Raw genomic sequence first — 72089 nt, 5'->3', positions numbered from 1 at the left:
TCCCGGAGGTTAAAAAAATGTAAAATTAGGTTCTGTCTACGTTCTGTCTATATTTAGTCAGATGGTACAGGCTACAGTAACATCTTTTAATCTTTCCTCGATAAGAAAAATGAAACCTTCATTTTTCCGTGTATATTCCGTCGGATGGCGCAAGCTATTAGAGTTCAGAAAATACTAGGAAAAGTTATTAGAAAAAAGCTTTTCAGTAAATTATTAATACAATTTTACATATATATATAATATATATGAATAATTAAATTGTAATGAATGATTAATTAATTATTAACTAAAATAATAATAAAAGTGTTTATATTTTTTGTGTATTATTATGTTGAAGGTAATCACAGTAAAATTACAGGTGAATTACAATCGGCTGGTTTACGATAATGTACTCGTATTTTCTAAATAAAATTCTATATGCGTAATTTTTTATTACTAAAAACAACGTTGTCACTTTTAATCTGATTGGGAAAAATCTTTGGATCCGAGGTAAAATTTTAATTTACCGTTAACATTTTTTTGTTATAATTCCAATGAGAAACTTTTTAATTTACAAGCTGAAAGAGTGGATTTACCGTAAAATACGGGTTTGAGATGCCCCCCAAAATTACAACAAATAATCAACAATCAAATGAAGTTTGAACCTGAGGGTCTCTTTTCACGGGTTTATTCGATACATTGAAGAACGGCTACTCACAATGATGAATGTGTGGTCACGCTAAATTTACATGTTAAAACAGTTGATTTATTGAAAAATTCATAGTAAATATATGTTTAAGGTGTTTTATTCATTGAATAGTTTGATGCTGTCATGGGGATCCCCCCGACACAATTAATAATGATTTTTCAACTACAAAGGGAACCGCTGTTTTACTATTATATTCTCATCGAATCCGATCTTGCATCGTGAAATTTAACTGCAATCACCATTATAAGTGTACATTTTATTATGATATTTGGTCATCATTACTTTCAGCGATAGTGTAATATATAATTGATTATTTTTTTAATGTAAACAATAATCATTATTAAATGTCTATAATGTCAGTTTAAACTTCAAAATCATTGTTAGTTCTTTATTAACTATTCATCACATCGTAAATAAAAAAAAGGGCGTATCTCGAAAACGGTGCGTCCTAGGCCAATTATAACGCAATTTTGAAAGGCGATTTTGAAAGGGAACTTTGCAATTCCCTGGAACGATAGCCGTTAGTTTCATGCATCTAGGTCCATTATTAGAATCATTACTTTCATAGAAAGCAAAGTGAAGTTTGAACCCAAGGTTTTTGTACTACTTGAAAATTACTAAAAGATTATCGTTAAAATAAATGTAATAATTTTTTATTATAGAAACCACCAAAGTAGAATAAATTACAGTATAATAAATTAAAATGCGCCTCGAATCTATCGGATGCTGAAAATTGATTATTTCTTAAAACATTAAAATAAATATATTCCTACACATACACAACTTTCTTAAAATAAATTACGTATTAAGGACCGGATAATCGAGTGTAACGTAGACATTAATCTCAAAGATACTGCTCCTATTTCGATGTAAATATTGAACTGTTATTTTGGTTAAAATAAGTAAAGTATATTCATTAACCGAGTTTTTTAATTATAGAGCCTAGAATCGCTGAAGATATTCTGAAAATATTCAATGCAATACAATACAAGGTTCCACGACTCTATCGAACAATCGGATATTAAAAATGAAATATGTGAAATAAAAATATTAATATGTACGTAATGGCTTTAAAAAATAAATTTAATAACAATTACCGGATAATCGACTGTTACGTACATATTAATTTCAAAATATATACATTTTGATTGAAATATTTAATCGTTATTTTCGTTAATGTAAATTAAATATCTTTTCAGCAAGTAAATTATTGCAACATACACTTTTAATAAAAAGCTTGGAATCACTGAAGAGGAGCTTACTTCAGTGTAATGTACTACAAGATATTACAACTATATCGGATAAAATACGATAAAAATAAATTATTTTCGTTAAATTTGTAATATATATATATATATATATATACAATATATATACAACAATCCTAAATCCAAAAGTTAGACGTGCTACGGCTAATCGTTTTTTAGTTATGCGAGATACGTACGTACAGACGTCAAGCCGAAACTAGCCAATTTTAAATCGTGTGATCTGTCAGGAAATTTGATTAAAATTCTATAACATAAAAAGTTCATTAAAGTTAAAATAATAATATTGAACAACTTTTTGGAATTAAAAAAAAATGGTTATTGTCATTTTGTAGACATCCCAACACCGTAGGGGAAGACACCCGCACACACCACCACCCATTCTCAGCCTTGATGGGCTTTAACGGGAGCATTTTTTGGATAGTATAGTTGTAACGATTTATACAATGAGAATGTCATTTTTAACCCAACCTGATTTACGTGTGGGAAAAAGGGGAAAAAGAAGAAAGGGAAAAAGTGAAAAGTTAAATTTTGTGAAGTTCTGTAACATTCATTTTGTTAATGTTTTATCAAACTTTCAATTGTGTATTTCCTTGAGATGTAACTGTTTTTTCTTTTACAGAATGGATGAGGGTGCGCGCGCAACGCACACGCAGTCATCGCGCACTCTGATTGGTTGACAGAATGGTGGGAATCTTAAAAAAAAATCACAATCGTCGCCTTCCGGTGCAAACGCCACGACGACCACGGTCATCCTCGAGGTACGTCCGCGACGGCCGGTCGATTCTTCGGTCGAACGCTAAACATATCCGTGCCACTCCGTCAACGCACGCACGCGAACACATGCGCACACGCCACCTCCTGGTGCACGAGCCCCGTCGGAGTCCTGGAGTGGCGGGTGGCACCTCCCGTTGCAAACGCCACGACGACCAGAAACATCCTCGAGGTACGTCTAAATTTTTATTCACACACACACACAATGACATTCAAATATATATATAAATATTGTATTGTAGGTGTGCCGTCACATACTAACAGTGGGACTATAATAATTAGAGAAAAAAATTTTTAATTCACACACACACAATCACATATATGTAATTGTAAAACGTCACAAGATGGTCGAAGTATACTAATATATATTTCATTTTTCTCCCGCGCATCTTTATACAACATTTTTTACGCAATATACCGGAGAGCTGCTGTAGCCGATTGGCCTAAGGCTTTAATCAGTTGCTTTAATCAAATTCGTCATGGCACATAAAGTACATAAAATTTTGTTTCTTTTTTTTATTGTTATTATTGAATTTACTATTTATTGTAATTTTTTTTACAATCGGAGGTTATTAATTATTAATAAATCAATATATTTAAATTAAAATAAAATTCGATGTACTTTTCATTTAAAAAAATCTGTATATGTAATTTAATAGGCGTACAAGGAAGTCATGTGGTGTCCACATCAGATTTTTTAATTAAGTATTTCCAGCCGATTTGTTTCATTTTACAAATATCAGCTGATTATTAGCAGAGGAAGTTAATTTTTAATTTGAAAATAATATCAGTCGATATAATTTGTCGTTTCGTTGTTTATTATTAGTTATTTTATTATTACCAATAATACAGCTTTGCTATTGTCTGCATTATGAATGGAAAATGCAATAAAATTATTTGTGCATCGCGTTTTATTATTAACACGATTTTTCCATCGTTCCAAATTTGAATACTTAAAACTAGATAACGAAGGCGTTAACAGAAAAACGGCGTTCACCACTGTTTTTCTTGTAAAATTTTAAACCGAAATCATGCATCATACGTCAACCTTCCTATTTAAAAGTTAAGTTTGATTCAATATGGCGGAAAAAATTAAAAACCCAACATAATGCAGATTTTTTAACCGGGGGTGAACCTCATTTCTTTCTCCCTCCAAAGATCTTTCAGGTATGCAGTATAAAGCAGTTTCCATTCTTAAATATCACTCTGTATATAACACTTATAACCGCATTTCAAATGCTTTATCAATCTTGTACAGAAACTGTAATATTGATTTAAAAATGTGTGCGTGCGCGCGAACACGCTTTTTTCGAAGTACACTTTTTTTTTAAGAAGGATTCGGTGATTATATATCTTCTTCGCTTCCGTCGCCCCAATTTAGCGAATACACTAGCTGCAGAGGCATGCCTATGGCACACTCTCCGCATCTAGCCCTTCCAAACGGGTTGCCCTGGCGGGTGGCGCCTCGAAATTGGATTATTTGGTGTCCAAAACTGATTACCTCTTGTGTAAAAATATTTTTTTGAATGATAAATATTGATATAATGAAAGTTAAATAAGAAATTTAATTCTAGAGATTGATACTAACGAATCGGGATTTTCCGACAGTGATCGGTACATTCAAGCGCCTTCTTTTTGGTTATAATTTTATCATCATTTTATCATTTTGGTTATAACTTTATCATTACTTTATGAACAAAAACAATCGCATAAATAAATAAAAAATATCTAAAAAAAATGTTTAAAACACCACTCTTAAATTAAACGCACTAACATTAAAAAATAATTTTAGGACGGTATCTCAGAATGGATTTGACAAGCTTTGACGGTTATATGTACCATTATGTGAAAGTCATAGCTTCAAATTAAATATTTGATGTTTTTGCCGATTTTTTCTTATGCGTATTTGAACCCCCACTCTTTAGGCCATTCATCACGCATAAGAAAAAATTGTCAAAAACATCAAATTTTGATTAGGAAGCTATGACTTTCACATAATGGTACATATGACCGTTAAAGCTTGTCAAATCCATTCTGAGATACCGTCCTAAAATTATTTTTTAATGTTAGTTCGTTTAATTTAATTAAACGGTGTTTTAAAATAATTTTATTTTCCACTTTTCAGTCTTGATAAGTATATAGTTTACAGCTTCGCTAGCGCACAGGTTTGAGCGTATTCAGCGAAAGATCGGATCGGTACGTTTTACGTCGGGCGAGTGCAATCAAAACATAGGGCTAAACGAATTAATTTCCGGATAACCAAGATCCGGTCGATCAAGTGTGTACCAGATTCGTTAAACATTTAGCGCTCGACCTACCGATACTTGCGCCGTTTGAATCGTAAAAATCAGACGAACGGTTGCCGAGATATTACGGAGGCACCCCATCGCACCCCCTCCCCAATTTCCGAACGGCGCCACGGGGGCGCTTGCAAATATTAACTTCTGATGGGAGCCACTGGGAGCGGATGGGGTTATCGTCCAGGGGGGTTGAGAAAATTTTTCAGAGCGCTAGGACCGACCGTTTTCGAGATATTTGAAATTTTCTTCCAAAAATTCGGATCCTGTTAAAAAGTACTGAATTTTTCCAAAACTTCGATATATATATATATATATATATATATATAATTAATATAACAAGTATACACCTGACCACAAAGAGACATGTACTGACGAATCGGGATTTTTCATGAAAAATGAAGTATATATTAGTATACTTTGACCATCTTGTGACGTTTTACAAATATATATATGTGTTTGTGTGTGTGTGAATAAAAATTTAGACGTATCTCGAGGATGTTTCTGGTTGTCGTGGCGTTTGCACCGGGAGGCGACGATAGCGAAATTTTTTTTTAAGATTCCCACCATTCTGTCAACCAATCAGAGTGCGCGATGACTCCGTGTGCATTGCGCGCGCACCCTCATCCATTCTGTAAAATAAAAAAAACCGTTACATTTTACGGGCAAAAACTACCACACCCAAATAAATGCATTTATGTGTTAAACACTCTCCGCACCGTTCGCGAATGTAATTCGACAACAGATGGTGAATCTGACGTCGGATTAGAAATAATGAAGATGGACAACTGAATATAAAAATAGGAAAAGATTATGGAGGTAGAAGAATTCTGTTATTTGGGAAGTAAAATTACTGAAGATGGACGAAGCAGGAGCGATATAAAATGCCGAATAGCACAAGCGAAACGAGCTTTTAGTCAGAAATGACAGTTGAGTCATTTTAGAATCTGTTGTTGTCAGGTCAAAGTGCATCAGAAATGTAAAAGGCCTCGAGTCATTGTCTATGATAGGCAGTAACCTCACTGCCAAATACGGATCAGAGCAGAGAGAAGGGTATGTTTTTATTAGAGGCTTACTAACTTTGTAAATGTGCTTCTTGATTTTTAAGTAAATCAAGACTTTAAGTAAATTGAACTGTAGGACAAAACTGTCGTTGTTGCAGTCAACACTTGTTTTGTTAGCAGGAGGATAGTATTTTTGGCGTTTAGAGACACGATCAAAAATGATTTGAGTACATCGTCTAATTGAAGTTAGATATAGGGAGAATTTTTGTGTGAAACCTTCGGTGTTAGCAAAGACCGGACCTAATATATACCATTTAATAAAAAACATCATGTCTCGAAATTAATTTATAACAAAATTCATTTTATATTTAGCAATTGTCATTGATATTAATTAACAAATTAATACCTTATTCTGTCTTAGAGAACATAATACTACCAAATTTTTTTTCTTAACTGAAAAAAATAAATATCGGTGCAAAAAACAAAAGTTCAGTTCTGTTAATTATTATTGCAAAAAACAAAAGTTCAGTTCTGTTAATTATTATTGCAAAAAAAATTCTGTTAATTTTCGACTACATCGGCAATTCTGAAGACGTAATTTTTTTTATAAAATAATATTTTAATATGGGTAAAGGCAAAAAAAAAAAAAAAATTGTTTTTAAATTAGTTCCTTCTTTTTATTTTAAATGTATTATATTTTAAAGTGACTATTTATTGAAAATTACTGAGAAGTTATGTCAGGAGGGATTCATTAGAAAGATTAAACAACTGTAATAACATTGACCAATCAGAAACACGAAATGTAATTAACTTGTTTTTCAATTCTTATGTCTATTGTCTGTAGTTGTTTGTTTTAACTGTGTACGGATAAGATACGTCATGAGGGAGCGCTTGAGTCTAGCGACTACACAACTCCGATATGATTGACCAATCAGAGACACAGAACGGAAATTTAGTTGTTTCTGAACGTCATACGCAGTAAAAGACCGTCGTATCCTTTTAGTTGCGTCGTATACGTTGCTGTGTGCATGTCGTTCGTGTGGAATGGAACTTTGAACAATCTACTAGAAAAGAAAACCACACAATTTAGGACATTATTTTAAGTGAGGGACATTTATTTTATTGTATGCAACATAGATTTATTATTTTTTTTAATATATCGGTTTTAAATTAAACATTTCTTTTTTAATTTACAGTTTAATGAAAAGGAAAATTTAACGTAGTTTTTTAAAGCACGTTGTTACAGTTTATTTATTGAACTATCCTAATTTTGTTTTTAATATCTAAAAAATTTAAATTTAAATTTAATATCTATTATATATAAATAATAATCGTACATTTTACAAAATCTGTTTTATTGAAAAAAAACAGGGGTGATGTAATCTTTATTTTTGAAATGGATACATCAACATGGAAAAATTTTTATAAAATTAATTACTGATGAATTTTATGTAGGAACTAAAATTAATTTTATTCAACAAAATGCTATAAAATGTATTAATATTTTCAATAATTTTATAGGAATTGCCAATTTTTATATTGCATCTGGATACATTATCTGTATAAATAGTAAATGTAATTTATCTGTACTGAATAGACATGTTTTATCTTGCGCTTCACGACCTTTGTCTACTGAAAATAAGTACAAATACGTTAGTACAATGAATATCTCCCAGGAAATATTTTTTTGAAACTGTATTAAGAGAATAGGAAAAAACAATGTGCAGTTTTATATCATATTTAAAATATAGTTATTCCTTTTTAGTTTTTTCAGATCATAATTGTGTTATCCTCCCCACTAGAACAATTAGAATCTTCTTTCATACAAAATCATTGAACTAAATCTTATTGGACATCCACACATTTTCACATCTGTGTTGTTTAATTTCTTTTTTCTGTAATTCTCTAGAAAATTCTAGAAATAAAAGCCAATTATCACTTTTACAAATATTTTCCATTATTGAAGATATATTCTTCATTTATTTCTCAAGAGTTTATAATAATAAGAAATTATCTTTTATTTATTAAAGTTAATTTAAAATTTATTTTTGTTTCCTATGTTTCTAAATTTTTCCTGGACGTCAGTTGTAGTTAACTGCATTCATTTCTGGGTCTCTCAATTGTAACCTGATAAAGAAATCTTTTGTAAAGCTGTTGTATTGTGTAATCAACCAATCCTGTTTCAAATCTTTTGCCTAAATTTATTTTAATGTTGTTCAGTTCACTGATAAATACCAACAGAATATTCTAATTCAAATAAAACTTGTTCTAATCCATTTTTAATATTTTCATTAGATCCATTACCATGTTTAGTGAATTGCCAACCGGCACACAAATTTCTGAATACTGTAATACAATCAAAAAAGTTTAATCATATTTTTTAATTATTTTCAAGCAGGTGCAAATTTTTTTTCTGATTTTACAGGAAACTAGGTAGAAATAAAAATAAGGGCATAATTTTTTTAATTACTCATTATTCTTCTAAATGAATTATAGTCTACGCTTTAATATATTTTTTATGTAATTCTTAACTTTGTTAGGTTAGGGTACGGATGTCCTATACCTCCCTTGTCGCTACATTCATATAAAAAAGTTAGCCAATTATTTCAAATAATTTCTTCATTGAAAACATTTACAATTTTTTACTCTGCTTTTACTTTTCAGTTACGATTATTTTACTGAATTTATTTTATTATGTATAGCCGTTTGTAAAACTTCATACAGGAAGAAAAATACAATCCCATTTTATATTTATGCCTTTAAGCAAGTAGTCAAATGACCATATACTGTAAAGGTTCCATATATTTTCATAATAACAAGTAGTACACTGTAATTTTGTTCTTTATATGAATTTTTAATGGTTTTTTATGTAATCTAATAATAATACAATTTTTAATAAAATATTAATAAGCATTATTTCCCTAACCTTTTAATTAAACATTTAACTTTAACCTCTTTGGAGAGAGATAAATGTTTTTACTGTGCATATTTCATATACAAATTATGTTAACGTGGTTTTGTTGGCTCATACACAGTTATTTTATGATATACATAAAATAATTAGGTAGTTTGTAATTGCATGTACTTGTTATGTGGCTAGTAATTTCATGCATTTTTATGTAGCTTGTAATTGCATGTTCTTTTTATGTAGCTTAGATATATAACTAACCTTTTTATCATAAAAAATTGTTTTACTAACATTAACTTACTAACATTAATTATACTAATTTAAGTTTTGTTGATGGGTATTTTATGTATATCATTCATTCTGCTGTATTTGAGTTGAATATCTAAATTTAAATTGAATATAAATCGATTTTCAAGTATTAAATTAGAACTGTGTCTTCAAAGAGGTTAAACTATAATATAATTGATTTTAAGAAACCATTTAACAGGCTGTTTATACAATTTCTGCTGTTTCATTCAATTTATTATTTTTACTACAATTTTTTTTTAAATAAGCAGAATTTTTTGATTTGCTAATTCATAGTAATGGCTTTTTTCAATCGTATTTGATCTGTTTATGTAAAACAGTCTTGCATCTTATTTTCTTTGTGAATTCGCTTTTATTTTATAATTACACTAAGTAAATAACCATATTTAACAACAAAATTAATTCTAAAATGTCCCTTTGATTATCTACATATAAACAAATTTATGAATATAACACATCATCAGATTTTTTAGCTTTCATTTAAAAAGATCTTCTATCTAACCATAACCATCTAATGATACATAAATCTGTTTTTGACACAATCAAACAGTATTTGAAAGTATACTGGTCTTCTGCAGAGAACCATCAAGGAACTAATTACAGTATATCCGTCAGGAATCATTTCAGTTGTATTTAAAAGGCCCATCACTATTACCGTTGATAATTTTTACAGGAATGCTAAACCTAAAAATACACTACATTAAACCTTTCGTATGAGCAAACTATATATATAAACCCCCTGGTTTTAGTTTTCTACAGTATATGCCATATCTTGCCTGGTGGTTATCCACTGAAATTATTGGTTTATTTCTATAAGTGTATATTTTTTATAAACCATTTTCCAAAACCATGTAAAACTGAAATCGAGCACATTCTCTTTTCTTATATGAGATTAGAATTTGTGATTTAATTGGTACCAGTCACCTGTTATTAATCATTTTGCACCTCCCAGTGTTCACGTATAAAATTTGATTGTAATTATATTTCATATAGTTGATGAAAAAAGACTTCCTTATGGATTACTGAATAATAAGATTTAGTTTTTTTCTATAATTCTACAGATAAAGGGAACTCAATATTACATTTAGTATTTGCATTATTTAATAACCACTTTTCACTTGGATTGTCATCAATCACAACTTGGTTCCATTTGGTATTCATTAGTAACTTTACCTTTTTTTCTGTAATATAAATTATAGACTTTTGTTTTGTTTAATTCCAACTGGGATTGGCCATATTATGCTGTGAAAATGCCTTCTTAAGAGAATCTTAAAAGGGGTAGTTAAGTGGTCTGGATGGTAATGCATACATCTGCACAAGTGCAAAAGGGAAAAAAAGAAATATGGAAAATGAAAGTAAATTCATTATGATTAAAAACTCTCAGAGTAATTGATTTCTTTGAAAAATCTTCTATTTTAATATTGAAAATAATAGAAAAATCCCATAAGTTATATTTCTTCAAATCAATAACATTTTTCTGTTTCGTTTTTAGAAATACAGTTTCAAATTAAGTAATTGTAAAAATACACATATTAGAGTATTATTATACAGATAGCAAATTTGCAGATATACTTTGGCACAGTTCAGAGTATATTATTTTAGATTGTTACTCAACAGCTAGCAAATCTGATATACTCTGACAGTTCAGGGTGTATTATTTTAGTTCTTGCTTCACACGAAGCAAATCTTATATGCTGTGACAGTTCTGGGTATATTATTTCAACTTTTTCCTTAACGGGTAGGAGATTCGATGTGCTCTTGCACAGTTCAGGGTGTTTTATTCACATCATGGCTTATTAGGTACCAAATATGAAACAATTATTTTTAATTATAATTCTTGATTACATATAGACAATGTAAATATCTATGTTGTATGCAATGAATAGTTCTCGCGAGTTTGGGTACATAAAGCATTCGTACCGCGTCGCGACCGTATTTCATCATCCCGATATCGTTCATCGGGTTTCGGTTTGGGGGGTGCTGTGTATATATATTGGGGGGTGATATATAAATATGTTAATGTTAGAAATAGTTTATTCATAATATTTATAATTATTCTATGTTTGTTATGTTTCTTTGTCTTTTCAGCTCATCACTTCACTTCACTACCAGTGGCTGAAGTCCTCCCTATAAATCAATTTACATTTTTTTTTTTTTTTTTTTTTATTACATCATGTAAAAATTCCTTTTGTAGTTTAAATTGCTTTATATAATTTTATTTGAAATATTAATGAGTAGGTTTTTAAATGACCTTTTTTACAAATTATTTAAATTTTATTCATTTCATTGACAAAATTAATCATTTAAATAAGTTCAAGAAATTTAAAAAATAAGTAAAGATGTAGAGGCAATTTCTTAATTAACTGTAGCTTTTAAATCTGGTTCACGTAGGATATAATATATATTTATTTATATATATATATTTTATATTTATTATATTACATAAGCTTTTACTTACATTTTTTGATAGGTGTTAATCAAATTAAGGTTAGAGCATATTTATACCTATTTACAATTTTAAGAATTTTTTATTTTATTTGAAGTATTTTAAATTTTGAATACCCCTTTGCTTTCCCCAATCAGCGTTCAGCCAGCCACCTGCTTCAAAGAAGATGCATGCTTGCATGTTAGTTTAATTTTTTCAAACCAGGGTCAGTTGATTTTAGAGGTGCCATAATAAATTATTTCATTTTATTTGCTAATTTTTTTATTAAAATAATTAACTTGCTTGTAAAATTTACCAATTTTTTGTGGTAAATCCTAAGTAGAATGATTATTTGAAAAAAATCCATCTAGCATAACACAGTAATTCAAATTACTTCAAAATTTAATCATTTTTATATGTAATATATTTGCCTTGCATATTAAAAAGGCATGAACTGATTCTGGTTTTTAGTATGTAATTATTTTATATTTTACATATTTTTAAATTGTTGGGGAAATAAGTGATTGGTGTAAATAAAGTGTGAAATTGAAGTGCAATCAAGATCAAAGTGTGAAATTAACGTTATCTTCCTCACTACAAAAATTTACAGACTATAAATAAAAATGAGACTTGAAATAATGCAGATTACCAGGTTATATTCAACATCTCGTCAACTTTTCACTTCCTCCTGCAACCTATATCTTCAGAGTACCAGATCAATCAATTCTTTCAGCTGCTCGATGGATTTGATCCTTGGATTAGCCGTGGTGCTGAATGTAAAGCTGTGTAGCCAAATGGTAAAATATTAAGGTACCACTAATTCTTTACTACATCATATATATTTCACAATAATACTAGTATTTATTAAAAGACTCCATCCATTTATATAATGTTTAGCTTCAGTTAGAGCAACCAAGTAATGGAGCTACTCACTCTGTGGCTTCAACCAGCCACTATCACTTACCTTGTACCAGGGGCCAGGGCCAGGGTCAGAGCTTTACCCCACCCGGTCTAGTCTAGTGGTTAACTCATCATTGCAAATCAAATAATTTCAAAGTCAAGAGTTCTAAGGTTCATATCCTAGTAAAGACTTTTAAATGGATTTGAATACTAGATTGTGGATATCAGTGTTCTTTCATGGTAGGGTTTCAATTAACCACACATTTCAGGAATGGTCGACCTGAAACTGAACAAAACTACACTTAATTTGCATTCATACATATCATCATCCTCAGAAGTAATACCTTATGCTGGTTCGAGGCTAAACAGAAAAAGAGAGGGTCAGGGCAATGTTTTAGACCCCAGTTTATATCATCGATAGGTAACTTTCTCTTTTGATACTGAATTACTTTTATTTCTAACTTTTTTTAATAATTTTATGTAGATCTGGCATTAAATGTCATACGAAACACAGAAATTTTGTGTGGCAAATTACAATATAAATGCAATAAAAAAAAAACATAAGTATAATAAAGAGCAGAAACTTTGAATACATATCAACAAATGCCAGTATCTGGTCAATGGCTAATTTGTTTCTGATATACATATTTTATTTGAAATATAAACCACCAAAACACACATTTAGATAAGTTAAACTTGCCATATTAATTTACATTGATTGTTTTTCACAGTACCTTGCATCTTCAGTTTGTATTAAATTCTATTTTTATTACATTAGAACTTATTCTTTTTAATGAGTTCTCTTTTTTAACATAAATTATAATGTTATCTATTGTGACATTTTAAATGATATTATGAACATAAATGTAGTTGTGAAAATATTTATAATAAAAAAAAAAATACATATCAATTAAAAAGAATAAGTTATAATTTAATACAAACTGAAGGTGCAAGGTACTGACTGCACAAACCGGTTATTGGAAATAAATAAGGTAAGTATAACTAATCTAATTACTGTGTTTAGGTGGTTTATATTTCATATAATGTTAAATTTTATATATATATATATATATATATACATACAAATTTTATGAATTTTGTTAGTTACTGCAATGAAACTTCATAAGATTATCTTAATTTGTTGGCTTATATTTCAAGAAGACTGTTATTCATATTTTAAACCTTTCTTATAATATTTTGAGTATTTATCAGTTAACAGTATACAGTAACAGATTTTGAGATTTCATCGTGTAAAATGAAATAAGAATCAAACTATTGTCGTGACAGTCATCTTCACTTAGATATCCCCAAACTTTTAATTATATTTGAATTTTATCTCCATTTACAGATCGAGAACGGGTTTTGATAGATGAAACAACGCGATATCTTCATTTAACATATTATTTTAATAGAAGATATACTGTGTGAAAATTTTTGCGTAAGTGGTTTCACGAGTTTTTTCTTTTTTGACATGGAAATTCTGTTTAGTCCTTTATTGTTTTGCTTGCTTTGGCAATGAATGGCCTGACAGCGGTTTGAAAATTTAATGAAACCATGCTCGCACCTCTTTGTCAAAACTTGTTGTAGAATATACTTACAAAGTAGATGGTATATAAATAAATATTTCATGAATCTTAAATACCAGAGCAATCAAAGCAAGTGGAAACCTATATAAAATTGTAAAAATAATAAGAAAATAAATGATGCAGTTCATTCTACAAAAAAATTAAGTATGATTTTTAAAAAAATAATATAAAAATTATCAGGTGGTGTACCGAACCGACATCCTGTATCGATTTTTGTTACCATTCAACATTATTCTTAGGTGAAAATTTTAGCTCGGCCAAATAGATCCATATAACACACATTCCTAGATGCGATATAGATCTGTTACCATCTATCTATATCAGTGAACCTTAATTCAGAATAATTTTTTGCTTCTATTCTTGGTAAAAGCGCTCTGATCTTGTACGACAGGAATCCCTGCTCCCTTAAAAGAGGCTTAGAATTTCTTTGAGCGAGTTGTCTTGTTTAGCTATCCTTTTGTGGATTACTCCTTTCTAACCTCCACTTGTTCCTTTATTTTCTTCCACCTTGATCTATTAAAATTGTGCTTTTCAATGATTTCTCACTGGATATCTAACGATGTTGGGGATGTAAAAAATTCAGTGTTCTAGGTATTAATCTAGTCTACAGCTTTTCTTATGTACCTAGCTAGCTAGCAATTCTATTTCTGTAAAAAATCTTTAAATAAATAGTTCTACCTCAGGTTAAATATTTATGGAGTAAAAAGGGACCACCTAATCATTGCTAATAAGTATTTTTATTAGAAAATGGTCAGTGCTATCATAAATGAAATGAATTTTAATAACTAAAATAAAACTAATTTCACAACTGCTAATTGAATTTGTCTTATTTTCTTTTGTTTCAGGTAACTCAACGGTTCATTTAATATTCTAAGGGAGAGCTGCCATGTAAGTGGCCCTCCTTACATTGTTGTACTCCCTTTTACTGTAGAATAATTTTCTATTAAAGGTACTTACTTTTGTTATTATTCTTTAATATTATAAATTTGCTTGTTAAAAATAAGTTGTTTAGCTTTTAAGTTGATAGTATAATATTCTGATAAAATCGAGGTAGGTCCCAAGTCCCAGTAGGGTCCCCTGATAGGAACTTTCCTGTAGGAAATTTTTATATGTACTTTTGTGTGTTTTTGTTTCAGGTTCAACATAAATTTTACATTTTGTTATTATTGTTTAATATTATAAATTTGCATGTTAAAAATAAGTTGTTTAGCTTTTAAGTTGATAGTATAATATTCTGATAAAATCGAGGTAGGTCCCGTCCCAGTAGGGTCCCCTGATAGGAACTTTCCTGTAGGCATTTTTTATGTGTACTTTTGTGTATGTTTCTGTTTCAGGTTCAACATAAATATTATATTAGAATTATTTAGACAAGTAGTGTAAATTAAGTTTTATGAAAATAGATGTAAAATTTTGTATATGCTGTGTATGTTTTTTCAGGTTCAACGTAGATATTACTTTATTATTACTAGGTTAAGTTGTGTCTGCGATCCCAATCCCTAATAGGGTCCCAGTAGGTTTCCCCATTGATAGGATATGATTTTTTCAATGTTTTTGTGTCGTGTGGGAACCATGTTCATGCCTTGTGGTTAGGTCCAGTTCCTATGTCATAAAGGGGGAGGTTTTTTAGTCGGTGAGAGCCCGACACTACCTCTGTTGCGGGCGCAGAGGGTGGCTGGTAGAGCTTTTTCCTCCTCCTACGCAAAACAAAAAAAAAAAAAAAAAAAAATTAACAATTCATATTATGTACATTACTAATCTTTTTGCCAAGTGATTTTGAGTTGTAGGTGCTGTACAAAGGGAGTATTTTAATTCACGGAAGCTGTGGCAAAAAAAAATGGTTACCAATTCTCAAATGTAATATTGAAAGTGGAAAATGGTTTTGGAAGATAAAGAAAATTTTAATTAAAGTGACTATCAACCGTAGTTTCAAATATGGATTGAATAAAAAGTAAGTACCGTAAATGTCTAATAGAATTTTTAAAACTCAGCAAAAAATAAAAAAAAATTATGTATATCTAGAATTGTACATGATGATTTTAACAAATTGTAGGTGCTGAATTCAAAATTTTGTGTAATACATCAAATTTTTAGATACATACGATTTATTTACCAATAAATGCATAATCAGTGTGATAACAATATTTCAAAAAAGTATTATCAAATATTAATTGCAATGAATCATATATTCATTTTCCTGTTTAGCCTTCAGGAATCATCTTCAGGTATTACTTCAGGGGATGATATGTATTAGTGTAAATGAAGTGTAGTCTTGTACAGTCTCAGGTCAACCGTTACTGAGATGTCTGGTTAATTGAAACCCAACCATCAAAGAGCACCGGTATCCACTATCTAGTATTGAAATCCGTGTAAAAATAACTGAAACTCAGGCTTGAACCTCTCAAATTCTAAATCAAAGCTTGCCAAATCCATTCTGATACCGTCCTAAAATTATTTTTTTATATTTTAGTGCGTTTAATTTAAGAGTGGTGTTTTAAACATTTATTTTACATATTTTTTATTTATTTATGCGATTGTTTTTGTTCATATACTAATGAACTATGGATACTACCAGGACTAAGGCGATTAGTCCAGCAGATGGTCTTTTCAGAGCCTTTTTTTCAAAATTGCTTGCTCTTGGGTACACTATTCAGCAGCCGCTAAGAGGTGCAAAATGTGACATGAGGACAATCAGGCTTCCGGCTGCTCGTATCTCACTGCGTACCGTTATCACATTTAAGGCTTGCCTGACAAGGAATTAGATGTCAGAGCTAATTAGATAGATTAGTTTAGTTTATTCTAATTAGTTAGGGATGCACTGGCGAAGAGCTCGGTTTTATAATCTGAAGAGTCTTATGGGAAAACTCAGGTGAGTTAGAAATGAAGAGGATGTAGCATAATTTCAGTAACAATGTGAACAGTTGTAGGATTTCTTGAAGGCAATCGAAGCGCCTCTCCAGCGGTTCGCAGACGAGTGATATCAAGGCTTAATGAGTTTATGTTCTCTGCTTTCCCGAACGGATTTAAGAAGCTTGCCTCTAAACCAACTGAAATCAAAGCAAAAACTCAACGCTGCCTTACAGGCAGCGAGAGGTCAGCTTTGAAGAAATTCACCAAATTTCTTCATAACAAAAAGCAAATGATAAATTTTATAATTTATTTGTGGATTGGATTATGTGTGAACTGTATATCAGTAAACAAAAAATTATGCTAATATAACTTGTAGACGTGTTTGTTATTTATTTTTAATAATTTAATACTAACTAAACTGGTTTTCTTTTTCAGCAATGTCAGATGGAGGACTTTTATCCCAGAATTTAATCGTGAATAGAATCTTCATTTTCATCAAATTAGATTGGAAAGGAAACTGTAACCTGTGAGTTTTTAATTTAATTATTACAATATATAAAATGTGCAATACAATAAGTAAAAAATTAATGCAGAAAAGTGGTAACATCAATGTACATTTAAGAGTGTCCAGCAGTTCTTAGGAATGTGAAGACATTTGTATCAAAAGATTAGAAGGTATCTAAGTAAATAAAATTCCATAGTTTTTTTTAAGTTCAGAGAAAACATTTAAAAGGATTAGGAAAACTTGGGATTAGCTCATTGCTTCTTGATTCTACAAATCTTTGTTTATAATATTTAAAGGCTTAGCTCTATATTATAGCTTAAATAATTTGTCTTGAAGATCAATACAATATTAGTAATGAAGTGATAAATTTGGATAACATCAAAAGTTCCAGGTTAACTTCAAATCTTATATTCGAATAAGAAAAGAAGCATATCTGGATTTTAATGTATCTACCAAAGAGAGAATCTGCTAAATTTTCAAGAGAAATTTTTTAAGTTTTTTGGACTAAGAGTGACATCTCAACTTTCACTGTTGGGGAAATGATTTTTATAACCACCAATATTCTTATGCAGAATTTACAAAATTTTCTGGAGTATTATAATTTTCAAACAATATTTTTTTTTTTTTGAATAAGTGAAGAGAATAAAGCTCATCAAATGAAAATACCTTTAAATCATAAATTTTAATTGCAACTTGCCTGTAAATTATGGTAATAAATAATTTACTTTGTTATTCACTAAAAGTTTCTTTACCTGCATCTGCATGTAGTTCCGCCTTAACTTAGTTTAAAATTATATTTTAATAAATGATGTCATTTTGTCATAATAAAATTCTTAACAGTTAAGCCAAAAAATGTAATTTTAATAGAACATATGAGATGAAGAGGTAATAATGATTTGAAAATTAACTAATCATCACAGTTTACTTATTAACTAGTAAAGAAAAATTCTATTTTAAACCAAACTTTTGGCATTTTACAATGTTGTTCAGGAGAGGTACAGTGGTGGAAAAGTATCAAACCATAATTTCTAATAAAAATGAACTCGCCTTCCAGCTGCTGTTGATGTAGCCTATCATTGATATAATGTGTCACTTCCAATCAATTCTCGGCAATATCATATAAAATACACTTTCATGATTTATTATGCCTTCAAATCTAACACTTGTCTCAGAGATCATTCTGTTATTATGTAGCATTACTTTGTTCTTAGTAGTATGTTAAATTCTTAATTTTACAAATTTATTATTTTTCATTTTACCTTCAAATAACTTTTGTGAACAAAAAAAAAACAAAAACACAAAAAAAATGGGGATGTGGTGGTTGAACTTTTAAAATATTGTTACCATAAGTTTATATGTAAATTACAGTATAATACTATTGCAAACAATAATTCCATTTTATAATTTAATTTAATATTCACTGTAGTTATTTTCTCTTTTTAGAGCTTAATTTATTGTTAAATTTATTACAAAATTAAGCTTTATTTGTCACACAACTACTAGTATATCCGAAAATGTAATAACTATATCAAATATTATCAAGATATCTCAAAACTTACTGAGAAATAGATTTTTAAAAAAACAAAAATGGGATAGTTAATATAGATAAATACATAGAACTTTTGATGGTAATAAATGAACTTTTATTCTGTTTTTCATATACTGAATCGCTTCTTAAAGTATGTTCTGCATTACCTATCCAAATGCTACTTGATCAGAGTAAGATGTGTATTATTACGTACTTAAAATATCATACTCAAATGCGTGATAACTAAAAGAAAGTTGCCAGCTTAACAATAAGTGCACCATTATATTGATAAGGTAATCTAATTTTTATATTTCCATTAGCAAACACTTCTAACAAGACGTAGCCATTTCTCAATTAAGGAAAATATTTTAAATTCTTTAAGATAAAGCTAAATTTGTTTTTCAGTTTTCTGCAATATTTATAAAACATTTATTTATACCAATAAAACAATTTAGTAGCTGTGGTATCAGTATCAGAGGAAAAACTTGCTTTTTTAAGTTGTACCACACAAATTGTGAAATAGTAGAAACTTCATCATTATTTATTGAATTCACAAGTAAATTTAGGTCCTCGCTTCAAGATGTGGAATGCCTCAAGGAAAAATTTTTTGTTTTCTTTAAAATCTAGAGCCGTTCATTACAACTCTTTTCACAGATGATACAACTGTATCTATTTCTAAGGATAGTTTTTAAAATGGAATTAAAAATTGCACAATTGCAGCTTTAAAAAATTATTCACTGGGTGGATTGTAACCGTCTAACTTAGAATATGTATAAAACAGTCACATTGTGATTCTTGGGTAGACGTAGTGTTGCATGGCCAGAATTCCATTAATGATATTGATGGTATTTTTGTTGTCCGCAAAGCAAAATCTCTGGGTTTTTATTTTATAAATTCTTGCGGGATGATCAAACTGATTTTGTTTGTAACAAAACTGACTGAACTGTTTTACTCTGAACAAGCATCTTTATAAAACACTAACTGTGTAATCGTTATTGAATATTTATTATGCTTAAATATTTTCTCGTATAATGTGTAATGTCCAATTTTTGGGCTTTTTAACAACATTAGCTTTTAACAGAAAAAAAAATGGGCTATCAGATCATTACTGATGCATAATTTATGAAAAGGTAACTGTATAATCATCAGTTACTCATCAATTTATTTTACAATTAACAGATTTAATTTTACAGAAACAATATTGTTCTATTGATGAATTAAAAAAAAAGACAATTATATGATTTATCTGCGACCACTTCTACATGTACAGATATTTGTATATGCTCAAAATTTTGTTTTCAGTAGCGATTTCTTTACTTTATTATTTTGTAGTAATATTTCATAATTAATTTATTTACCTTAACGTCATTCCATGTGTTTTATTACATAATTAATATGAACATAAATACACATCTACTTTGTTTTTCAAATTTTATAATTTGTTCCGATCAGAAAAACGAATTATAAAAATAAAGTAGCAAGTTAGGTTAAATAATTTGTTATAAAAATCTACCTTACCAACAGTTTATATTATATCCCAAACGCTTTGGGTCATTTGATCATCCACAGTATAGAGATTGTTTGTAATTTAAAACATTAAAATTAAAAACGTAAGTAAAAAATTATATATTAACTCAACAGGTCTTCTTGGCAGTACAGAGATAATCAAGTTAGACAACTTGATAATGATTAATTTGAATAGGAAATCATTTTGATATCTTCCTTTATTAATTTATTGTTAAAACAATATATATTTTTTTTTGTTGAGATTCCTGGTTTTATAAAATTTGTTGGAAAATCTAATATGTAAATAAAATTATCCAGGCTATAATTATGTTTATTTTATAAAATGTGTTTAGCATAAATGGATTTATCAAAACAGCCTTTCTTTATACAGTTAATATGTTGTTCAGCTCTAATAGGAAAAAACCGTTGGTCATAATAGTATATTGTAGACGGCAGTTTACACATTTTGAACTACACCCATCTTGTCTATCTAACATATTTATTTCATTATTGTAGTAAAATTCCTATTGTGTATAAAATTTATATGTTTTTAAAAACTTAACCAGTTTATAATAAATATTCAAAAACAAACCCGCCAGTTTCAAAACATTTCTGGGCTCGCTTCTGTACTGCTTTTGTTGCTCTTTTTAGTTCTTCAGGACTGTCCATAAGTTTCTCTGTAGCATCCATAATCCGAACAATTAATTCCTCGTGAGAATGTATTTTTGTTTTATATAAGATATTTTTCACCTGTACCCAGATGCAAAAATCTAGAAGGTGTTATATCAAGTGTTCTTGGTGCCCAGAAAGGTTGACCTCCATGACTGATCCATTTCTCAGTGAAATGATTGATACATTATCCATTAGGTTTGTTTATTTTATATATATTTTTTTTTTTAATGCAAGTATTTGAATGAGTATTTATATATATATTTGCAGATTTCATCACATGTAGGATCATCAAAACAGAGGGAGTACAACACTTATAATTTAACATCTCATCATATGATCATCGGGTTTAGAAATTAAGGAGCCAAATCGTCCAATAACATCCATTTAGTTGTTTCGTATGGCAGTCATAAACTTCATCAAATTATAATTATTTTATTACCTTTATCGATTTGTAAATATCAAAGGTCTTAATGGTTAACTAAAAAGCTGTTTACATGGTATTTAATGTAAAAACAATTTACAAATTAACAAAAAGATGTATTAATCTAAAAATATAGTAAATGCATGTGTATCATGTTACAATAATATTTTTTGTATTTAAATTTTGATTCTTTTGAATACTGTTGTTGATGTATTGAAAATCACTTCTTTAGATTTGATGGATGTTCAAATCCACTGAAATTGATGAGACATACTTAAAGACTTGCTAGAATAGTCTACATTCCAAATACTATCAATTAGACATTTTGTAACTGAGATTTACCATTTTCAAAAATATTTATTCAGCTAATGAAATTACTAAAAGCTCATTTACCAGTGTAAAAAGGTTCCGTACATTAAGTTAAATTAATTTTTATTCAAGTGACAGGCAGTGCTAATATCTAAATGTTTTATGTATTACAGAGATCATGATCATAAACTTTGAACAGAGTTGAACATTTTGAGGTTGTAGAAGAATATACCTTCAAACTGATTTCATAATCGACCATAGTCTACGTAATTCTTTCATCCAAGAGTTAACTGTAATCCAGGTAAAATTCAATTTCTCAATTATGGAAGATTTTGTACGACTGTGCTTAGGAGGTCGGGTTGATTACATTAGAAAGCTAAATTTTATAATGGCTGTGCCATTATATTGATTGATATTACTGTGAAGTCAACTAACAAACTTTTTTTTTTTTTTTTTTTATATTCCACCTACTCCTCTGGAACGGATCTACAATCAAGTTTGACTTGCGCCAGAGGAGTGTCCTTCACTCTAGCTCGCCTCCTCGCCCGCCGGCTGTATGTCCGGCACGAGGCAGGTCAGTTCACTGGTTAGCTCTTTTATAACAAACTTTAAAAACTAACAAACTTTTAACTAACAAACTTTAAAAATTAAAAGCGTCAAGTACCAAAAAACAATAAAAATAAATGAAGTACAGTCAAACTAAAAGAGAATGATGTGAAGTTGAAGCCAAATTAAGTAGGAACAAGTTATTACAAAAGTAGATTCTAAGGAAGATCAATTGAAAGATACTGAGATATAGGAATGACAATAATTAAAGGAAACAGGTATAACCAAAAGTAAGCGAAAATTTTAGAGAAAACAAAGCTGAAATGAAATAGCAAAAGTGCATACGATTGCGTTTAGGGTGGAAAAAACATAGCAACAGAGTGTAAAGTTATAATGCTGGTAGAGGAAATGAACCGATTTTGAAATATCAAAATTTTATTAAGCATCGAGAGACTTGAACAAGGAGCAAGAACTGAAATGTACTGTCACAGTAACTATATTGTGTATGCAAAAGACATGAGACCTGTGTTGACTGTAAGATGAGTCTGGTGAAGCACCATCAAGCATTTCAATAAATTTTTTTTTTTTTTTTTTTATATAAAAGTAAAGAAACTCCTGGTTTCTTGTACAAAGAACAAGAAATCAGGAGCATCAGGATGTATAACAGTTTTAATGATTAGATATTTTAAATATCTAATTAATATATAATTCTTATCATCTGTATTTCTGTTTTTTTTAACTCTTCTATCTGTTTGAATTTTTATACAGTTTCATTCCTGATGACTTAATATAATCGTATGGAAAATCATTAGGAAATTATTTAAATATAAAATTATTAGTAAATAATTATAAAATGAATACAGAAAATCAATGTTTCAAGTAAAATGAAAAAACATAATAATATATGATTTTGAATCATGTTTTGTTTCATTATTAAATGTATTGTAATGTTTTAAATTCTTATTTGGAAATATTGTGGAGAAATGATTCATTAAGGTTATAATACTTAGTTTTATATTATGTAAAATTAATTTTTCTTTCGCCATTGAAAGTAATACGGTATTAACTTGCAATTACTATTGCAAGTTAATATTTTTTTTTATATTTATTTGAATAATATCTTTAGGATTTTGTTGTATATTAAATTTATATTAAGAAATATTTTTAAAATATTTTATTACTGAAAAACATCTATTAACTTTTATACTCTTTATTTATGTAAATATGTTAATTGTTATTTCTTCTACAAAAGAAAAACTAAAAATATTTAAAGTGTTAATTACAAATATTTTGAAGAAAAACTTTTACGTTGCCCAACAAATATATTTAAAGGTACTAAAATTTAATTTCTTATATATCAAAACAAGGGTTTGTTCTTATTTGTATTTATAAACATAAATGTGTAAAGACAATTGTAAATGTTTGATGGTCACTAATGTAGGGCTCCTTCCTGACAAGAATATGTTCAAAAAATATGAGATTTTTCTTTCTTAATTGATTTTATTTCAGAACATAATATAATTGGAAGAACTTAAATTATTTCTGATTGTAACATTTATTTTTTTTTGTACTATGAATGTTTTAAAATATTTTTGATGTTTTGACCAAGGTTTTATCATGGTTTCCCTTGGTTGTAAGGCAAATGCCAGAACAGTTCATTTTGCTTTCATGGTTTGTGCTTACATTTTTTTGTGAGTGCATATTATAATTTAATCAGAATAATAAAAAATTATATGTTTTGTTATAACACAAATTTGTTCAAAAATATTTAATAATAATAATGAACATGTTATAAAACCATACAGGTAATAATTTAAGTCTATTTATTCAACTTCACCTTGTATACCTTTATTTATTTACTGTTTTTCTATTTGAGTAGGTACTCAAAGTATAATATAGCTCAAATAATTATACCTATCTCCTATCTACTACATTTAAAAGTAAATGAGGGGCAGAGCTTTCATCATTTCAGCACTGTTGTGAGAACACCAAACAACTTTGTTCGACATTGCCATTGCATGTATAGTACAGTAGCACCATATGAAACATTAATGACTGTGTTGTTTACTTACTTCTAATTTCTAATTTTAAAACAAAAATTTTATTTTAATTTTTAATGTAAGTAACCTGAGGCAGGTTCTGCCAGTGACGTCGCCATACAGTAACAGTGGTAGTGGCTGTGGCTAAGTTGGTTGATCCACTGCCCCGTACACCATCGCATTCCTAATTAAAGTGAAATACAGAAAAAAACGAAAATGGTTTTTAATTGTCTGAAGAGTATTTTCACTCCCAAATAGAGTGAATATCTGGTTTAGTATATTTGGAAATGAACAGCCATTGAACAAAATGTTTTACTCTTCTTCACTCGTCAAGGTTGAATTTTGAAAAATCTATAAAGACTTCACACACAAAAAATCAAGTTGATATCGATATTTGTATCCCAGAAATTAAAAAAAAATTATTAAATTGTATATTTCATTGTTACTTCATTTTAACCCTTTAAACTCGGAATTTCAAAAAAATCCTTTCTTAGTGCAAAATCCTTTCTTAGCACATATACCATATGAATGTGTATACAAGTTTTCATCAATTTATCTTCAGTAATTTTTACTGCGCCTGGCTCACACCCGAGCAAAGATTCCACGTAAAAAAGAACCCGGCGGACCCGACCCACACTGAGTACGATTTATATTCCATTAACAATTTCTGCTTATCTTTTAACATTGTATATATCTTTAAATTTCATTTTTTTTTAAGAATTTTAACTTAATATCCGTACTCTTTAACTTTATAGATTATACATATATAACTGAAAGAAATCTGGTGAAAAATAGGCTTTTTTAATTTTTACAAACATTTTTAATACAAAAAATATCTTATCTCTAATCTTAGATAACGTTTTTAGGGGAATTGTTTTTAGTTTCTTTTCGTTTAACATAGTAAACATACACAAATAAAAGACACTTCATAGGACGTGATTTTGCGGGTGATGGAGCAGAAGAAATTAAGAAAATATCGATTTTTCGATTTAAAAAAAAAATGTTTTAAACTTTTTTCATTTATCATATTTCCACCAAATGTAATAATAACCAATTCCATGAAAGTATAAAAAATGTGGTCAGCTTTTTTAATTTTATTTATTTATTTTTTACAATTCTAATTATGTAATGGTATTTAAGTCCAAATATACAGAGAATTAAATATAAAATTTATGTAAATCTTCCATAAATATGCTATAATATTTACAGTCTATGGGACGGAAGATAGCAGTGGTGGTGGCTCGCGTATAGGCACTGTGAAACTGCAGCACCTCCTATTTCCACTTGATATTATCGATAACATTTAATATAATACGTCCTTTTTTTCTTTAATTCTTTCTTAATACTTGTACAATATATAATCCTTAAACTTAACATCAATAACCATCCCCCAGTTTATGAAAAGGATACAAACGTCTTTTCATGGAACTGTGCGCTTAATAGTTCCAGCAGGGTGGTATTAGGCTATTTTGCGCATGCGCACATAGGAAGCTGTACGCGAGGCTGCGACGGAGAGAGAGCACTGTCGCTCCCGTAGTGTCGACATTGGCGTGCTGGTGGAAGGTAGTTTTTTTTAACTCCGCGCGTGTATGGAACGTATCTTGATTGTTCTCTTTTCCAGTTCAGTCGGTGGAAGGAATATAAAAGCAGTTCAGTAGTGATCAGAAGATAGCGGAAAGCAAGTGCTCTTGATCGCCAAATCTGTCCAAAAGCACGCTGGAAGGATGAAAGAGAAAAAATTAGTAAAAACTAATTATGTATTTTTTGCTGTGTACATAGAAATTTAAATTAAGCACCGTTGGACTAAAGTGTTTTTAAGCGGTCATTTTATTATGTTGTCTAATAGTACTAATACATATTACCTGTTTTGACATTTTAACGGTTTTTTATGCCTAAGCGCTTAAAAACCGTGTACCATATTCCTGAATGTGATAAAGTGTCGAATTAGGTTATTATCCTGCTTCCAGCTATTCTATTTGATTCATTTTTTTCAGTTCTTTTATTTTACATCAAATTTTAACCATGGCCTCGAAAAGGCCTAGATAAATATTTTCTGGAGCAGCACCCTCAGTAATTTTAGCTACGAACTGCCACTGGAAGGAAGTTCGTATTAAAATACAGAATCCGACTGAAATAATTCCGGGGAATTATTTTAGTCGGATTTCAGTCGGATTTCAGTCGGAAAATTGGGATTTTCCACCGCTGCTGGTGGAGCGCTAATAGTACAGGACATAGTGTCACACGTCATTTTGTAGCGGACGTCTTGTCATTTTAGTTACCATCGCAAATGGTGATTCTTTTATCAGCATACAGCGATTATTTCGTTCACACTTTCGGCTAGGTTGACACGCTGCAGTACCCGATAAGAAGAAAATACAGTTACTGGTGTCCAATTTTAGAGCTACCGGCTCAGCTTTGAAGAAGAAATCACCAGGTAGACCACCAAGCGTTCGAATACATGAAAATATTGAAACATTGAGACGCAGTTATACAATCTCCAGTCGCTCAGTTGTTAAACATGCTGCTGCGTTACAAATATCTGATCGGACTGAAGGAGAATTTTACACGTCTTTCATCCTTACAAAATGATGGTCGTACAGCAGGTAAACGTACGTGACTGGATTAGCCGTATTGCTACTTGCCAGGCCATTCGAACATTTTTTCGGTGATCTCGATTTCGGATGAGGCACCTTGACCAGGTTGTTAATGAACAAAACTTGCGTTTTTGGGCTTGGCTCCATCCTGTATGTACCATTCGTTTTATAATGGAAACCCTTTTGCAAGAAGCCGAGAAACAAAATTATAACGCAGCACGTTTAGATAACGTTCACTGTTCACCGTCTAAAAAAGAATGTCCCTATTACCCCATGACTTGAAATTCTTGGAGTGTGATGCATCTTTTCACGAAACGCGTGTGGATTTTCGAAAGCCCCATCCACACGTGCTTTATGAAAAGTCGCATCAGACTCCAAGAATCTCAAGTCATGCGGTAATAGTGCTATTCTTTTTTGGAAGTGAACGGTGAACGTCATTTAAACATGACTGCGTTATAATTTTATTCCTCCGCTTCTTAAAAACGGGTTTCGATTAGAAAACGAGTGGTACATACAGGATGGAGCCAGACCGCATACATCTAATGTTGTTTTAGACTTTCTGCACGAAACGTTTAAGGCAAATGTCATTTCAAACCGATTTTCTAATCGTTTTGCGCGTAGAAAGAACTGGTCCTCAAAAAGTCCTGATTTGAATCCGAATGATTTTCATTGGGAATTTCTGAAGGAAAAGATTTTTCCTAAACATCTTCGTGCAGTGCTGGAACTGCGAATGCTGATCATTGAGACGTGCAACGAGATAACCGAGAATATGTGTCGTCGAGTTATTAACAACATAGAAGTTTGTGTTAAAGAAATTGCTAGACGTGATGGAGGTTATATTGCACACGCGAGAAGCAGAACATAATTTCCAGGTATACAGTAAACACATTGTATTTTACTTTTTTCTATTTCGATTCAAATAAATAATTTCTAACAAAACAAAATTTTGGATCATTTCGTGCGCCACTCGGTATTTTCAGAATTAATTTCCTAACTTTCTTTTTAATGGCGATTCCATACACTTTTTTTATAATTTCGTGATAGAAAAAGTTTGTAAAAATTATTTTCATACGGTTTCAACGATGAACCGTTTAAAAAATATGAATATGAAACTTTGACCGAGGACTTTTTTAAACCGTTAAACTGTCCTCTTCCTCTAAATTCTGGTAACAGATTAAAAAAAAATTATGATCAGGGTTTTAATTTTTAAGTAAAATAAATACAGTGATGAAGCACCGGAGGGAGTATGTATAATCTTTGATTACTGAGGTATTAAAAGGCGATTTATTTAAATGTTAAACAACTATCTTACGGCTTTAATGAAATTCCTCGAATATTTTAAATATTTCGTTTTTATTCATTTAGGGAATTAATATACAAATAATAAAAGTCAATGAAGATGTTTAAATTTATAATTACGTGAGAGATTCTATTGTAAGCTCAATTTAAATGCCAGGAAAGAACAGCGACATTATCGGCCTCCGTGGCGCAACTGGTAGCGTCTCAGCCTTTCATCCGGAGGTCCCGAGTTCGAATCTCGGTCAGGCATGGCATTTTCACACGCTACAAAAATTGTAGTTCTGTAGGTAAAAGTTCTGAAATTATAATACTGTAGGTAGGGCCGACTTTCGCCGCTTGTACTGCTACACCTTTGGCTAGGTACCTGGTGAGATAAATCTCGCGGCTACACCAGTCGGCCGACTAGACAAGTGAAATTACTTATATGTAAGTTGTAGAATTACAATATTTCAGTTAGGCCTGACTGTCGACGCAAGCACTGCTACACCTTTGACTAGAATCACGAAGCGTTAAGTCTCGCGGTTAGACCAGTCTGCCGACCGTACAAGGGAAATTATACCTATGTAATTTGTGAAATTACCATATTTTAGGTAGGCCCGACTGGCGATTAAACAATTCTTAACTTTGAGGAATTATATACAATTTTAACACAGATTGAGGCTTGCCTTAACTCCCGTCCCGTATTTTCTGTTTCTACAGACCGTAAAGATCCAGAAGAGCCTCTATCTCCAGGACATTTTCTCATTTGGTCTCCACTACTTCCTTGCCTGAGCCCAGTTATCAGAAAACTGAAGTCAATCGTTTAAGACGCTGGTAACTACTTCAAAAACTTATTCGATCTATTTGGAAGCATTGGTCTAAAGATTATCTGCATTATTTACAGCAACAAAATAAATGGCATTTTCCCTCATGTAATCTTGCTGTTGAGGATTTAATTTGCTTTGTTGCTGGATGACCAACAAAGATTTCACTCCCATGCAATGGAAGCACAGCACTGTCACCCAAGTTTATCCTGGTTCTGACAATCTAGTGAGGGTGGCTGATCTAAATACTGCTAAAGGTCAACTAAAAAGACCTATACATGAACTATATCTACTACCAGTTAGGATTGAATTAAAATAGTATATCTTAATAAGTAATAACATATTTTTCAAGGTCGTAATAATATCTGTAACAATATTTTATTTTATTTATTATTTATGGTTGTGTATTATCATGTAATTTCACTTGTTTTGTACTCTCATTATATGTTTATTGATTAATATTTTCTTAAATATTATATTTTAAGATGCATGCTTATATTAATGTAATTGTATTTTCTTTCATTTTCATATTGTTCCCATACTCTTATAAAATATACAGTCTGTTATTCGACATACGTACAAGCATACAATACATAACATAAACATACATATACATAGAACATATACAAATAAACATTATTGGCTACATAGGCATTAGGCTATTTAAGCTACTTTTCGTTGCATTGAGGCACTAAAATGGTTTGTTCATCATTTGCTTGAGGGTTATATTCCCGTGCTTTATTTATATTAGTTATGATATAAAGGTTATACATCTATCATAGGCTTCACGAACATTATCAAAGAAATCCTAGATCTATGCGATGCTGGGTGCAATTTCCCATTGTCATCACATAACATTACGTGATTCCCATTGAATCATATAACATTATATTGTCTCACATGATGAAGTGGAAGCTTCCGTTATTTTGTCTAGATTCAAATCACATAAAAAAGGTTTCGCATGTTAACAATATTTATAAGTTATTTCTTCTAGAAAGTTAGATAATATTGTCTGCAATATGGGAGTCATTTGAGAAGTATCAAGTATTGTGAACAGTTAAGGCAGATTGCTCACAATCAATGAAAAGTATGAATGCATAAACATTTCCAAGCATGGTTAGTAGTTTTTTTAATATAATTTAGAAGTCTTTTTCACTATTTCTTAACAAATGATTAAACTTGGTTGTGTTGCTACTGATATAAAACCAAGAAACAGTAACCACTGTGAGGAACTTTCTACAAAGAAAACTGTTCTATCACCAAGAAATGTGATGGCCTGTGTTTTGGGATGTTTGTAGCATAATCATCATTGACTTTCTAGAGAAGTTTAAAAAAACCAAACAATATTATACATCTTTGCTGGATTGTATAAATGAGGATATAAAGAAAAACAATCACATCTGATGAAAGTAAAAGTCTTCTTCACCAAGACAGTGCACCAGTTCACTATTCTGTGACTGCAACAGGAAAAGTTTTTGAATTATGTCACAAAATTCTTCTGTATCCTCCTCTTCACCAGATTAACAGCTTTATATTATTATCTGTTTTAAATACAAAAAAAAATGCCTTGCTAGAAAGAGATCAACATGAAATGATGAAGTTGTTAAAATATTTGTCTATTTTGAATGCTTGGATAAATCATATTATAAGAATGGGATAAAAAACTTTAATATCACTGGACTAAGTGAATAGCGGAAATTACATTTGAAAGGAGATTATCTTGTTAATTAAAAAGATTTTCCCAAAAATCGTCTTTCCTTTATCTTTGCTTGGACTTTTTTAAACATTCCTTGTAAGCTAAAAATACAGTTAAAATTAAAAAATTGTTATTGTCCAATTTCAGATCGATCAACCAGAAAAAGGAGTAAATGAATAAATTTAATACACCATTAACATGAATGTTCAAATACAATAATAATAAGTAATTATCTTTAATCTGATGTGACCTGGAGTATCAGAGAATTACATAATAATAGTCAATTTGGACTACTTAATTTTATATTTAATATAATTTCTATGCAAATAATATCAAAACATCATGCAAATATGAGAAATCTACAAATTTAATGGTTCTAGGATTGTGCCTGATATTATATTCAGTGTAAGTACACCAAAGGTAAATGTGAGGTATGATGAGCATAGTCCCTAGATGTACATCAACATTTCTTCTTTTTATTATATTGTAAAACTACATTTTTATTTTTTTATGGGTTTCACATTCTTACATATAACTTTTATACTACTCTCTTTAAAAGGTTATCATTTTTAATTTTAATAATAAATTTTTTTTTCCATCTACAGTATATTGCTACTTATACCTGATATTATTTATATACGAGGTCTGTAAATAAAGTAATGAGACTTAGTTTTTTTTGGTAGCCAAAGTGGCAACACTGTAAAGTTACTAGTAAAGATATAGTTATATGAACAGTTGATTTATATTAGGTATTAATATTTTCACTCTATTGCTGCCACGTGAGATGTAAACAAACATTTTGTGAAACGAGTTACTGTTGCGCGTTACAAAAATGAGCGATCTTAATTATGAGCAATGTTGTGCAATCAAGTTTTGTGTTAAACTCATTTAGAATACTACTGAAACTTTTTCAAAATTGAAAAGGCCGTATGGAGATGATACTGTCACAAGCCCAAGTTTTTAGGTAGCTTAAAGCATTTTCAAATGGCCGAGAATCAGTTGCGGACGATCCACATTCTGGAAGACTGTTAACGTCAAAAAAAGACAACAATGTTGAGCAAATCAGAGATTTGATATGATACGACCAGCGATTATTTGTCAGAATGATTGTAGAACAATTGAATTTGAACTGTAATAATGAAAATAAAAAAAAGAAGAACTAGAAGGAACAACAAAGGGATTCTTTCCAGAAGAGGACTTACAGAAGAGCATAATAGGCACAGACAATGAAAATTATTACATTTGAACCTTCAAAAGGCTACTGGTATTGCATCATGAAAAGATGCAATGAACTGGAAGTAAACGCAGATCAAAATCTACTATAGATCCCAATATTTTAAACACCCATTTTGCACACATAGGTAAAACATCCGCAGAAAAATTAAGAAATGAAAATCTTAATAATCCTGCACCCTCCAGTAATTCATATCCTGTTACGGAAATAAATTTCCCATACTCCTTTTTCCTATTTCCAACAAACTAAACAGAAATGTTTAACTTTATTAAATCTCTTAGAAATAACTCGTCTCCTGTCATCGATGAGATAAGCAATATAACTCTGAAACCAATGAAAATAAGTACCACATAGGATATATCATTGAAAAGCTCTCAACAAGGGCTTATTACTGCAGTTAAGAAAAAGTCCAAAATCCAAATGTTTCAAAATTGAAACCCTGCTTTATTTAGATGTCTGGCTGTACACACATTTTTGGCCCAGTCGACTGCAGATGTTACAAGAGTCTGAAATACAAAATTTCAACATTCTACAGCTAATTTTTTTTAGTTATGCGAGATACATGCGAATGTATGTACAGACATCATGCCGAAACTAATCAAAATGGATATTTCCATTTTGACTAATTTTGGCATGACCATTGTAATCTAAACCAAAATTTTTCATGATTACATTCTTCCTCCTTTACTTCATACAAGGAAGTAAAAATTAAACTTTTATCTATTTCATTTAACAAGAAATATAAGAGTGAGAAGTATTATATGTGTAAATGAAAACATTATTTGACTAATTACACATTATAACACCAAATCTGACTTAGAAAATTAAAATCTGCGGGAGATTACATCTCAGGCACTACTCATTAAGAATTTGTTTAATTCAACACCCAAAGAATAGAAGATTTTGATTAAACTGACTAACAATATAATTTAAAACAGAACAATAGGATAGAATAAAAGAAAATTAATACTGAAAGTCTACCTACCATTTAGTATTGCTTGGATTGTAATAAATTAACCTTATTTTTCTTAAATGTATTTATATTTCTTCTTGAGGTAAAAATAATTAGCATTTAATTTTGGTTTGATTACCATGAAAGCTGTAGTGTTATTACAATGAAATTAAAACCTACAAAGTGCAAGATATTTGTGGGTTTACACTGATCTAAATCTTAAGACATGAGTGTCACATTCATAATATGGTAAAGTATAATATATATTTTATTATGCTGAGGAGTTGTTTTCTCCTTTCCATCTTGAGTACCATTTATTTTTTGTCACTTCAGTCAATAATTTAGAACAGGACACAATAGTATTTTGACTTAGAATTTTTAGATTAAAATTCAGTCTGGATTTTAATTAAATAGTAGTCAGAGTTTGACTAAAATAGATTTAAAATTTAGAATAAGAAAATCTTATGGGTAATTTTTAGAAAGTCATGCATTATTCTTCATCAGCTTAATGTCCTTAATACCAATAATGTTATTAAAAAAAATTAATTTACTTTTTACAAATATTATTCAAAAAGTAAACCTGGTCCCCAATGCAAATTAGAATCAAGGCTGTTATCAGAATTGAAAAGGTACATTTTTGATGGTCAGAATTCAGTTATATGCCATCAAAATTATTTATCCTTTAATTTATGTAACCTGTTTTTACTGTCAAATCAAGTTTTATGAAATTAAACAATTATATCTGATAAAAAATTAAATTTTACCTATAAGGTGTGGCTATTAAATAACGAAACTAATGCTGTAAAATATTTTATTTTAAATTTATACATAATTATCCTCTTCAATATATATACCCAATCTCTATTTCTACAACGTTCCATGTGAATTTTCCATCGTTCAAAATTGTGCTGGACATCTTCTGTGAGCTCTTCGATGACACGTATCACTTTTTCTTTCACAGCTTCAAGGGTCTGAAATCTTGTTCCTTTTAATGCAGATTTGACCTTGGGGAACAGTGTCAGGTCAGGCGGTTGGTCTAACACTGAGATGTTATACTTGGCTAGAAACGTCTTGGCAGACAATGCAGTATGAACTTTTGCGTTGTCCTGATGAAGAACCCATGACTTTTTCTTCCACAATTCAGATCATTTTTTCTTATTTTTTTTATTTGTTAATTGCTAAATTTTCAGCAATCACACAAATAATTAACCGATGGTAAAATCGGATCAGATTACCAATTTTTTCAATATTTTTATTTGTTTTTGACATGGAAGGGCGATCTGGACAAACATTGTTTTCTCAGCCATCTTGGAAATGCTTAAACCACTCAAAAAACCCGCTCACGTGATAAAAATTAATTTCCATATACTTTTTTTAATAAAACACAAGTGTCAGTAGCAGTTTTTCCAAATTTTGTATGAAATTTCATGGCAGTTCTTTGCTCTAATAAAACATTTATCATTTTTTCATCAAAACAAAAAAACAGATGTTATCCAAATGGAGGCCACAGCCAGACAGTATATCTACAGAAACTGGAGTGGCAACAATAAAAAGAGAAGGCTTCACGCTAGACAGCTGTCAGTCATATGAATTTGGCACACACACAGTTCTTCTGTAGCAGCATTATTCTTGTTATTTAATAGCCACATCTCATATGTTTCTGTTAGTGTTGCCAGTTTGCAGTCCTTATAATTTTTGGAGATGAATTTGGTGAATTTATAAAAGATGTTTAGTCTTATTTAAAAAGAATTGTAATTTATCTTTTATAATAAAATTTTAATATAGAATCCATCTTACCATTGTCCTTAACTTAATGTATCTCTGTCATACTCAAGAATGTAATTTCTGTTCTGAGATTTAAAAGAAGTAGTTACATTTTAAAATATAATTTGTTTCTGTTTAAAAATGTAATATAGCCTTTAGTTGTATAATATTTTTGCCCCAGTCTTTCTTAACTGATGCAAGTAAAGCTACCTAGGTATTGAAGGTGCTGATCAAGAGTTAATTCCTCTGAAAATGATGCTCAATATACACCCAATCCTGGCACAAAAGTTAAAGATATTGCTTTTAGAGTTAAACTTTATTTATATTTTGATAAGATTGGCCAACTGATATGGAGCAGTATCTTTGGCTCAGTAAAGAAGACATTGGGAAACCACCTAAATTTGTAAGCATGGAACAGAATACTTATACGAATGACTGCCGGTTTCAGGAGGGACATATTTCACATGATAGGTTACCTATGACGATAACAAATGGTTGCCTGTAAAAAAATGGCCACAAGTAGTGGTTATTATTTGAACTAATTACTATCAGTCTGGATGAGTGTGAGTGGGAGAGAAGGAATGTGCGCGCCATTTCATGTTGTAAACAAGAACCCAGCGCGACTATCATGTACAGGAAAAATTAAACTTCAGTTTAGTATATAATTTTTTTTGAAAAACACAACGATCGTAAATAATTAACAATAACATACCTGGAAACTTGGAGGTTGCAGCTGACTGAAAGCTGACAACCATTCTTCACATCACTTTCTATCAAATGACGTTTAATTCACTTCATTAAATAAAATTAATTCGTTAAAATATCAATTAATTACAATATATTTAATTAAAAGTAACTGCGGCTAATTTTTGCTTGGCAAACTGGCAGTAATGTATTAAATTATCATTAATCATTCATTTAAATCAAGTTTCATAAAAAAAACAGAAATCCGCTGCTGGGTCTTAGACTATTGTGTCATAGTCCCTTTCCTTCAAAATTTTGATGTATCCATCACTTTTCAACATACCATTTAGTGGAAGTAATGAACAAGGGGCTTCAAATGTAAAATAGCCCAAAAACATTTTTTTCTAGGGATGTTTAACTTATTGCTGGAAATGAACTGGTGGTGTATTTTCATCTGATGCTTTTCTAACATATGGAACTCTTTACCATACTTACATTGCCATTCAGAACAAAAAATATGAAAGTATGATTTTTTGTAATAAAAACTAAAAAGAATTTTTACAAAATACTACATATAACATGAAAGTTGCAAAATAACCAAAGAACAATAACCTCAAATTATGCAGGCAAACAAAATATTCCTTGTGTTTGGATTAATTTGCATGGTAGTAGTAGAAATACATTTGTTTCTTTATTTTTTAAGTAAAAAAAATTGATACATTCAAAATAGATGCATTGTTATTTATGGAAAACGTTTTGAGCTAATTGTGCAACAGTTATTTCAGCATATGTTAAAAAGTGGGTGATCAAATTTTGATTATTTAAAAAAATTTTATCACATTTTGACATGGTGTTTGGTAGATTCTTTATTTCTTAATAATTGTTATTTGAATGAAAATTACATAATATTGTTCTTAAATAAATGTTTTCTAAAAGTAATTTTTTAACACTTTTTATAAAAATTATAAGACAATAAAAGGACAACTTTAAAATGTGAGTTATTCAACATTTGCATTCCGTCAAAGAGTAGCATTTTTTAAAACTGAAAAGAAAAGGTGTGAAGTAAGGTAGAATGAACAAATCTGTGTTTAAAAATTAACACCTGGGAATCAACAAAATTAAGCAGTGTGAGTGCAGGTTACTTGCTTTAGATATTTATTAATGACTATACGAGTAAAACAGTAACATTTAAAATAAAAAAAATAAAATGGAACTTTACTTTTGAGACAAGATGTATAGTTGCCCCAGCGAATCTACATGCTTTTGATGTCACATGCTGACATCTTATTACATTATTCTTTTCAAAAACATTATTTTTGCGTGTAGTTATTATTTTTATTTCATTTTTCGACTTACAAGCAATACAGGCACCCAAAAAATACATTTATGTTGTGTGTTCAATTCTTTCCACTTGAGTTGATTACATGTATAAAAATGCTTAATGACTCAATCTTGTAAACAATAACAATTCCTCAACCAATGTTTAATGCTCTGATTGGTATTATGTACAGGCCTACAAAAATTATAGATTATATTTAGATCTGTCATTCATAGTACACAATTTATGTATAAAGAAATAAACTTTAGTTCAGTTTATATCATGTTCAATGAAGGTATTTGGGTAGTGTTCTTGTGTGGTCATATTATTTTATAATTACTCATTGTTTTTCACAAATTTTTTGTAATATATTATTTTTTGTTTTATTTTTGTTTATGTTGTTATTAGTATGGTTTTTTATTGCAGAATTTAAATTCGTAGTTAAGAAAAAACTTAGGAGTCAAGCACATGAAATTATCAGTAATGTTTATGATTTTATGAAAAAAGGAAGCTCTACAAGTAGGTAAATTAACTTACGACAAGCATATAACTGGCATTCAAAAATGTGAAGAAAGAACTGCTGCTGCTGCTTATGGGATATCAAGAACACAGGTTCAAAAACTCAGAAGAGTAAAAAAAACATGATTCGTCAATCAACATCCCAATTGTGTTCTTTCAGTATGCTGAAAAAGTACCTGTAACAGACGTTTAAATAATAAAGCGCCAAATTCTAACTCCAAAAGAAAAGATATGTCCTATTGGCTGGAGAAAACCCATATTCTGTAATTAAAAAATGCTGAAACCACACTTATGTGAATTAGTAAAGTTACATAAAACTAAAGTACAAAAATATAACTTGGATGAACTTTTGAAAAAAACTGAAAATTGTGCTCGTAGACTCTCACTTTTCCATTCTTATTTGAATCCAATCGAGATGGAATGGTCAGCAGTAAAAAGACATGCAACGAGTCATAACACAACATTTTTTTTTTAGAAATGTTGAAAAATAACTATGGAGATAATTAATTCCATGAATGAAGTTGACTGGAAACCCTATTGTGGTAAAGTAAACAAATATTGAAAAAGAGTATGAAAAACTGGAACCACTAATAGATAAAATGACAGAACGTTATATTATATGTGTAGACTCTGATAGTGAAAGTGACAATGATTCATTTAGCAAGGGTAGTGAACTTACTAAAGTTTGAATTAGATACATGAAGATTCAAGAAAGCTTTTATTTATTATTGAAAATTAATAATTTACTACAAATAAAGGTTACAAAAGAATTAATTACATATTGTTTATGGTTAGTAAGTGCAAATATGATAATTATTACCGTATTCCCGCATATAATATGATAATAAGTAATACTTTGATTTGATATGCGGAGTTGTTGTTTTCAGGCCAAGTAGTAATAGCAGTCTGCTCGTGACGTCACAAGCTCATACATTGGCTGGACCTATTTTGTAATATTATGTTATCTGCAATCTGAATATCCACATAAACATTTTTTATAGCAATGTTTTAAATATGGAGTGTTGGGATGAGGTAGTTAAAAAGTAATAAAAATGTTTGCCAATTAGGGTGAAAAATTAGATAAAAATTAAAATCGTTGGTTTGAATCAAGAAATAAATTATCAATAATGATCAGCTACAACAGTAGGTTAAAAATTAATTTGGTGGTGTTAAATTAATTTTTTTTATATCTAAATCTTTTATTTCCCGCCTACAACTGCAAAGAACGTAAAAAATCTACAAATAATTCTTATAATATACATAAACTAATCATGCAAACAACGCATGCATGGTTTTTATTTGTTGTATTAAAATTTTTTTCATTATTATGTTAATGCGTCTTTACCCCAAATGTAATAATGATATAATCGAAATTGTATATTCGACATATTGTTTCACTTCGTATTGTAATTTTACAGTCTCGAGCAGAGAAATAAGATAAGAAATCCCATGCTTAATCTTTATCGAAAACCTGCTTATACATATATAATATATCACTTATCTCTATATAACTGGATAGAGGATCTTTATGACGTAAAATATAATTAAGCGTTCAATATTGAAGAATACTGCAGCATCGCAGAATGAGTGGCTAGAAACTAAATAAAACCATTTTACGCTTGCGCCACTATAGTCGTGATGGTAGGAATGTTTAGTTTACTTAAATTAGATATTAAAAGAACAGTCATTTCGCAACACAAGTAGAAATTAATGGACAGTTGTAGGAGATTTGCATGGAGATAAGTGTTCAAAATACAAAATCAGAACACTTTTACTGTCTCGGTTTAAAACGTGGTTTTATCCCTACTCTTACCTCTGCTCATGCGCCATTTCATTTTATTTAGTTTTAAGCACTCATTTGATGACGCTAGTTTTTACCTATTCCAATACATGTATTTCTCTGTCCAGTTACATATAGTGATCAGATATCAACATGTATATAATAAAACATGTATATATATATATATATATATATTTTCACAGCCAAAATTTTATATACAACTTATTGTATATGATTCTTATTTTTAATGTTAATTATACGATAGCAAGCGTCGGTTATGTTTAGTTAGATTATGTTGATTCTGTGTATAAACGAATCATATGTATATCAACATATGTTATATTTTGTGTAAATGTAAGTTTTTATTCAACAAAAATATTTTATCAATTTTATCTCTGTTTCTATAACATATTTTCAATTAATCATTCAAAAAACAAGCTACTTTACAAGTATTATTTAAAAAAAAAAAAAATTAAAATTTGCAGTCTGATTCAGACGTAAAGAAAATAAATACTCCCTTAATGCCTATTATTAGACATATTATATCTATTATTTCATTTAATTCCGTAGTATACGATATCAAATAGGCACTAAATCTGACGTCACTTCGTTATTGATTCTTATTCCTATTGGGTGAAAAAGAGTGACGTTACATTCTCGTTTCTCGTCGTCCAGCAGTGTATTCTACCGGAATTTCTCTCTCTCATTTACCGCACCTGCTCGTGGAGTGTATAAGTTCGCAATGGCTACTGCAGATCCGTATTCGTTCCTTAAGGACTTTTTGGCCGGTGGAATATCAGCAGCTGTTTCAAAAACAGTAGTTGCTCCTATTGAGAGAGTAAAGTTGCTATTGCAGGTGCAACATGTCTCCAAACAGATAGCAGTCGAAAAACAGTATAAAGGTAAGTGGGAGGAAGCCATTTTTTTTTCTTTTTATTAAATCATCCTTCAAATTGTTACTACTAAGTTTTAGGCGTTGCCGGTGTTGATGTTGTTATGATTTTAGTATTTCTATTAAGTTAGTAGAAAAAAATTGACTGGAAGAAGTCGTTTTATTCCTATTTTAATTAAATTACTTTTATCTTCATTATCAACGCGTTTGATGTGTGCACATTGTGCCGAACCCGGCTTCAATTTTATCGAATCGTAAAAGTTGTACTGGTTTGCCTTTTCAGCAGTTAACGAAGCATTGATTTTCTATTAAGAAAATCTTATAACAATGACAATTTTGGGTTGATATTCTATACTTTGATCACTTAGCGCGGTCTATGTGGGTGATAGTGGACTTAACGTGGATTTTTTTTGTTGAAATTGCTAGACCGAAATTGAATTTATTGGCCAAAACTTCATCAAGTTTAAACTAGTTTTTAACCTGATCTAAATGTAGGTCACGGCTAAAATTTTGTCACATGATGTCCAAGGACATTTGAAAGGCCTACTTCATGTAATTGATCGCTGAAAATGGCGCAGAAAAAGCTTCATTTACTTTCTTATCAAATTTGTTAATGTAGACTATTGCGTTTCTGTCGGGATTAAAGTTTTCAATTGTATTATTTTACTACAGTTTGTAAAATAAATTAATAGTTATTACCTCATATTAATACTAATTCTGTTAATCCTATAAAATATTTTATTATTTTAATTGAATGTATTAAATTATTGTTTTTGGCACATTAATAGTAGTAATACCACTTATGAATTGTTAATTTTAACTTGAAAATATAGTATTAATAGTTAAAATGTTGGGATAATGATATAATAATTAATTATTCAAAAAGCACTCATTACTAAATACTAAGCAAATCTCTGTAATAGGTATTTTTGCAGCTACTGCTAGGCCTATGTGTGGTGAAGTTTGAGGCAACCTATAACTAATGATGACTTTTATGTACTGGTCTAAAAAAAATTTATGGAAGCATAATTTTCCTTATTCCAAAAGAAAGTTTTTATTTTTTTAATGTAATATTTTATAGTTTTGAATTTTAACTCTGAATTTTCAGCCTAACCTCATTCATCTAGGTTGGATGAATAAGATTTATATAATCTAGAAAATTGATTTAAGTTTAAGCAGCAACAAAATTTTTTTTTATGGATGTATAAATTCAAATGTTTGATTTGATTTTAGGCTTCCTATACAGTCTGTAAAATTTACAGCGGATGGATGATTTAAACTGCTTACACTGCAGACATCAAACTGATTGTATATAATTTATGATCTTAAATTTTAATGATTAATAAATATTAAAAATAAATGTACCAGTTCATACAAATTAAAAATATGCGTTTTCCTAATTCTATACCACTCTGATATTGATCATATAATTTTGAGAGATTTGTATTTCCATTCTAACTAAATATTGAGAGTTCATCAGGTTTATGAAATATTAGCAAATATTAGTCTAGATATTTGATGTAGAAAAAAAAGAATTGTATGAAGTAATGCTGTATTTTCCTTTCTTAAGCATGAAAACTAAGATTGTGTGAAAAACTCATGTGGAAAAATAGACTGATATAATTAAAAGGTTTTAAAGGTGTATTTTGTTATGTATGTAATGCATGTTCTGTTATTTATGTAAATAAAGTTATGCAAAGTATAATTTATCTTGATCATTGAAATATTAACAAACTAATTTATTTTTAATAATTTGTTAAATATGGAATTAAAAATAATTAAAAAAATAAATATATTTTGATTTATTTAATAAATCGTTATTAAATAATGAGAAAAGATTAATTTAAATTAAACTTATAGTGAATCAATATTAGTTACAAAATATTTGGAAATTGTTAGTGGAAAAAAATAAAAATAAAAATTCCTGTAGTTTAATAATTTAATAAATAACAGTTTCATAAGGTAATTAAACATTTAACTGATACTGTACTGATTTAAAAAACTTTATTAATGTTTGTGAAATCTTAAGTCTTAATGGACATATGAAATTATGTCTAAGGAACCTATTGTTTATTACGTAATAAAACAATTTACTCCTTCAAAACATTAATTAATCAAAATTCTTTAGTAAACGTCTAAATGCTTTTATTTATTTACTTTATTGTACTATACCTTTTGAATTCGAAAGTACCTTTTTTTGTGCAAAATTAATTGTTTTATAAATACGGGAATGTTTTAATTATAATGTAATAAAAAAGTGGATTAGAATCAGTGGGAGTGATACCAGTCTACATGGCCATAAAGCTGTATGATGTTTTTTTTGTGATTTATGGAATTACCTAATCATTTAAAATTTGGTATTTGGGTTGTACAATTCTGGGTTAGTATTTTGTTTAGACAAAATATTTTTTTTTTTCATAGCTTATTCATAATTGTAATGAAGGAAGTTGTGTATCCCTAGCATCTGTTTTTTTCTTTAAAGTTATTTCATTTCATCATTCGTCCTTGCATATTTTTTTAAACATTGTTTGTCAAGTTATATACTTCAATAAAAAATTGAATTTGTAAATATTGTTTTTACAACTTGTAAAAAAAAGTGCAATGTATATTAGTAATGATAAACATTAATTAATGTGGAATGTGTAAAAGATGCTGAAATCCTCATAAGAATTCTGTGTTTATTGCAATTGCCTGTTGTGAAAATGATTTAACAGTGTTATTAAATATGTAGGCTTTTTCTTTTTTTATAAAACTGATATAACAGTAGCAATGTGTTTATTCATAAGATAGTAAGTAGTAAATCATACTTGCTACTGTGCTTTTATAATTAACTATTGTACTTAACCCAACCAGCAGCAAATTTGTAGGAATCTTAAGTGTATACTTTTTTATATTTTGAAAATTGTTGGGAAGGAATAACTTTGGAAGGTTATATCATCCATGAAACCAATGTAGTACTATGGTAGAATCTCTGTATAAATGTATTTCATTAAACTGTATGTTTAAGGCTTTAATTACTTTAATAATAAAGACTAAGTAGTGTAAACCACCACAAAGTTCAAGTCTTGGAAGTGTAATTTGTTTTTAAGAGTGCCAATTTTGACTTTGGAACAAAGTATATAGAAGAAATCGTATTATTGGTATTATTAATAAATAAAACAGCTTAGCCCTTTATGGAGGCATCAGAGTATTCATGTATTAGAATAGAATTAATTCTACTATCAATATTGTTTTGATGGATTCAATCAAATGCAACTGGTTATATAAATTGAGCCATTGTGTTAGTAACATATTGGGTAATTGCCACAATGAGTCCTAAAGGATCAAATTCACTTGCTGCGATGGACAGAATATTTCTTTTAGTGAGTTTTTTAGAATCATTAGCTTGAGTAGTTGGAAAAGTAGCTTATCTGAGAAATTCCTTATTCCATAGAACTCCTAAAGTAGGTTCTGTTTTGATTTAAAGGAATGGAAGCATTGTGTTGAGAAGTAGAAATGATGCTATTATTGGAAAACCATATTTTAATAATTTAGAAATATCAATTTTTAACTGAATAACTTCATCAGAGTTGTCTGAATCAAGTTATGAGATCAACATAAAAAATCATTTTGAATGGTTGTAACATGCAAGTGTAAAGTCAATTTCATTTGCAATTTGAATTAAACACAGTTTGGCCAAATATGGTGCACTAGTGCTCCTCCCATACGTTATCATACATAATGCGTAGTAGTTTATCTCCTGTTCTGGAGAATCATGCCAAAGTAGACTGTGTAAATTGGAATGATTAAATTTGATGTTTTAAAGACTGGATGATAAGGTAAATAACAGACATTTGATTTGTTAACAAATCATTGGAATTAACGACGTGATCTAAATATTCTTGAATGAAAGCGGTAGTCCTTGTTAAGTTTGGCATAGTTAATTTGTTTTCTTTCTAATGATAATCTGTTTAGTATTAACAAAAGAATCCCCTAATTGAATGTTATATTTGCATGGTAACGACACAACAAATTTGTCCTGATTGTTTTTAGTAGTATTGGTTTGAAAATGTTCTTCACATTTGGAACTCTTATTAATTTTTGTATCAATGGTAATCTATTCTGTTTTCCAGAATTATGTTTGATAGATTTTTATGATCATTATGATTAAGAAAGGATGATGCTACAGTGTTATTGCCCTTGTTATTAATTGGAATTCAACTGCTAATTATGTATCCCAATTTAGTCCCTTTAGTAAGAGGATATCTAAAATTTTGAATATATGTCCCTGGGAGGATATGACTGTAATAATATTGAGCTCCTATCAGGATGTCAATGTTATTTGGTACATTGAAACTGGCATCAAGATAATTTTTGTTTGTTATTGGGAGATCTTTAATGACAGCTAAAGCTTCATTCTTCAAAGAACATAGTGTAATTTTTGAATGTTAGTTTAATCATCTCTATTATGTATTAAATCGATAAATATATTAAAATAATGCTGCCATTCTAACACATTACCTTTAAATTTGGGTATATTTATAGGTTGTAATTGAGTATATTGTATTTGGATTAATTTCCATATTAGATGATTTTTTATTATCATTTATTAAATATTGTAATTTTGTAATACATTCTGTAATTTAAGTTTTGTTTTGTTTCATCTGATGATAAATCATCAAATTAAATTTCAATTTTTGATTGAATGATGTGTTATTTATTATCCATATTTTAAATCAAAAAGATTCCTTAACTTAATTTGTAAGTCAGTTCTATCATCTTGCAAGGGATTAAATTTCAGTAAAGTTGCAAATTCTCATAAAGGCCTTTACTGACTCTCTTTGTCTAACTTAATTGTTCCAATTCTATAATAATATTAAATTAACAATGTGAATTAATAAGAGTTAATTAAATGTGAGATGAATCAAATGGTATTACATAAATGATGAAACAATGTAAGTTAAATATAAAATTTAAGTATATTACGATAATGTTGTAGTAATATTTGTTGCAAACCCTGGTACTGTGAAGTTTGTTGTTGAAAATTCTTGAAAAATTATAACTATGGTTCTGGAAGACCAAATGATAATTCTTGAAATTGTAGATTATGATTTTAGATTCCAAATGATGATTCTCAAGTTGTATGTATTATCTACTGTCTGAGGACCAATAAAAATGTGTGTTGAAAATGGTGCTGTTTCTGTAAACAAATTAAGTCCTTATGTACTTGTGATTATAATTTTTGTTATAAATTATATATATCATTCATATGTATAACATTAAAACTTGTGAAACTTTGTGTAAATTTATTATATTAATATACTGATATATATTATATTAAGAGGACTGCTCTGACGATAGAGCATGACCTACTTGTATAGTAGTAGGAAGCCGCTGAAAGTAGTAGTAGGAGCTGACTGAATCCAAAGAAGCTGTATGGAGCTGCTGAATTATCAGGAGCCGAGTGCATCTGAAAGGAGCTGTGTGAAATGTAAAGAGCAGAGTGCATCTGTTAGGAGCCGTGTGAATCCAACCAAAGCTGAAGATTTTTAATTTTAAAAGTACTAATTTAAATGAAAATTGTTTCTTGTTAATAGTGAATTTTAAATATCATAAATATTAATTATTGGGAAAATTGAAAATTTTCTTTAGAAAAAAAAATGTTTACTGTACCATTTCTTAAATTTTTGTCAGATTAAATGGTTTACAGTTAAATTGCTAGATGAAAATAGTAAACCTCAATGTAGCAGTTTGATGAATTTCTCATTCATGTAGACCTACTGTATCTGATACAAGGTTAGCAAGCATCATTGCATTTTGTCTGTTTTCCTGGATGCAAAACAGTTGTTACCACAATCCATGTTCCTGCATATTTTTCCTGAATAGAGTTAGTGGACATCTTTAGAAATTGATAGCTAGTTTTAGAGGGTTTTTTTTTAATGTAATCTAACTTAAACAATTTAAGTTCAGTTATTAACTATTTATAAACTTTATTTCAGTTCGTTGTTGTGAGCTGTTAATATATTTCATTTCACTTGGAATTTTTTATATAGTTAAGTTTGACACTCACATATTAAGGGTCAGCTCAAATTGCTGTTTAATATTTAGGTTAGGTTTAGATAGTAAATCACTAAGTGGTCACCTTGTCCTATTATTCATGATCATTTTCTCTAGTAAAATACCCATGGGGATTCTGTCCTTTCTGAATTTAAGGTTTGGTAACTTCTGATTACTGCAACCTGGTTATTTTGTTCGACTGAGGGTGGTCAACAGCTCTGCTTAAACATTCCGCAGTAGCTTTATAAGTTCAGCGTGAGACTTAGATTATTATTGAATGAATTTGGAGTCTTATAATAATTTCTAATCAAACTCAGTTCAATTTAAAGATTTTGCTGTCATGCATAGACCATAGCACAAAATGTTATGCAGTTAGTCTGAAGCAGCCATTTTTCAATTTGTCATGTTCTTTTAAAACTTTAACCAAATTAAAGTGGTTATATAGTTATTAAATCATGAAAAATAAAATGAACTGTGGTCATAGCAGGCAGTATTGTTCAAGGGTTGTTCAATAATTAGTGTGTAAAAAATTATATGAATAAATGATTATTTTCTAAGAATAAAAAAGATGATTTATTTGATGACAATGAAACTTAACACTACTTTTCAACATAATGACCAGTTCTTCTAATGACATTTCAGCACTTGTCCTAACTTTCTGCAAGCTTTCTTATTCCAGTATAAAGTATTTCAGCTTTGTGTATGAGCCATTCTTCCAACTCATTTTTGCAGAACTTTATATTACAAAAAGTCTGGAAAGGACCAAACAAAATTCTGATTGTACAAGCTCAGGACTGTAAGGTGGATTTTGCAGTACCTCCCAACTCAAGTTTTCTTCTATCCTTGAGTTGTATGGGTTGGGCAGTATCATTCTGAAGAATTAAGCCCTTCGTGAGAAAACCAGGAAGTTTCCTTTTTATTGCGGTTTTAACTATTTCTAGCATGTTATAGTGTACTTGTTGCTATTGATTGCACTTGGTTATTTCAAATAATCACAATATATATAGGCCTTTATAGTCCCAAAACACTATTAGCTTCACTTTACTGACTGATGCATAGGTTTTGAATTTTTTCCTGGAGGGTGAAATCAGATGTTTCCATCATACACTTTGACATAGGATTCTAGCTCAAAATATTAAGTTCCATACAAATGTAAAGTCCATTGTCTGTGATTTTGTCTACTATCTGAACACACATCGAATTCAGCTTAACATGGATGATTTTAGGATTTTTCAAGTTCTTCTGAATCTGTAATTGCAAATAAAGTCATTAATGTGATTTTTGTTAAGTGTCAGTAAAAAACCTACACCACTCTATCTGGTGTAGGTTTTGCAAGTGAATTTTGGCCAGTTTTACTCCAGAAAATAAAAATCTTATAGCACACGATAATGTAAAAAGAGATTATAGTAATAGAGATTTATTTCATTAAAGGCCTATTATTTCTTATGTCAAGTGTGCCAACTTGAGCCACGAGATGATTTCAGTTTATTCTATTAAATAGTTAACTATTTTTTGCAACTATTACATGTTGCAGGTATGTTATTTATCTTTTGTTAATCTTTTCTTTTGTAAACATTAAAAAGATTTTCACCATAATAACAGCTCTTCAGTGATAAACTGCTTGCTAATTTCATCTAATGTACTTTTTGAAAAAATATATTTTTAGAAAACTACATTGAGATGTTGTTCTTTGTAGTATGTATTTCAGCTTTAGAAACTTACATATGTTAAGTTTAAATGTTTTTAATGCAAGAAGTATAAAAATGGTTAGTTGTAATAAACATCTTATGATAATTATACTTATTGGTACTATATTGGCTGAGTTGTAGGTTACAGTTAGTTAGGTTCAAGGACTAAATTTCTTCTGTTAGCTAGCCATCTCATATGCTATTCCGCATAAATTATAATTACATCCATTTTTTTAATTTTTAAGCTAAGGCAGTTTAATTATGTGATAATTTTATTTTATAAATTTTCATATAAGTATTTTTGATCAACAAATATTGTTGATTAATTTAGGTTTATATTTTGTGTTGGTGATTATTTTTATAATTATTTTAATAATAAAATATGATAATGTTAAAAGTGTTTTCTTAATAGATAATTAATTTAAAAAAGTGACTTTGATATGTAGTATTATTCTGCAGTTTAAGTAGGACTCTGCTTTAAATTTTTGGGTTTGGCATATTTCATGTTTTACCCTTTGGTTATGAAAACATCTTGGCTGTAGCTGATTTTAGAATGATTGCATTACTAAAGGGACAAAAAATGTCCTAATGTGTAACATATGTCTCTTGTTATTACAATTTGCATGTGCACACATACGTTTGGTTCTTTTTTCATTAATTCACTACCATCCTAAAAATTTTATCACTATATTATCTCATATTGTACTTATATAATCAACTAGATTAATTAGTTGTTAGGTTAAGTAATTGTAACTTAGCAATCCGATGTACTGATCTTCGTATGATATTAACATAACCTGATGCATGCTTCACTCGCTAGATAATTAGAGAGGTTACATATACAAATTATATACAGCTTAATAACAAAAGTGATTTTTAAACCAAATACAAAATGGTTATTGAATTAATAAATAGCCATGTGTAAAGTTGTAAGTGAATTGATGGAAAATAACTAGTTAATCTTTTATACAAAATTTATCTTGTACCATTCCATCGATCTGTGTGACAGTGTTAAAAGTGCCTCTGTCTTTCATCCATTGAGTTGTTGTGGGTTTGAATCTCAATCAGGCAAGGGCCCATGCCTGATCGATGTTAGGTTTATAGATTAAATAAAAGTTATATAAAATTTATAAAACTAACTTCTCTGTAAACCTATATATATTCAAATAAAACATTCATAAAAAACATTGTCTATTACATATGATGTACATTACCAATATGTGCAAACCACCATGGGAACAGTATTGCACAATTATTTTGTCTGACATAAGAGATAAATAAAGCCCCTTTACCTATTTGTAATGATAGACACTTTCCTGTCCCACAGGAAAGTGACTCATGTGAAATAAAAGATGTTGTTTATTTTTAGTTTATATTTTTTTAAATTCAGAATAGGCTCCTTGCGAATCAGTACAAAACTGGAAGTGTTGAATTGGATTGCAGGCAATTGTGAAATTGCCTGCAGTACCATTGTCATAGCCCTCTAGATATCTGAAATCGTGCCGAAACTATGAAAACACTAGGAACTACTGAAAACACCATGTTTCATCCCCTGTTACAATGTAAGACATGAAGTCTGTCTCCCTAGCAGCCGATTTTTTTTTCATGTCTGTGCAATCTTCCGCTCTGAAATCTTTTTGATTGTCAATGTGTGACTGGCACAAAGCGATAACAGATCTACTATCATGAAACCTTGCATACCAGATAAACACGTTTTTACAACAGTTGATCTTATTTTAAAAGTGTCAGTGCTACTTTTAAAAACAAAACTTAATGTTTGCACATTCCTCCTTTCATGACCGAAGTTCAAAACATACTGTTAAGGTTTTGGTTATTTCAAGCAGTCTGTGATGCCATTACTGTTAAATTTAAAACTGAAGATAGTCTGAATACCACGCTAGCTAATTCATGCATCTGTTCACAGGTCGCATTGGTAATTAGGCAATCATAAATCAGTCACCTTTCCTGTGGGATGGACTGTTTATGTTTATACTAATACTGTTGTCACTTTTATTTAAGTGATGTATAAGACTATCATTCTGAATGAATTGTACATTACTGTTAATGTGGTGCTCTTCACATATTGAAAATTAATGTAATCATATATAGCATTCATGTTTATATTTATGAAATTTTATTTTACTTATTAATGTGGCAAAATCTATTTGGTATAATGTTGGACCAATGCTATTTATTTATTATATATTTTGTTGGTAGGGGAACTGGTTAGTTAGTACCTTACTAACACAAAAAATTACAAGAAGCTAATTTTTTTGATCCTTGAAAAAATTCATCAAAACTGCATTATGAGTAGTTCCACAGAATCTATATTCTCTGAAACATAGTATAATAAAAATTTTCATGGAGGAAAGTGGAGTAGGAATTTATTTTAAAATAACTTAAGACGTACATTTTAAATCTTATTTTTGATAAGATAAACATATTTGTGTAAAATAACATTTGCTATTTAACGCTTATGATTATTAATCTTAATAATTTAGAGGCCAGGAAACTGAAATTTTAAGGCTAAAGGTTATCCAAGCTGTTTAAAGAAACAATTATGTCTTTAAATTTTATCAATATTTATATACATATTTTATATTTTAAAATATTCTTAACTGAATTGCTTTAGTTCTTCTGTTTTTATAATTGAAAAAAAATCTGATGTGGACTCTACACTACTTTCTTGTACGCCTATTAAATTACATACACATGTTTTTACTTCAATGTACAAATGAAGTAATGTATGGCAAAAAATTTTGGTTTTCAGATTTCAACGGAAATATCCATTTTGACTATTACCTGCTTGATGTCTGTACACATATATGTATCTCAAATAACTCAAAAACGGTTAGCTGTAGGATGTTGAAATTTTGGATTTAGGACTGCTGTAACATTATTTGTACACCTTTTGATTGCAATCGACTAAACCAAAAGTTTCCAAAAAATTTGTGGAATTTTGATGGACTTCTAACTGCAGTAATAAGCCCTCATTGAGAGTTTTTCAATGAATATCATAAGTATTACTTATTTTCATTGGTTCCAGAGTTATAGCCACATAAAATTTCAATTAATGAAATATTTGGATCTTACAAGCACATGTCAAAGGGGAATCAGACTGTCCTTTTTTTTTTTTTAATTTAAATATATTGATTTATGATTGTAAAAATATATTTATAATAAATAATTATTGAATAACAATAAAAAAATATGAAAAACTAGTCAAAATGAATTCATTGATTGTAAAAATTGATATTTCCATTGAAATTTGAAAACCAAAATTTTTTGCCATCGCAATACTTTCTTTACTTTGTACAAGTAAGTAAGTTGTATTGAGAAGTTATTTTTTCAATACAAATGTTTACAAGATTGTTAGATTTGTCAAGCTAATTGTGTGGCTTATATATAATACCAACTGGTATTCTGAAGTTCTGCTTAGACTTTCAGTTTGGTCAAAAATCTCATGATTAAATCAGTAATATAAAAAATCAAGTATTTTTAACCCCTCTTCGAATTAATAAAAATGTTAATTATCAGTCAAATAGTTAAAAGCACTTCTTAACTGAAGAGTGTCACTACTTCTTTAGCAGTATTTTATTTAATAATTATTCATAATTTGAAAATTTAACATAAAATAGTAAGTCAATTGTGTAATTCATGTCATCTGAAGTGATAGCTTCTCTGACCACAGTTTGAATTGAATTTATTTGATATGATGATTGTTTTATATTTGGTTCCTTAGCAATTTGATTCTAAGTTGTTCAAAAATTAAGGCTGCTGGTGAAAATAAGTGATATGAAGACAGTACCCCAATATTACATTATTGGGTATGGTTGCATTGCCAGTGAACAGACCTGTGCTAGTACAGACTATAAAAAAACTGATGATAGTCCAAGTTTTAAAACTTAGAATAGCATGGCATTTCTATTTTTGTAGATTCACATAAGTTTTTCTGCAAAATTAAAAAAAAAAATGATTAAAGTAGAATTTAAGTAGCTTGGAAAATGCAGTTAATGTAGTTCTGTAATATTCTTTTAATTAACATGCACAGGGTTTTTCTCCATTGCTGTGGTGCTGCCACAATCATGAATACCAAAGATCTTTTTTTTTATTTACTTATTTTCCTTGAGTAAGAGCATTCCGTTCATCATAACTAGACATGTTCACCAGATCCAAACTGGATACAAATTAACAATTTGTAATACAAATTTTATTCTATTTTAACTCTATCCCTATGTTATGCCCAATGTCAAACTATTAGGCAGCTAGCTGAATTACATCTGCACTGGTGTAGTCTGTGTGCTTGCAATGGAATCATATGCTTACTTGTATCTGGTGGATAATGATTAAAATTGAAAATGAAGTCTTTTTTCTTATTTGTTCATTAATAGCTCAAAGTATAACTATAGAATTAATACTTCAAGTGTCAAAATACTATAAAACTTATTCATTCGTGTTAGGCATTTTTTTTGCGTAAAGCTACTACAGAACTTAGTATGAAGGTAGATAGAGCAGAGAATAAAGGAGTGATTACATTATGGTTTTAAGTAGTTATCAAAAACTGCTTATTAAAGATTTTTATAATTATAGTTTAAAATAATTTTAAAACAACTATTTTTATATGAAATTATAAAAAATAATAAACTTTGCTTTAGTAATAGTATGCTTTAAGTAATAAATCAGTTTTGTAGTTTTTGTGCTTTCTGGTTTCATATTTGTTGATAGTTGTAAACTGTTGCTGTTCATCAGTTATTTATATGTAATCGGATAATATATATCTGGTTTAGTTTACTCAGGTTATTTACATATATTAATTTTTAAAACATTTTTATGATCTTAGTACATTTTTGAGAGATTTTTGGAAGTGATGAATGTTAAGACAAGAATGGTTACCAATACTATTAGAAATACTCCTCCCCATCCCTGCTGTGTTTATGGAATTGTTTTTTCATTGGACAATTACTGCCTGTTAGGGAGATGATAGTTAACCCACTGGGGATGGCGAACTCTTGCAAATCAGCTGATTTTGAAGTTACAGTTTTAAGTTCAAATCTTAGTAAAGGCAGTTACTTCTATATGAATTTCAGTACTATAGCATGTATACCAATCATGGCTGGGTGGTTGGGTTTGTCAACCGCACATCTCAGGAATGGTCAATCTGAAACTACAAGACATGTACTCAAATCATTTACATTCATTCATATCATCCTCTGAAGTGCTATACTTTACATTGGTTCGAGAGGCTAAACAGAAAAAAGAGAGGGTGATGGTAGTTGACCATGCAGGATTTACTTTTTGTTACTGAACGGTTGGATGTAAATGTCTACTGTTCACATTGTTATAAGTTTGTACCAATAATTGACATATTGCATTGCCATTGGCAGTTATAGCGATTTTCATAAAATGTTAGAGCAGTAATAAATATTCTAATTATGCTATGAGTTTCTAATTAAAAGTGATTGAATATGCAGAGAAATGCAGAAACAGAAGAGGTGGTCATATGTTCACTAGGATTTAACTTTTGCTACTGGAGGAATTGAAAACGGGCTTTTGCTCAACTATTGCATCGAGGAAAGCATTCAAAGTTCCATAGAATGGAAAATTTGTGCAACTTGAAATTGGACTATGTTAAAGAATTATGTAAGAATGTATGAATTGTTATATATAATTATGTATGTTTCACATGAATAATGCATTTCAAGGTACAAGAGTTGAAAGGCCTCAAAGCAACAGAGACTGAGCATGTTGCTTTATGGAAAAGAAAGGCTCATCACTGAGAAGATGAATCATAATTCTGTCAATGTATGTATATAACAAATTTTTATAAAGTCATTGATCTGTCAGAAAAAAAATTGTTTCTAATAAGGTAGTGCTTATTGGACAATCTATTTTCTTCTACATGCCAAGCAATATCACCATTTGTGAAAAAGGTTTTTTTTTTTAATTTAGTGTGAAAAAGTAAGGAGCATTGTGATGCTTTCAGTGATGGCGTATAGAACAGAGCTACCACCTTAAATAATTTTTAAGAGGAAAATCACCCCAAATAAAATTTACCAAAAGGAATTCATGTTTGTGTACAGCAAAAAGGTGGATGTAAATGTGGTTGTTAAACCACATGTGGTTGTAAAGTTGGGTGCGCACAGTTTGGAAGCTTTCTCTTGTCTGAGTTTTTGTGGTCATTTAGGGGATGATACAGAACTACTTAATGAGATGGTCAGATCTATTCCTGACAATCTTAAATCAGTGTTGCAACCTTTTTCAATCTATTTATAGACAAAAGAAAATTTCATGCAAAGTGGATGTCCTACAGTGGACACAGTTATGCCACTTGACAGATATGTGCTCCTGGACAGTGAATGTATGTGTCATGATTGATCATGACCCATTGTTGAGTTTTTGGAAACTGGAATTTCCTATGTGCTGGACAGCAGTGAGGATGATGCTTTGTGAAAAGATTGAGCAAATTGTGAGTGAAGAAATTGAATCTGTGGAGGACTATAGTTCTAAGGAAGAGAGAAATGATGCATAAGTTCGTTAATGTACTGCTGCAAGTTTTCAGTTATAAGATTTTTTCACAAATTTATCTTTATATTTACTAATATATACTTTAGTTCGTTAGACAAGTGCACACAAACTTTTAAATAAAGAATGTTGGGTCAGTAAAGTGCGCGAATTATGAGTAAATATGGTTTATATTAAATGTTAATTTTAATATCTGCATTACATTGAATAGGTTGTAGTAAAAGATTAAATTTCAAAATATTAATTTAATGTAGGTGCTATTTATATTATCTTTAAAAAGAAAATAAAAACAAATTGTTATAATAATATTGTATAACATTAATGGATTTAAATCTTGAATGATATAGAAATTGATAAAAGAGATAACTTTAGAGCATATCGTTTTAAACAAATACCCAGTTACATGATTTATAGTATGATTACATAATTAATTTCATTAAATTGTGTGACATTCTGATAAGAAAATAACAATTGCAATTTAATAGATTTTTATTTTTTCCCATATTCGCTTAACTGGTTTGTGTCATTTTTTTCTGTTATTTATCAATAATCTTGTTGTTTTAGCCATATCTTTCATTTAAAATCTTTCTATACAAGTAAATTGCCTGTCATTTAATTCAGTAACTAAATAAAATAAGTACTAATATAATAGTAGGTGCGACAATAAAGTAATGAGACTGATTGGAAAAAAAATGTTGCTTACCATTTTAGTCATGTTTAGTGTTGTCTCCTTTAAAGTAGTTCCCCTCTGATTGCACACACTTATTCCAGCGCTGATGCCATTGATGGTAACATTTCTGTAACTCATCTTCTGTAATATCCTCCAAGACTCTCGTTACAGCTTTTTGGACATCTTGTGTTGTTTGAAAATGGTGTCCCTTGACCGCCATTTTGACTCTTGGAAATAGAAAAATGTCGCACGAAGCGATATCTGGTGAATAAGGTGGCGGTGGTAGTACTGAAATTTGTTTTGAGGTTAAAAATTGCTGTACTGACAGAGCAGTATGGAATGGCGCATTATCGTGATGCAGAATCCAATTATCAGCAATGTTGGCACGGACACGAACAACTCGTTTACGAAGTCTTTCTAAAATTTCTTTGTAGAAATATTGGTTAACTGTTTGTCCAGGAAGCACCCACTCTTTATAAACAATTCCCTTGGAATCGAAGAAGCACACAAGCATGCATTTCACTTTTGACTTTGACATGCGAGCTTTTTTTGGTTTGGGTGATCCCTTTGAGCACCATTGCGAACTTTGGCGTTTTGTCTCTGGATTGTATTGAACAAACCAACCTTCATCACCGGTGATAACACGGCTCAACAAATCTGGATTGATTTCAGTTTGCTCTAACAGATCGGCTGCCACATTTTTCTGTGTTTCTCGCTGTTGTTGTGTGAGATTTTTGGGGACCATTTTTGCACAAATCTTTCTCATACAAAGATCTTCAGTTAATATTAGACGAACCGTTTCTCGATCGATGTTGAGTTCTTCTGCAATCATTTTCACGGATAATCTTCGATCAGATCATACTATTTCACACACCCTGGTCAAGTTGACATCTGTCCGTGAGGTTGATGGTCGTCCACTGCGGTCTTCATCTATAACATTCGTTCTGCGTTCACTAAAAATTTTATGCCACTGAAAAACTTGAGCTCTTGACATAACCTCCTCTGCAAATGCCTTCTGAAGCTTTCCATAAGTTGTCGCGTTTTCACCCAATTTAACGCAAAAAGAAATGGCATACTGTTGCCCAATATTTTGCGGTTTCATTTCTGTGACGTGAGACACAAACACATGTTCACTTATTACAGCACAACTCACGACAGTAGTTGCATCAATGTGCCGCTTGGACTAGAAGTAGCTTATAGACCAAGGTCAAAGATGGTGTGTACGCAAGCTGCAGGGTTGCCACATTTTGCAAAGAAAAATCAGTCTCATTACTTCATTGTCGCACCTCGTATATAGGTCATTTAATGTGGTAACAGAATCTATCAATTATTGTCTATATTATCATTGATGGGGGAGTTACCATAAGATATAGACAGATTGTGATTCTCAATAGAAATTACAAATCTAGAGTTAAGTTTAATTAAATTTCTGCAGTTAATAAAACTGATTTTCACTTTCTCTGTGATACCATTTCTTGAAATTTTTTTTTTGCATACATTACAGATCGTAAATACAATTTTTCCATAATTTTAAATAAATTGCGCTTAAAAAAAAAATTAAGGGAAATTATAGTTAAAAATCTTTCAAATTTATAATTTTGCATGGCCATATCTCTGTTAGAATGACTTTGCTGATGCTTTGCTTTTATAAATAGCCTTAGGCACATCCCGAAATGTCCAACAGTAATTGGCTTGCATGTTAATACTCCATTTCCCTTTATAGTGGTTTTCCATCATTGAAATGTATTTGTGGAAATGTTTCACAGTGTTCATCATTTACGTCTCAGAGGTTGTCAAGGAAAAATCCAGATGTGAGTGGAGGAAATGTATTTTCAAAGATGTAATTACATCCCTTAACTTTGTATGAAGTAAGAAGTTAGCAATATCATCTTTGACCAACTCTTATTTGAGGATGAACAAATACCTACTTCAATTTTTCCTTCACGTACATTCAGAAATTTCTACCTGATGTACAAAAATCCAGGACTGTCCTTTATTCTTTTATAAATTTTTTCATTAAGTCCTAGCTTGATATGGGGAGGAGGTAAAAATATTTTTTGGGTTCAACTAAGAGCTCATGAAAAATATTTTTCCCGTTTGGAGTTAAGTTGTCTAGTTTCTTCTATTCCTTGGTAACATAATGTTTATCTTACATCGGCTGTTCCATTCACAAAGAAAAACCATGTACTTATAGCCTAACTGTGCATGCCTAACAAAATAGGTATAACTTTCAAATCACCATGTATGTTCCAGCTATGTTTATTATAATTTATTTTTTCAAAAAAGACATACGATATCACATCGTATGTCTTTCAAATTAATACCATAAGTGATTGGTATCGAAGGATATTTGTTACTGTTGTGTAGTAGTACCACTTTTAAACTATACTTGGACAAATTTATGAAAAGGCGCCAGTCCTCAGTTTTATGAACGTGTCCTAAGTGCAACATAAGCTTATCAGTATTTGTACAATAAACCAAATTATTTTCATCAATAATGTACTAAGAAAGTTCTTTTTGTTGGTTTCGAAAGCCCAAAATTTGTATTTTTTTAAAAGTAAATTCCAACCTTGCAGTCTTGATCCTAACAGTTCAGTTTGATTTTTTGTTAAATTTAAATTTCTTACAAAGTCATTTAATTTACGTTGTGATAAAAGATGTGGCTTATTGAAAGAAAATTCAAAATTGTTGTCTTCTTCAGTACTGCTTGATTCTTCATCGCTGCTTTCGAAACATACATTCACAAGTGGCCCAGGAACGGGGATAATTTCACTGTAAGGTACATGCCTGATTGCAGATTACAATGAAGGATATTTTACAGTACGTTAGGTTTTTTTAGGAATTCCAGATACTTGTTAAACAAAAACAGTCTGTTACATGATCATGATCCTTAGGTTCACGCCAGACCATAGGTACACCAAATGGCAAAGCCTTCAGTTTACCTTACAGCCATCCTTTTAAATATACAGAAGAATTAGTGCATACTGTAAATGATGTGGATGACCCACATCATTTACACAATTTTGAGGTATTATGACACTGCACTGTTAACAAACTTAAGACTGAATGAAATTAATTAAACTGCCAACAGCAACATCCTGACCCCTGTAGGAGAAGACACAATTCCTGAATCCAGTGCTTAATACATACTACATAGCTGTGTAGTTTGTATTTCTCAGCTACATGTTTCGATCTGCACAGACATGATTAAATCTTGTCCATGAAGGCTCACTGTTCAGTATTAGATATGAAGTCATATGTGCCAATGATATGATAGTATTGTTTATTTATAGCTTACAAATTATGTTAACAAAATGCAATGTAGGAGCTTAAAATGCTAACTATATGTTGAAAAATGAAAAAAAATCGTTCAATTATAATTTAAACATTTTTCAAAAAGGGTGGGCGACAGAAAGATTTTGAGTTATTTTTTCAGCATCTAAAACAGATTAAAATCATGTATCGCATGTTAGAAAACAAAAATTGTGTTCAGTATAAATTGTATCAGTTTTTTTTAGGGATTATAATTCACCATATAAGTTTGAAGTTTTGCATGGGAATATGAAATGGAACTTTTGTAATGTATAAAAATGCCATGCCAAACCGGGATTCAAACCTGGGAACCCCAGATGTAAGACTGAAACGCCACCGCTTTGCCATGGAGATTGGCAGTTGATAGATTTCAATTAATGAATGATTTGAATTAATGTCTTGATGGTGCCTTGTTAGTTCATAAGCATAGATGGCAATCGTGTTTTTGGTAGAAGTACTTTAAACACTTATCTTTATTTCACTTTAAAATACAAAAGTTTGTTTTGCAGAAATAATTCTTTGAATCTTTCATTAATAGGCAGCTAAAACTGTGTAAAAAGTAATGAGTATCTGTTCAGTGTTGCAGTTACAAATTGAAATGCCCCTCACATTAATTGCTGCTCTGTTATAACTTTTACTTGCCCCATTCTGTCACAATCGCTTAAAAATAAAATCCTAAGCCTACAGATGAAACAAACATTTTCGCCTGGTTGAATTTATTTTGTAAATTACTACAAACACTTCAGATTACAGTTTTCACTTATGATCATGCCAAGCCTGACAATTTATTCTAATCCAGCCTTTTCCACGTGAAAGGCAGAGACACGACTGTTGACATCATAAAACTAGCAACAATGATCGTTTATAAAGTTATAATCAATTTTATTGAACTAATGCATCAGTAAATCTGGTTACCATATCTTGTTACAAACATCATTTAACTCACTGCATATTCTGTTTCATGTAAATTTAAGTAAATTAATATTAATGGTGTTTATAAAATATTTTAATGTTGTATGACATAATTGCAAGAATTTGGACTAAAAGGGCATGCTTACACAGCATTAATCGCGCTACACCTATTAACAGGGAAAGATCCAGATCTGAAAATTGAATCTTATTTACTTAACTATTCATCTCCATTGATTATATTTATCTTATTTTAAGAACTATTAGTATTTCATTAAATAATGGCAGTTATCAGTTATAATAAAGATATTTAATAAAGCTTATTCAATTTTTATTTGAAATCACCATTTATTTAATTAGTCAGATAAAATAAGACCTTCATAATTCATGGCAACTTTTATTAATGCGTATTAATTGAACATTTGTCTCCATTGCAGGTGACAGGGATTTATTCAGTTTTTAAAATAGATTGTTCCAACCCATGATGATTTACCAAAAGTTTGAGTATTTAAAAACAATATTACTACATTTGTCTCTTACTCTTCAGCTAGTTTTTAAGAGAGTTGGAAAAATTATATACGTTTAACTTTTGTACTATTTTAAACTTGAATTTATATAGATTTAGTTGTTTCAACCATATAAAATTAGTAAACCCAATAAATATATATTTTTAATGTAGTGAATTCTAAATATATAATACTCCACTAAAGAGGTATTCATACTAACCTTGAATCCTAAGTAGCTTAGAGCAGTAGATAATAAGATAAAACAAAAATGTATTTCAGGATAAAAACAAAACTTTTTAATTACTAAGTGCTGTGGTAAAGTTACAGCTTAGATTACTTTTTTCTTTATATTGCATATCAGGATGAAAATAAAAACTTGAACCAGGAATTTACTTGTACTGCAAATAGAATCACCACCACTCATAAAAGGTTTGAGAATAAAGTTAGATTAACTTTGGTACTGATTGTAACAATGTTATGGACGATTGTCTTAGCTTTAGTTCATTGTTGATAGTGTTAAGTAGTATATTCTGTGTAATTTGTTTTATCCATTAGAAAAATAAATTTGTAATAAAAGCTTGAAAATTGATCCAATTTTATTACATAATTGTATTATGTGCAAGGGTTACAAACTGCTGTATATGTACATAACAAGATTGAGAGAATGTGTATATGAGAAAGGAGAATGAATTATAAAACTCAGATGAGACAATAAGCCAATGAAAGTTCAGAGGAAAGAAAGAAACTAAAAAGTCGAAGCAGTATGGATAACTGAATATTACAAACTGAAAACAGATTAAAAACAGGAGCATTGACTAAGGAATAATTTAATAAATAGAAACATTTATGCAGTAATATGAAATTAGGAGTTGGAACAAATGTTTTGTTGTATGAATGTGAAACATGGACACTAGGCATTTGTATTGGTGGGTGTGAAAAGATTTAAATGGATAAAGAGAAGAAAAATTAAGTAGTGACAAGTGTAAATGAAAAAAGATTATAGAAAAGCTAACTTGCAATGGCAGACATAACATGAGATGAAAATGTTATGTTTCATGAATTTCATCTCAATATGTTGAAGATTCCTTGTACATATAAAAAAAATAGGTTCCAGAAAAGTAAAAATTAAATTGTAGGTGACGTTCAGGTCACCTACAGGATATCTTAAAATTTTAGCTATGAGTGAGGTAGAGACTATACTATGCAAGGGATGTACATCTTTATAGAAGTTGTAACATCATGTTTATTTTATTTTTGTAAGTTATATATAATATTTTAATATATAGTATATTATTGGTTAATATCATATGTAGGTGGTACAGAGAAAAACGGGAAATTTTGAATTTGATGTAGAGGCCCTGTATTTGTACCATTAATGGGAGAACAGTGTTAAACTGTGAGCAGTAACAGACATTTAGTTGTAATGGTGTAGAGCGTGTAGTTGCCAAGGGTGTTTACCTACACGGTGATGGCTGCACAAAGTGTTCGGCGCTGCTTTGCGGTAAAGTTCAATCTTCATATGCATTCAAAATTTGGGTTTACAACTTTATAGATGGTTTGACTGAAAAAACCTAGCGAGTGTGTATTGTCTTGTATATATGCCAGAAAAATTGATGATGTGAAAGCTGTAGTTGTAAGCAGTCATCTTCATTTGGTGTGGAAAATTGCATGGTCATTGGAACTCTTACATCGGAGCGTGGAAAGAATACTTCATAACCTGAAATTTAATCCTTAACAAGATTCAAATTGTCCAAAAACTGAAACTTAATGTTTTATGTATTGCGTCTGCAATTTTGTGAAAGACTGTTGTCTTAAATCAATGAGTGGCAACTTTATTAAAAATCTTTGGGTGTCAGATAAGCCCATTTTTATTTAAGTGAATACATGAGAAAGCAGAATTTCTGTTACTGGGCACAAACAAACCCTGCTCAGCTTTACCATTATGTAGACATATTTTGCTCTTAGACTCCATTCTTTTTCAAATCTTGACCTTCAGCAAACTTGGCTTCAATAGGATGTAGCCACCTTACACACTGAGACATATTTTTGAGTATTGCATAATTCAAGGCCTGCTAACATCACTTGGCTGTCCCGGTCTCTAGACCTTTGTCTAAGACTTCTTTTTATGGGGACATCTGAAGAGCTTGTGTACCAGACTAGACAGATACATTGCCTGAATTGACTTGCAGAATGTATATTCAAAAATGGAAAGATAACAGCCTGATGTTTAAGTATTTTTAAGGAAATTCAAAAAATATATGCATTCCAAATGGTGTTTGATTTATTATTTATTTCACAGCACTTTTCAAATAGTGAATTTAATGGAACTGATCAGTAAGTTTTGTTATCCATTCAATTTTAAATTAACTATAGGAGAATGAAAAATGTTTTAAGAATATTTTTTTCTTTTGTTTTCCAAAGTATGTACCTTAACTGCTGCATAATGAGATTATGTAACCTGTACAACAGGTTAATGTTATGTCATGTGGACATAATTTCATTGAATATGAAATCATTCTCAAAATTTTTTGTGCTCTTCAAAATTTCTTTCTTCCATAAGGAAGAGAGAACTGTAATTGCCTTACAGTATATTTGGTATTTCAAACATTTTGCCACAGTTTTTATGTTTTTGGTCAGCGATTGAAGACTTCAGCATTCAGGTAGTCCCGAGAAATTTTTGAGGATTTGATACTAAAATTTCAATGCATAAAATGTGTATGAAAAGTTTTTTGTGTTGTGATAACTAAATTGTTGTTTTTCATAAATGTTTGGCACAAACACGTGATGCCACTCTTCCAGTTTATAATAGCAATTAAAATGGCAAGGCACATGCTACCAATTTTGTGCCCCTGTCTTCTCTGATGACGGCAGTGTACTGGTGAAATCTGGCTCGTTTCACAGTTTTATTAAGAAATCTCTTTATCAATTCAGTTAATATTTTTCTTTTCTTTCTTTCAGGAATTATAGACTGTTTCGTTCGTATTCCAAAAGAACAGGGCTTCTTAAGTTTTTGGCGTGGTAACATGGCCAATGTAATCAGATACTTTCCTACACAGGCATTGAATTTTGCTTTTAAAGATGTGTATAAGCAGATGTTCTTGGGTGGTGTTGACAAGAAAACTCAGTTTTGGCGGTACTTTGCTGGTAACTTGGCTTCTGGTGGTGCTGCTGGAGCAACATCACTTTGCTTTGTCTATCCTCTGGATTATGCTCGAACCAGGTATAAAATTAAAAAGTTGCATTTTTACAGACAAGTTTGTATTTATTTCATATCGGAATGTATGTATTCTATGTGGATTTTTTTTATGAAGTTATTTGTTACTGCTTGTCAAATGTACTGAATGTGTCTTATTGTTAAATTGCCTTTAATGTTTGCGATTAAATTGCTATTATTATAAGTTAGTCTTGTTGAATATAGTAGAATAACATTAAAAACCTGTTAGAACTGGATTTTCTATGTATGTGTCCGGTTTATTTAAACTCTGCATTGAAAATTGATGTGTGCTACATAACATTAGCATAAAGGATAATTTCTTTCTCATTCATATCGTATTCCCAGGCACACAAACCTTCTCTAGAGCTGAGCTAATGTGGTTAAAATCATCTTAAAAAAAAGATAAGTAGGAATGTGTGTTTTTGCGTTCCATTTTTCTGAATTTTTCCCTACTAGATTTTTTCATTTTCTATTGAACAATTTACGACAAAGAATACTACAACTGTCTTTAATCAGTTTAAAAAACTGATAAAAAGACAGTTGCAGTTATATTAAAAATAGAAGCAGTTTTTTTATCTAATTTTATGAAGTACTCTGCATAATATTTACTATTAAATGTCATTCTGGTTTAAATGAAAATTTTAAAGTTCTCATGGTACCATAAAAAATTCAAAAAATTGATTTTGATGTTTTTAGTTAAAAAATACATTGAATTTATAAGAAATAAATGTTGAAATGACTAAAAAAATTATTTGGTGCAAAAATAGACTTGTAAAAATTCCTTTTCAAGGAAGAAATATTTATTTTTTTCCTGTTTTTGATTGTATTTTTTATAATTTTTTCTTGGAGATTGAAGCAGCTCCATATGGCACTGAAAGAATACAAAAATTAAAATGTATAGGCCACATGCAAAAGAGAATGGGGTCCCGACTGAGGAAGTTATGTTCTGAAAATAAAAATGTTATATTATCAGATGGAAAAAAAAATTATAGCTAACTGTAAATTGTTACAGAAATAAACAACTTTAAATGTCATATTAAGTTAATGCTATTGGTCAAAATCTATCTAGTACAGATCAGATGAAGCGGACTGTTCAGGCCTTATACTTTCACTATACATCAACTTGCAAAAACCCAGCACACAACCTCTTCCTGGGGATCAACCTTTGTGGAAATATAGAAAAGCTGAAATACAAGGAAATCCATATTCACAAAAAACCATTAATCAAACCAGTATTCAAAAGTTTGGCTAATCTAGAGCTGTTGAGTAAAACATTGGTAAACTGACACAAAACTGTAACGAGGCGTTCAGCCATACCATGTGGATGCATATCCCTAAAACAGTTCTTTGGTCTGACAACTCTTGTTTGGAGGAGTGCAAAAGAAATGGTTGAACACGAACATATAGCAAATTTAACATGGGAAAGATTTATAATTTCCAAAATAAAAACTGAAAAGGAATTAGTTCTTTTGTTTATCAAGTGTCATGTTCAAAAAATATAGAATCATAAATTAGAAGTTGTGTTTCAGTCATACTGATGTGTTTACCTAAGCAAAAATATGTTTAACATCACTGTAAAAGAGCAAAATGTTTTTGTGGAATTTTGTGAATTTCTATGTAGATATTAAAGAAGAATAATTGTATGGCTAACAATTTGTTAAGAAGCTAAATGAATAAATTTGTAGAATGAAACTTAAAATGGGAATTTTTTTCCCCGTTTATTAAATGAATCCTCTCTGTAGTTAAATGCAAGCAGCAGGACTGAATGTTAAGGAAAAGTGGTGTTGTCAGCTACTATTCATACACAGGGTGATTAAGGAGAATGGAAAGTAATTTAAGATAGAAAGTGAAATATTTCACCTGGATATCAGTTCCCCAGTGAAATGTTGAAATTTCTGTAATCATTAAAATTTTTAAGGTGTTATATAATGGTTTCAAGTTTTTATAAAAACTTGAAAAATTGAATAAAACAGGTCCCAGAACTGTATCTTATGTAGTTTCCATGATATCAAAGGTAAAACAGACTTAATTACATCAATTTTCTGAGAATTAAGTTCTCTAAAAGTTTTAACAAAATTATTGTTCTTTAAGGCTTAGTGTTTCCATAGTTTTCATTTCTACATTGGATATCATGAAAACTAAGAGAGAAACAGTTCTGTGTAGACTTCTTGGGTCAAAAAATATAAGAAACCATCAAATTTTAGCCTTATTATACATAAAAAGTTCAGGTGAAGTCTTTCACTAGCCATGAACTCTTAAGTGTTTTCCAGGACATATGTTTGTTTGAACTTAAAGCTCTAGAACAAGTTCCCAAGTTATTTCACTTTCCTCTTGAATTGCCTTGTATTTATTTATTAGCTTAGGTTTAAACATGCTCACATAATATACATTAGAACATTGAAATTTGCTGAATTTTTTCTATTTTATGTTAATAGGTTAGCAGCTGATGTTGGTAAAGGAGCCAGTGAACGTGAATTTTCTGGTCTTGGTAACTGCCTCATGAAAACATTCAGATCTGATGGTCTTATTGGTCTCTACAGAGGATTTGCTGTATCCGTTCAAGGAATTATTATCTATCGTGCTGCATACTTTGGTTTCTTTGACACAGCTAAGGGAATGTTACCAGACCCTAAAAATACTCCATTCCTTGTTTCATGGGCCATCGCTCAGGTAAATATTAGTGATTCTTGCCAGGCTATACTTTGCTTTTTTTTTTAATTTTATATTTTTAAATTCTTATATAATTTTCAGTTGTAAGTATGGTAATTTGATAGAGAAATTTTCATAACAAGCTTAATTAAAAATTTGATAATTTGAATTTAAGCAAATTTCATTTTGCAAAAAGAAGCTTTGATTGGCTGGAAAATGATAAACAGTTAGGTTTGTAGTGTTTAAAGTACATAAGAATTATTTTAATACAGCCTTTTAATTAAGCCTATAGGTAAAATTATTTAATAATTAAAGCCTAAAGGTAAAAAATTTTATGTTAATTTCTTAAACTTTTGTGTTGTCTTGTATATTTATTACTTCATGCAGCAAAGTATCTGTAGTGTTTGTATATTAAGTAGGTTGATAACCTAGCTTTATTGCTTGTGTCTTGGGCCTCTTTTAAAGTAGGGAATAGGATTTCCCTGTACACTTTTTTCAATGTTTTCAGCGATTCAGTTAAGTGCTGTTGTGGTGGTTAACTTCAACCATTTGGAAATCATTAATGTTTGATAACTGCAGACTGGAGAGTTGAACTGTATTTTAGCCTTTCATTTTGATGTAGATTGTTAAATTCAAATTAAAAATGTTGTATGAAGTGTTCCCATCTTATGTGTTCCTTTGTTGTACATTTTCAATGGTTTTTCTTGGTTGCTACTGTTGATGGAGCCAGTTTAGTCATGGGCAAGTATTGACTGGATTAACTACCCTTCTCTAGCAGTTGAATAATAATAATTTTTTCCCCACTGAAGAAATTCTGTGCTGACCATCAATGAAGTAAGACTTGTACCACAACACACAGTTAAAATACAGCAAATAAAAACATCATAACCCAGAATAAACTTCTTTACATGGCACAGATATAACATGTAAATTATTTACAGTAGAGTACAGTTCTTACACATGACTTACAGGATTTTCCTGGTACAGTACTATAGAAATAGAGTATTCATTGCCTGTTCAACAAGCCCAATAAAGTTATTTTAAAAGAACAGAATAATTGTGTGCAACTGGTATTTACTCTTAGAATCTTCATCTTCAGTCGTTTGATGCAGCTCTCAAAGATTTTCTATCCAGTGTCAGTTCATTTCAAGGTACATTCTACATCCCTAATTAGGTTTACATATTCCAAATGTTTGTTGCCTGCACAATTTTCCCTTCTACCTGTTCCTCCGATATCAAAGTGACATTGGGGCATTATTCCCAGATGCCTTGATGTGGTGCATAAGTCTCTCTACTTTTAGCTATATTTTTCCAAATGCTTTTTTCTTTGTGAACTTGCCACTACACCTTTTCATTTATCACTTTATCCACCCATCTGATTAACATCTGTATTTCAAAAGCATCCAATCTTTTCTTCTCAGGTACTCTGATCATCCAAGTTTTACTTTGAATAAAGCTATATTCCAAACATGTACTTTAAAAATGTTTTCTTGATGTTAAAATAGGACGAGAATAGTCTTTTCTCATCCTATTTTGTACTTCATCCTATTCACAAAATTTAGTGCTTGGGAGTTGATAAATTAAAAATTCCCATTTTAATCTAAGGTACATTTTTCTTTTGTTGTAGCAAAAGTTCAGATACTTATTTTCATTATAGAGGAATTTTTATTACAGAGTGCTACAAACTATATTTACATTACATAAATAATATATTACTTATATATTACTAATATATATATATATATATAATATTACTATATATATATTACTACTTATATATATTACTAAGAAAAAGTTTTTTTATTTAAGAGTAAATAAAATGTTTTGTGTGAGAGGGGATTTGTTACTAATAATGCCTAGCAGCAAACATGTTAATGCTTTGATAAGAAGTAAGGTTGATTATGCAATGGTAGTTGGAATCTGTTGTCGGCTATCAAATGATACAAGTAACTGATATCTGTTTGGTAATTATCCATAAGTACTTTTTTCTCCTAGATGTAGCTTTCCCCCCCCCTCACCATTTAGGGTAGAAATTCATTAAGACTAATTCATCTGGAATATTGCTTACTGTTTCAGGTTTTAAGTAATGCTCTGTGAGAATTACGATCTCTTTACTTAATAAACCCAGATTTAGATAAGTTTTTCTGTTCCAATAGCAAAAACTATGGAGCACACCTACATAATTTTTAGACTTAATCAGAAAGTATTTGTAAAAAAGCTTTATTTTTATTTTTTTTCAGTTTGTTACAACATTTGCCGGTATTATGTCTTATCCATTTGATACTGTAAGACGACGAATGATGATGCAGTCAGGTCGACCAAAGGCAGAGCATGCCTACAAGAACACAATGGACTGCTGGGTCAAAGTAGCTAAACAGGAAGGTATTGGGGCATTCTTTAAAGGAGCATTCTCTAATGTCCTTAGAGGAACTGGTGGAGCGCTTGTGCTTGTCTTCTATGATGAACTTAAGCGCCTCTTGTAGAAAATTAAATTAATGAGTAATATTTAAAAAAGAAGAAAAGAATAATATATCACGTTAATAGTGTACATAGAGTGGTGCAGCAGGCCTGCTCTGTTATAAACAATATTTTTCGGCTTTATATGTTGCCATTAAAAATAATGGCAACCTATTAGTTGAATATATTTTACTGAACGAATATTTACCATTAAAAAATCCATTAAAAGTTTTTTTCTGTTGACATTTTAAAAAGTTTTGTAAACATACATTTTGGACTAAAGACACAGGTTTTTTTTCAGTTTTAAATATATCATGACTTGCTGTGAATTATTAAAATACGTAAATTGTGTACATTCAAATAATTCATTCCTTTAAATGTATGTCTGACATTCCAAAATTAATAAAACACGATTGTGTTTTGTATTTTTTTTTTTTTTTAATAAAGATTTTATTTATTTGTATATTTATATAAATAAAGATATGTAAGTATTTTTCATTATTTTCTTAATAGGTACAGTAACATTCTCAGATTAGTTATTTAATTTTCAAATTAAAATGTATTAATAGTTTTAAACTGTATTATCATTCCATTAACTTGTTCGCGTTACATAATTCCATTTTATTTTTACTGTATATTTTTTTAATGCTTTGATTTTCCATATTAAAGCATTTTAGGTTAAATATTATAAAAATGATAGTTTTTTACATGGTGTTTTTTTCTATGACCGATATAATTAATGAACAACTGTTAATTTGTGGTAAAAAAACCTTATATTGGTCAGAAAAAGTATTATTAACGGATAATTTTTTTTATGAGAGTAGTTGCATGGTTGTTAAAAAGAAAAAACTTGTACACTCTGTCGAAAGAAATAAGTGTTAAGAGAAATAAATTTAATGTTGAACACGTTGAAAGTTTTATTTTCCTTTGCCTGATTTGGTTCAATTATATACCTGAATGAATATTTAATTTAGAGAATTTATAATAAAACTTGACTTTTGTGTCATGTCATTTCATAAACAAATCACGCATAGATCTAAAAAAAATATGCTGGTAAAAATAACCCTTTGCGGTTGAAGGGTCATTTAAGTAAGATCCTCTCAGGTCGAACAACCAGCACTGCTGACCATTAATGTTTTTGACTCTGATAGCTAGTGTTTTAAGTCTTCGTACCATATCTGTTTAGTGGTGAAACCTTGTAGAAGAATACTGAATTATATGTCTGTGTTTGAAAGGTTTGCAGCATTGATTAATGTCTGGTACAGTTATCTTCTACTTCTTAGTGTGGTACCATGTGGTCTAGCTGTGTTTATAAATTTATTATAAAATGGATGAATCGCACATATTTCTTGAGAAGGCTGATGAAATAAGAAATGAATTTCACTATAAAGAAATTATTTAATACTGAAAAACCTATAAACAAATAAGTTAAGAAAATTAGACAAGAATTTGTAAAGCAATAGGTGGGGCAAGTGAGAAAAGAAACCTTACCATCAAATAAGGAAGAAGAAAAGAGACTTAATGGACAACTGCACATAGTGTATTGCATGGAAGACAGAAAAACTAAAGACTGTGTGGTATTGCAGGTGACTGCAGTGGTAGAGGATTTTTTTTGCAAAACTTCAATCTCAGCCAGGACTTTGTGCAGGTATAATAATATATATGCTCCCTCCGTGTTTCTTCAAATCGTTTTGATTGTTATTGACCCTGTACCTTTTGAAATACGAGGTACAAATATTAAATGTTGCATTGCACAATTCACAAACATCATCATACAAGGTAACTATCACCAAAGCCCTTGATCATTAAAAGTTCCTTTTCATGTTCACTTGTTTCTTTTTTTTGCCTTCAGTCATTTTATTCATTTCTCGTGCTGGTTGTTTCATTATACATGCTAATAATTTGTTTTACATATTCCAAACATTGCCTGTCTGCATAATTTTTCCATTCTATCTGTCCCTTCAATATCAAAGCGACTATTCCAGGATCCCTGAAGATATATGACCTATAAGTCTCTCTTCTTTTAACTATATTTTTCCAAATGCTTCTTTCTTTATTAATTTGCTCCGACATCTCTTCATTTGTCAATTTATCTACCCATCTGATTTTTAATATTCTTCTATAGCACCACATTTCAAAATCTAATCGTTAGATTACTCAGATCGTTCCAAGTTTCACTTCCATATAAATCATCCACATCAACTGTGATTGTATCACAGTGGAGCTCCTCGTCCGAGAGCTTCTAGTAGTCCTTGGTCCTCTAACTAGAATACATAATAGGTTGCTCTTCGCCGGCCATTTCCCGCGTGTTGGAAACGTGGAGACATGGTGTTGTTGTTTAAAGGTGGTGACAAGGATCCTACTGATAGTTCTTCTTACTGTCCACTAACGCTCTTGCCCATGATTGGCAAGGTGTTTGACAAGGTCCTGTATTTGCGTATTAATGTTAGATTGGCCACTGATCATTTGCTAATTTTTTTTTTGTCTTCAGTCATTTGACTGGTTTGATGCAGCTCTCCAAGATTCCCTATCTAGTGCTAGTCGTTTCATTTCAGTATACCCTCTACATCCTACATCCCTAACAATTTGTTTTACATATTCCAAACGTGGCCTGCCTACACAATTTTTCCCTTCTACCTGTCCTTCCAATATTAAAGCGACTATTCCAGGATGCCTTAGTATGTGGTCTATAAGTCTGTCTCTTAGTTTAACTATATTTTTCCAAATGCTTCTTTCTTCATCTATTTGCCGCAATACCTCTTCATTTGTCACTTTATCCACCCATCTGATTTTTAACATTCTCCTATAGCACCACATTTCAAAAGCTTCTAATCTTTTCTGCTCAGATACTCCAATTGTCCAAGTTTCACTTCCATATAAAGCGACACTCCAAACACATACTTAAAAAAAGGTTTTTCTGGCGTTAAAATTAATTTTTGATTAAAGTAATTTATATTTCTGACTGAAAGCTCATTTTGCCTGTGCTACTCTGCATTTTATATCACTCCTGCTTTGTTCATCTTCAGTAATTCTATTTCCCAAATAATAAAATTCTTCTACCTCCATAATATTTTCTTTTGCTATTTTTATATTCAGTGGTATTTTTATATTTCAGTACTTGCGTGTTCTTCATTCATGCCATTCATTGTTTCTTTTAAATCTTTTTTATTCAGCTAGAATTAATACCAGCAACTCATAGCATCTTTATTCACCTTGAACTGTTACTCCGGATCTAAATTGTTCTTTAACATCATTAATTGCTAGTTCTATGTAAAGGTTAAAAGGTAACTGGGATAGGGAACATCCTTGTCAGACTCCTTTTTTAAAAAAAAATATTCTAATAGCTATGCCTTATTGCACCTTTAATTATTCTAAACCTTTATGGTGCTGGGTCATTAATACCTCTAAATAAATTCATTGTTACAATTAATAGGTCTATTTGTCTTAAATGACAAAAATAGATGTAATTGATTACACAATGAAAGCTATTTCATTAGTAAAGGGTTTGGGTAATATTTCATCCCAATCAATTTTGAGTTGAGTTGTCTAAAAAACAGCATAAACTGTAAGGATCATAGACCTGCTATGATGGGCCAAAATATTCCTTTTGGTGTATTAATTTTAGAATTGGAACGAGTATTTTGGAAATTTAGTATGTTTGAATTGTTCTATAGAACTTAAGTGATATGGATGAACTATGATTTGACGTAGAAATGATACAATTACTAGAAAACCATGAATGAAGTGAAAAACCATTACTGTTACCATAAGTTACAGTTGTAGTGCATAATGTTTTATCTCCTGATTTGGAGAATCACACCAGAGAATCCGTTATAAATTAGAATCACTAGATTTAACCAGTACCTGTCTGAGGTAATGACATTATGGATTCAAAATCGGACTAAATACTGGGATGGTGGGTTAAGTAACAGACATTGATCTGTCAAAAATCATAAGAGTAATGACATGTGATCCAAATATATATATTCTTGTATGAAAATGGAATAGTCACTTAAGATTGGGATCTTTTTAGCCTTCTCTTCAACGATAAAAATCAATTCTCTG

At 30.1% G+C, this 72089-nt stretch overlaps 1 protein-coding gene across 1 annotated transcript; it reads left to right on the top strand.

Annotated features, from left to right (window-relative positions):
• Positions 1–39844: 39844 nt before the first annotated feature.
• LOC142329351 (ADP,ATP carrier protein 1-like) lies at positions 39845–68930 on the top strand. Its single transcript, XM_075373851.1, has 4 exons — positions 39845–40071; positions 62663–62924; positions 65354–65588; positions 67808–68930. Exons 1-4 carry the CDS (start codon positions 39912–39914, stop codon positions 68048–68050), a joined length of 900 nt encoding a protein of 299 aa, XP_075229966.1. The 5' UTR covers positions 39845–39911; the 3' UTR covers positions 68051–68930.
• The last annotated feature ends 3159 nt before the right edge of the window (positions 68931–72089 follow it).

The sequence above is a fragment of the Lycorma delicatula genome, chromosome 8, assembly GCF_047948215.1.
Source record: "Lycorma delicatula isolate Av1 chromosome 8, ASM4794821v1, whole genome shotgun sequence".
Taxonomy (NCBI): Eukaryota; Metazoa; Arthropoda; class Insecta; order Hemiptera; family Fulgoridae; genus Lycorma; species Lycorma delicatula.
The sequence above is the reverse complement of the archived record's forward strand: the minus strand, read 5'-3'. Positions and strand labels throughout refer to the sequence as shown.

What these genes read in the sequence shown, in the direction of transcription:
- LOC142329351 (XM_075373851.1), top strand. Translation starts at nt 39,912, where the DNA reads ATGGCTACTGCAGATCCGTATTCGTTCCTTAAGGACTTTTTGGCCGGT. An exon ending in CTGGATTATGCTCGAACCAG is followed by an intron (nt 62,925 to 65,353) that starts GTATAAAATTAA and finishes TTATGTTAATAG; the next exon opens with GTTAGCAGCTGATGTTGGTA. An exon ending in TTTCATGGGCCATCGCTCAG is followed by an intron (nt 65,589 to 67,807) that starts GTAAATATTAGT and finishes ATTTTTTTTCAG; the next exon opens with TTTGTTACAACATTTGCCGG.